Raw genomic sequence first — 72,089 nt, 5'->3', positions numbered from 1 at the left:
CCCGTGCGTGTGTGCTTGCTGGCCGAGGCTCCTTGGTGCGCCAATCTTGTGCGCGTGTGTGCATCACCAAAATGCTGCCCTGCCCTTGTGGAGGGCAGGGCAATGTGCCAAGGTTGAAGCTCCGCGTTCGAAACTCGAGTGACGCGCACGCTACCTCTTTTCCTTGATTTTCTTGGCACCAAAGTAAGGCCTAGTTCCTTGCTTCCTCATGGTGCCGTGTTCGATCCTTGTGGCAAGCATTGGTGAGCTTCTTCCTTGAATTTATTCCTTTGATGAGCCCGATATTGCCCTTGAGGAGGGCAGGGCAGAGTTTTTGTTTTCCTTGATCCTTGGCATCAAATTGTGCTCCGCCCTTGAGGAGGGCAGGGCATTGTTGCTTCTCAAGCTTGTTTCATTATGTTGCCCTCCTGGAGGGCAGTGTGCCCTTGTGGAGGGCAATGTTTGCTTCCTCCCTTCCATGCGGCACACTTCTCCTTCCCTTGGGTCACGCTTTCTTTAAGCCACGCTTTTCCTCTTTTCTTCCTTTCTTCATCTACAAGAAACCAAAACAACCACTCAAAGTATCTCTAAACTCATAAGGTTTATAATTCATTAAAAATCACTTAATTCTTGCTTAAACCTCATGATTTAGCATCAATTTAATGATGGTTGCTTGATTTAAAGAAGCTATGCATTTTCATTCCAAATCACTTACTGAGGATGCAAGAAAGTGTATAAATACTAGTAAAACAAGTGAAATTAGCTTGAAAAATGGGTATATGATGACCCGTCATCACAACACCAAACTTAATTCTTGCTTGTCTCCAAGCAAGCATCAAAACTAAGAGAAAATGAAATGAACAAGAAAAGAAACATATCCTTATTAGGCATATAGCAGAACTTAACTTATGGAGTTTTTATGCAGACAATGATAACTCAATTATTGTTGCTGTTACATAATATACATTCTTCCTCAAAAGCTTGCTAAACTTGCTGTTATAAGGTTTATTCTTTCTTTGCTCCCTTGCTAACTTTTCTTTTCTCAGGTTGCTTATCAAGCTTATTGTTCTTTGAAGGCTTGGTGTCTAATGTTGTAGTAGTAGCCTTTGGCTTTATTTTTAATCAACATCTTCCACCACAGACACATGGCTCACTACTTCTTCCTAGGATCATTGATGTCCAGCATCTCTTTGGATAACTAAATGCTCTGTATCTAGGTTGCTCTTTATTGTGGACTTTCAATTGGTCATCCCAAATTAGTTGATCTAAGTGACCGGGTTTTGAAATACCCCTCAGAATTTACTTATCCAAGCATATCCTAGTACAAGAACACCACAGGCATGTGTCCTAGGGTCCAAGCTATTGGTGTCCAGCCTTTATTCTTTTGTTTTTCTTGCCACATTGGCTTTTTCTTCTTCCTTTTCTTTCTATTTTATTTTTGTTTTCAAGGGCTTTTTCTTTACTGATAAGAACCTTTATAACAGCAAGCTAGCTCACTCTTTAATGAAAATGACATCATGCAGCAATTATTTTATGAGTTATGCATTTAATCAAACACATACACCTCCATTAACTTCCATTCTAACTTATGCAACATTGGATATTTACTTTCTAATTCAAACAATTCTCTTTTATTCAAGCATATGGGAAACAAAACAAAATTCAAGCTAAGTGATGAATGACAAGCATTATGCAGATCATTTTTCTAGCTACTTATTGAACAAGGAAAAGTACAAGAAAATGAAATAAAAAGGAAATAAACAGTGGGGGCATATCATGTTTCAGACATGCTTCTCCTTATTAGAAGAATGAAAGAAGAGGTATGAAAGAGCTTTGCCACCTTCTAATGGTCGTGGCTGCTGCTTGATTCTCCCTTTTTCTTCTTTCTCTTCCCTAGCTTGGAATAGTCTCGGATCTCTTCACCAGGACATCTTCTATCCCAGACAGAATCTAAGAGTCCTGAGAGCCCAACTTCTTCCAATCTTTTAAAAGTTACCTCCGTATAGTGATGAGACCTTGCTTGTTGCTTGGCTCCAAATTCAGGGCATTGCTCAAATGGCTTGATCTGTGGATTGAGTGTTGGCAAATTATGGGTCAAGTACTCCAACCTTGCTTGCATGTTTTCATCACTCTCCATTCTTTGCGCATATCTAACTTCTCCCATGGTGTGATGAATATTCTTCCATTGATACAGGTTGTGACTATATTCCCCTGCTTTAGCTTGACTAAAGTACAGCTTATCATATGATTCTTTGAATTCTTTGTATTGCTCTTTTTGTCCTTCAAGAATCTGTGCTTGAAATTCTTGCTGCTGAGTCATCATTTGCTGTTGCCATCTCTCTTGCTTCTCCTCCATTTGACGCTGCCAAGCTTCTCGCTCCTCTTTGTCTTTCAAATATTGCTCCCTAAACTCTGGATGGGGCTCTAGATATTGCTCTTGGCGCCCCTGATTTTGCCCTTGTTGAGCTTGCATGAGTTGATGAGATAGCTCTTCAATTGTTTTTTGTAGCTAGCTCATGTCTATGGCATCATGGGCTTAATTTCGTCCTTCCTCTCTTTGTGATCTCCTTTTTCTGGGAGCTACCACCCCCTCTGGATCATCTTCTTCATTCATTCCTTCCATACTCTTCTTGGTGATCCCTTTCCCCTTTTTCACTTTTTCTGTGTCCTCATCTTCAAAGATCACTCCAGCTTTGTCGCATAGCCTGAGGATGGTACTTGGATGTCCAAGACCACATGATTTACTTGTGCTGTTAGCCATCTCTTGAATACTGTCGGCTATGAGTTGTGCAAGGTTGACTTCACCTCCATGTAAGATGCAGTATGTCAAGAGTGCTCGTTTGATTGTGACCCAAGAGGCGTTTCCAGTAGGGAGAATAGACCTCCTTACTATCTCATACCATCCCTTGGCCATAGGAGTAAGATTTATTCTCCTCAAGTGGCTTGGAATTCCCTTTGAATCTCTTTCCCAGTCTGTATTTTCCACACATAACCCTTGCAAGATCTCGTCAGGATTGTTTTCCATCTGCAATCTGGTCTCATAACTGGGCTCTGCATAAGTTATGGTTCTCAACTTTAGGGCCCTTGTGATGGCTGCTGGGCTGAAACTCACTTCAACTCCTCTGACATAACATGTGTAAGGGGCACTATCTTTGTTTTCTTTTAAAGCATTTGCATAGAACTCCCTGATCATGACTGCACTGATGTCAACAAGAGGAGCACATAAAAGTTCCCACCTTCTTTCTTTAGTGATTTGCCTCATGATGGGGTATTCCCCGTCCCTCAACTCAAGGCCTTTCTCATAGATGACATTCTTTGTCTTCATGAACCTATGATATCTCCCTTCATGAAATTGGGACCTAAATTTTTTTGCATCATATTATGGAGGCTTGGCCACCATTGGTTCCTTTCCCGGCCTTCTTTTTGAACTTGAGGAGGCCATTGGATTTGAGGTGAGAAGAAGGGAAAAGTGAGAATAGAAGAAAGATGTGTTGTGTTTGGGATGATGCTCGGTTCTGTTGTGTAAGATAAGGGAATTGTTGGTTTTAGTTTTGGGAGTAGAGGGAATTATGGCTTACAAGTGAAAGTAGCTTGAATGAGTGTGTAAACCATTTAGTGCTAACGGCTATTTATAGGCAGATTCTTCAATCTTTCCAACAAAATCATAATGAATGAGGAAGGAGTTCGTTGATGCTCATAAAGGGTTGAGATTGAGTTGATCATACCAAAGGTTCATAGATTGAACGGTCTGCATGCATTGTTGAGGCTTTGACGAGGATTCTCTTCTCATTGGTTGCATGCATTTAGGTGTTCGATGATGTATGCATGCAAGTTCTGCTTCCCAAGGAGCACGCTCTTCTAGGCACATGTGACCACTCCTCACTTAGCTTGTCCTAGCCGTGGCCCCTCCTTGTTTTTGTCTCAATCTCTTTCTCCTGAATAAACCAAAACAGCTAGCCTTAGGATGTGAATGTATACGTTGGTAAGTGAATTGCAATAAAGAAGAAAAATGTTTTTGTTTCTTTTTCATAAATGGTCAATTGTGTCCCTTAATTAGAATTGCTAAAGGTTGGTGAACACCAAACTTATCTCTTACTGAGAAGATGGCTTAGCAATGCAATAAGTTCTTCACAATTGATATATATATATATAAATTTCTCTTTTTTTTATATTTCAAAAAAAATGATGCATGATCCCTCTCTGTATGATTTTGATTTCATGAATAGGAAATGATCTTCTGAACATTGTTACACATGCAGACACCAAACTTAGTGTTTGGTCATATGCTTCATCAAAAATGACTATGCATATGTTCTAAGAATAAACTCCTTTTTTTGAAAAATAAACTTGAGTGTGCCTTAAGGCACACCAAACTTAGAAGTCTGACATGTGCTTCAAAACAATGTATGCATTCATATGAACGTTCAAAATCATGCTCAGGTAATCATAACTTATTGAATAAAAGAAAGGACAGGAATCTTAAATCATGGGTTGCCTCCCATGAAGCGCTCTTTTATTGTCACTAGCTTGACATTGAACTCCCTTTAAGGTGGTTGATGCTGGTGATGTCTCAACTTGTCTCCTCTCACTATAAGCTTTCTCTGTGTGCCTTGATGCTCAATTTCAATGTGCTCAAGAGAGAGTACTTGGTTGACAGTGTAATGATCTTCTGTTCCCAGCTGTTGATATACTAATTGTACTTTGTCACCTTTGGAAAATCCTTCAGTTGGAATTTTTTTATTCTTCCACCCTTTGTAAGCCTTCTTCCTGTTTTTCTTCTTTTTCTTCCTTGTTGATCTGTCTCCTTTGACAGTGACTTGAGTTGTGATTCCTCCTTTTTTGTTTATCATCCCGGCCTCTTTTTGAATTTCTTCCCCTCCTTGTACCTGCTCACTCTTCTGTTCTACTGTGTTGTTGGTTACTTGCCTTGGAAGACATTCACTTGTCTTGCTTGTTTCTTCATTACTTTGTGATTCTGGAAACACTTTCAAGGTGATGCTCTCTTCATGCATCCTGAGAGTTAGCTCTCCCTGCTTTATGTCTACAATGGCTCTAGCAGTGGCCAAAAATGGTCGACCAAGTATTATGGAGTCATTCCCATTCTCTGCTGAATCTAGGATCACAAAGTCTGCCGGATAGATGAACTTGTCAACCTTAACTAAAAGGTTCTCAATCAACCCTTTAGGATATACTACTGATTGGTCCACCAATTCCAAGGACATCTGTATTAGTTTCACCTCTTCTATGCCAAGCTTTTTTACTAAGGAAGATGGAATTAGATTTATACTTGCTCCTAAGTCACACATCCCCTTGTTAATGAATAGGCTTCCAATAGTGCAAGGTAGGAAGAAACCTCCAGGATCTTCAAGCTTGGGAGGGAGCCCTTTTTTGATTAGTGCACTGCATTCTTCACTAAGCATTACAGTCTCCTTCTCATTCCAACTTCTTTTCTTGTTGATGAGCTCCTTTAAGAATTTAGCATATAGAGGCATTTGCTCTAATGCCTCAGCCAAAGGTATGTTGATTTCCAGCTTCTTGAAAATCTCAAGGAATTTGTGAAAATGTTGATCCTTTGCTTCTTTTTGGAATCTCTGTGGATAGGGTAGTGGAGGTGTAAGACTCTTTTCCACTTGCTGCTGTTTTGGATTTGGTTCTTCCATGATCTGTTTTCCTTTCTTTAGATTCTGTGGTTGGTTGTTTTCTTTTGTGAGCTTTTCTGGGACATTCTTGCTTGTTATGTCCTTGTTGTCAGCTCCATCTTTTTCTGTTGGCTCTTGGTCATTCTCCATAAGTTTCTTGGTTGCTCCTTGGTTGCCATCCACCAATGTCTTTCCACTCCTTAATTGCACAACTTTGCATTCTTCTTTTGGGTTAGGAATGATATCACTTGGTAGTGAGCTTGAAGGTCTCTCAATAGAAATCTGCTTGGAGATTTGTCCAATCTGCCTTTCTAAGTTCTTCATGGAAGCTTCTTGGTTCTTTGTTGTCAATTCCTGGTTCTTCATCATTTTCTCCATGAGCAGCTCTAGATTGGTAATCCTTTGAGATTCTTGTGAGATTAGTTGGTTTTGGGGTGTTGTTGGATGATGGTAGGTGTTTTGGTTAGTTGATTGGTTATTGGGTGGGTAATGGTTTGAGTTGGGGTAAGTGTTTTGTGGTTTTCTGTATGTGTTTTGGTTAGTGTTTGGCTGGTTGTTGTGGTTTGTGTTTTTCCAATTGTTTTTATTTGAGTTTCTTTGCCATGGTTGCTGAGTTTGATTGTGGTTGTCTCCCCATCTGAGGTTGGGATGGTTTTTCCAAGATGGATTGTAGGTATCACCATAGACTTCATTTGTTCCGGGATTTTGGTTGTGCATGTATTGGACTTGCTCTTGTTGTTGCTCCTCTTGAATTTCTTCATTTTGCCCCTAAGTTGTTGATGGTTGACTTGTGGCACTCACTGATGCTACTTACAGGCCATCAATTCTTTTGGCCATTTGCTCAAATTGTTGCTGAATTTGCTGCTGCATCATTTTGTTTTGAGCTAAGATTGAATCCACTCCTTCCAGCTCCATTACTCCTCTTCTTTGTGATGGTTGGCGTTGCCTTTGGTGAGCAAAGAAATATTGGTTGTTGGCCACCATATCAATGACGTTTTGAGCTTCCTCTGTAGTTTTCATGAGTTGTAATGAGCCTCCAGCTGAGTGATCAAGTGCTTCTTGAGCTTTCAGAATAAGTCCTTCATAGAAGTTCTGCAACTTATCCCACTCAGTGAACATTTCTGGTGGACATTTCCTTAACAGAGCCTTGTATCTTTCCCATGCCTCGTATAAATTTTCAGCCTCCATTTTAGTGAATGTCTGCACCTCAGTCTTCAATCTTATGATCCTTTGGGGGCGATAAAATTTGGCAAGGAACTTGTTTACCAAATCATCCCCAGTGTTAATGCTTTCCTTTGGAAATGTTTCTAGCCATTGAGTGGCCTTGTCCCTGAGAGAGAATGGAAAGAGCAGCAACTTGTAACTGTCAGGAGGTACACCATTGGTTTTGACAGTGCCACAAATCCTTAAGAAGGTAGATAAATGTTGATTCGGATCCTCCAATGGCCCTCCTCCAAAAGAGCAGTTATTTTGGACCAATGTGATGAGTTGTGGCTTTAGTTCAAAGTTGTTTGCATTGACATTAGGGGTAAGAATACTACTCCCATAATGTCTAGCATTTGCAAATGTGTAGGAAGCCAGTACTCTTCTTTGTTGTTGGTTATTGTTGGCCCCTCCTTCTGGTTGATTGGGATTTGATGGATCTCCTTCTATTTCTTGGAATTCCTCCTCAGATTCTTCCTCTCCAATGACGTTCTTCCCTCTTTCAGCTCTTCTTATTCTTCGAAGAGTTCTTTGGTCAAGTTCAGAGAGAATAGGGGAAGCTCTTCCTGTACCTGACATACAAACACACAATAAGAAACACACAGATCCAGAAAACCAGTGAAACTTCAATCTATTGCTAGAATGAAGTTTTAGTTAGTTTAAGCAAAAGTTCAAACAGTTAGTGTGTTAGAAAAACAAATAAAGAAAAAGTGCTTGATCTAGATCTCCAATTCACTTAATCATTGTCAATCTATTTCAATCCCCGGCAACGGCGCCAAAAACTTGATGTGTGGAAAACGATCCAACACAAAACTCACCGGCAAGTGTACAGGGTCGCATCAAGTAATAATAACTCACATGAGTGAGATCGATCCCACAGGGATTGAAGGATTGAGCAATTTTAGTTTAGTGGTTGATTTAGTCAAGCGAATCAAGTTTTGGTTGAGTGATTTTGTATCCAACAGTAAGTAAATAACAGAAAATGTAAAAGGGAAGGGAAGATTTGCAGAAATTAAAGAGAACTGAAATTAAAAAAAAAGCTGAATCTTAAAGAGCAAGAAATTAAATGACTGAAGCTTAAAGTGCAAGAAATGTAAATTGCAGTAACTTAAAGTGCAAGAAATATAAATTGCAGTAATGAAAAAGGATTTGAGGATTGGGATTTCAGAATTCAAGCAAGGGAAATTAAATTGCAACAATTAATAAAGCAGAAGTTGAATTAGAAGTAACTAGAATTCAAACAGGAAATGGAATTGAATTGCAGCAGGGGTTCACAGAAGAACCAAAAGGAAAATGGGATCTCAGGACTCCAGAGACTAGATAGCAAAGTCTAGATCTCAATTGCCTTCCCAGATCGAAATTCACAAAGCAATTAACAAGAAATTAAAGAAGAAGCAGTAAAGAGAATGTAATTGAACTCAATTATGCAGAAGAGGAATTCAAGAGATCTTGAATGGAGATTGAGACAGAAATTTCTCAATTCTTCACACCCAAGACTCAAACAAGAAAAGTAAAAATGCTCCAGCAAGAACGAGGAAGAAGAGAGATCAATTCTCCTCCCCAATTCCCTGAAATCTCAGTTCCTAGCTCTCAAAATTCAAAAATCAAAAGAAGCTCTCAATTCTCAAGTGAAAAGAAAGCTCAAAGTAAAGGTCAAAAGTAAAAGTGTCAAAAAGGGTCCTAATTACATCAAACTAACTCCTATTTATACACTTTCTATTATTGGATTTTGGAATTTGGATGGGCTTTTGATTTGGTGAAGAATTGAATTTAATTGGATTTTTAATCCAATTTCAGCCCATGAAGAAAGTAGCTCCCAGGAGGCTGCCCTGCCCTTGTGGAGGGCAGGGCAGGAAATGATGCGTGCGGCCTTGTGCGTGCGTGCGTGGTTCGTTGATGCTTGCAGGATGCTGCCCTGCCCTTGTGGAGGGCAGGGCAGAGTTTTTTTAGTGCGCCAGATTTTGCTGCCCGTGCGTGTGTGCTTGCTGGCCGAGGCTCCTTGGTGCGCCAATCTTGTGCGCGTGTGGTGCACGAAATTGCAATCACACTTTTGCAACTCCGCACAACTAACCAGCAAGTGTACTGGGTCGTCCAAGTAATACCTTGCGTGAGCAAGGGTCGATCCCACGGAGATTGTCGGCTTGAAGCAAGCTATGGTTATCTTGTAAATCTTAGTCAGGATATCAGAAATTATCAGGATTGATTGTAAAAAGCAAAAGAACATGAAAAAGGTACTTGTTTTGCAGTAATGGAGAATAGGTTGAGGTTTGGAGATGCTCCATCTTCTGAATCTCTGCCTTCCTACTGTCTTCTTCTTCAAACACGCAAGTCTCCTTCCATGGCAAGCTGTGTGTAGGGTTTCACCGTTGTCAGTGGCTACCTCCCATCCTCTCAGTGAAAGCAATTGCATATGCTCTGTCACAGCATAGCGGAATTCATCTGTCGGTTCTCAATCAGGCCGGAATAGAATCCAGTGATCCTTTTGCGTCTGTCACTAACGCCCCGCCTTCAGGAGATTGAAGCACGTCACAGTCATTCAATCATTGAATCCTACTCAGAATACCACAGACAATGTTTAGACCTTCCGGATTCTCTTGAATACCGCCATCAGTCCTAGCTTATACCACGAAGATTCCGATTAAAGAATCCAAGAGATAACTACTTAATCTAAGGTAGAACGGAGGTGGTTGTCAGTCACACGTTCATGGTTGAGAATGATGATGATTGTCACGGATCATCACATTCATCCGGATTAAGAACAAGTATTATCTTGGAATGGAAGCAAGCATGATTGAATAAGAAACAGTAGTAATTGCATTAATCCATCAGGACACAGCAGAGCTCCTTACCCCCAACCATGGGGTTTAGAGACTCATGCTGTGGAAAGAAACGTGTAAAAATGTTATGAGGTCATCAGGTGCGGATACAATGTCAAAAGATCCTATTAATAGTAAACTAGTGTCCTAAGGTTTACAGAAATGAGTAAATGACATAAAAATCCACTTCCGGGCCCACTTGGTGTGTGCTTGGGCTGAGCAATGAAGGAATTTCGTGTAGAGACCTTTTCTGGAGTTAAACGCCAGCTTTCATGCCAGTTTGGGCGTTTAACTCCAAATTTTATGCCAGTTCCGGCGTTTAACGCTGGAATTTCTGTAGGTGACTTTGAGCGCCGGTTTGGGCCATCAAATCTTGGGCAAAGTATGGACTATTATATATTGCTGGAAAGCACAGGATGTCTACTTTCCAATGCCGTTGAGAGCGCGCCAATTGGGCTTCTGTAGCTCCAGAAAATCCACTTCGAGTGCAGGGAGGTCAGAATCCAACAGCATCTGCAGTCCTTTTCAGTCTCTGGATCAGATTTTTGCTCAGGACCCTCAATTTCAGTCAGAAAATACCTGAAATCACAGAAAAACACACAAACTCATAGTAAAGTCCAGAAAAGTGAATTTTACTTAAAAACTAATAAAAATATACTAAAAACTAACTAAAAGATACTAAAAACATACTAAAAACAATGCCAAAAAGCGTACAAATTATCCGCTCATCACAACACCAAACTTAAATTGTTGCTTGTCCCCAAGCAACTGAAAATCAAAATAGGATAAAAAGAAGAGAATATACTATAGACTCCAAAATATCAAAGAAACATAGCTCCAATTAGATGAGCGGGACTAGTAGCTTTTTGCCTCCGAACAGTTTTGGCATCTCACTTTATCCTTTGAAGTTCAGAATGATTGGCATCTATAAGAACTCAGAACTCAGATAGTATTATTGATTCTCCTAGTTAAGTGTATTGATTCTTGAACATAGCCAGTGTATGAGTCTTGGCTGTGGCCCAAAGCACTCTGTCTTCCAATATTACCACCGGGTACATACATGCCACAGACACATAATTGGGTGAACCTTTTTTAGATTGTGACTCAGCTTTGCTGAAGTCCCCAATTAGAGGTGTCCAGGGTTCTTAAGCACACTCTTTTTTTTTTTGCTTTGGTTCACAACTTTATTTCTTTCTTTTTCTTTTTCTTTTTCTGCTCTTTTTTTTTTCAAAAATTTTTTTTTTCACTGCTTTTTCTTGCTTCAAGAATCAAATTGATGATTTTTCAGATCCTCAATAACAGTTCTCTTTCTCCTCATTCTTTCAAGAGCCAACAATTTTAACATTCTCAAAGCAACAAATTCAAAAGACATATGCACTGTTCAAGCATTCATTCAGAAAGCAAAAAGTATTGTCACCACATCAAACTAATTCAACTAGTTTCAGAGATGAATTTCGAAATCCTGTACTTCTTGTTCTTTTGTGATTAAAGCATTTTTCTTTTAAGAGAGGTGATGGATTCATAGGACATTCATAACTTTAAGGCATAAATTTTATTAATTATGAACTAAGAACAAGACTTAAATATAGATATAAGATGAGACTAAAAAATAAAAATAGAAAATAAAACAAAGAAAGAAAGAAAACGCAAACATAGGCTCCTAATGATAGAGGTTTTCACAGAGTTAGGACTCAACAACCTTGATTTTGAGAAGTGGATGCTCCCTCAGCTTGAGAGGAGAACTTTTGGCGTTTCAACTCTTGGAGTTCACGCCCCTGCTTCTCTTGCTCCTTCCATTGACTTCTTGGTGATTGGATGTTCAATGGGTATGAATTCATCTGCTTCCATCTTCACCCCAGCCTCTTTACAGAGCAAGGAGATCAAGCTTGGATAAGCCAATTTGGTTACAGTGGAATTCTTATTTGCAATTGTGTAGATCTCACAAGCAATCACATGATGGACCTCCACCTCTTTTCCAAGCATAATGCAATGAATCATCACTGCTCTCTTGATGGTGACCTCAGAACGGTTGCTAGTGGGCAATATGGAGCGCCCAATGAAGTCTAGCCAACCTCTTGCAATTGGCTTGAGGTCTCCCCTCTTGAGTTGGTTTGGGACACCCTTTGAATTGGTTATCCACTTAGTTCCAGGGAGGCATATGTCCTCTAGAACTTGATCCAACCCTTTATCTACTCTCACCATCCTCCTATTAAAGGAGTCAGGATCATCTTGTAGTTGGGGCAACTTGAAGATTTCTCTTATTTTGTCCAGATGGAAGTACATAACTTTCCCTCTGACCATGGTTCTGTAGGTATGGTAAGCGGTTCTAGTCATTCTCTGCTTATCTGTCAGCCACAGATTTGAGTAGAATTCCTGAACCATGTTCCTTCCAACCTTTGTCTCAGGATTGGTTAGAACTTCCCATCCTCTGTTTCGAATTTGCTCTTGGATCCCCGGATATTCATCTTCTTTCAGATCAAATTTAACTTCTGGGATCACTGACCTCAGACCCATTATTTTGTGATAATGGTCTTCATGTTCTTTGGTTAAGAACTTCTCTTGATTCCAAAGATTCTTTGGATTATTCTCTTTCTTGTCTCTTAAATTGGTTTGTTTTCCCTTAGGAGCCATGATATTGATGAATCTTGGCTTAGTGATCACGGAAAAGCACACCAAACTTAGAGGTTTGCTTGTCCTCAAGCAAAAGAAAAGAAAGAAGAGAGAGAGAAAAAGAGGAAATTCGAATGGTGTGGGTAAAGGGGGTTCCAAATGTGAATTTATAAGGGAGGGGAGAAGAGATTTCGAAAAAATAAAAATTTGAAAGGAGATTTGAGAAGATATGAAAAGAAATTGAGAAAAGGGTGAGTTTTTGAAGAAGATTTGTGATTAATTTGAAATAGATTTGAAGAATGGTTTTGATTTGTGAAGATTTGAAAGTGAATGATGAAAGGTTGAAGTGCATTTATGTAGAAGAGTATGGTTAAAAAGAGGAAAGTTTGAAAAAATTTGAGTTGAAAACAAAAATGTGGTCCCCCCACCTTTCTGGCGTTAAACGCCCAGAATGGCACCCATTCTGGCGTTTAACGCCCATTTGCTACCCCTTTTGGGCGTTTAACGCCCAGCCAGGTGCCCTGGCTGGCGTTAAACGCCAGAAATCCTTTGTCACTGGGCGTTTTTCCAAAACGCCCAGGATGTTGCACACCTGGCGTTAAACGCCCAGAATGGTGCCCATTTTGGCGTTTAACGCCCAAAATGCCCCTTACTGGCGTTTTTTCGCCAGTAAGCTCATTTTCTCTGCTTTTTGAGCTGAATCCTTCTGCAACTCTGTGAATTCCTTCATTTTTGATACTTGCCTCTGTAAGAACAATTCATACAACTTTCTAATGACTGGGTTGCCTCCCAGCAAGCGCTTCTTTACTGTCTTTAGCTGGACTTTTACTGAGAATCACTCAAGCCTCAGTTTTGAGCATTCCTGCTCAAAATTTCCTTCAAGATAGTGCTTGATTCTCTGTCCATTTACAATGAACTTTCTGTCAGAATCAGTATCCTGAAGCTCAACATATCCATATGGTGAGACTCCTGTAATCACATACGGACCCCTCCACCGGGATTTGAGTTTTCCTGGAAACAATTTGAGCCTGGAGTTGAAGATCAGAACTTTTTGTCCTGGCTCAAAGACTCTGGTTGATAATCTCTTGTCATGCCACTTCTTTGCCTTTTCCTTATAAATTTTTGCATTTTCAAAGGCATTGAGTCTGAACTCCTCTAGCTCATTTAGCTGGAGCAGTCTTTTCTCACCAGCTAACTGTGCATCCATGTTAAGGAATCTGGTTGCCCAGTAGGCCTTATGTTCCAGTTCTACAGGCAAATGACAGGCCTTCCCATATACCAGTTGGTATGGGGAGGTTCCTATAGGAGTCTTGAATGCTGTTCTATATGCCCACAGAGCATCATCCAAGCTCTTTGCCCAATCCTTTCTTCGGGCCATTACAGTCCGTTCCAGGATTCTTTTTAGTTCTCTGTTAGAGACTTCAGCTTGCCCATTTGTCTGTGGATGATATGCAGTTGCCACTTTATGGCTAATTCCATATCTAACCATAGCAGAGTATAGCTGTTTGTTGCAGAAATGAGTGCCCCATCACTGATTAGCACTCTGGGGATGCCAAACCTGCTGAAAATATTTTTCTGGAGGAATTTCAGTATGGTTTTGGTATCATTAGTGGGTGTAGCAATTGCTTCTACCCACTTAGATACATAGTCCACTGCCACCAGAATATAAGTGTTTGAGTATGATGGTGGGAATGGTCCCATGAAATCAATTCCCCATACATCAAACAATTCTATCTCTAATATCCCTTGTTGAGGCATGGCATATCCGTGAGGCAGGTTACCAGCTCTTTGGCAACTGTCACAGTTACGCACAAACTCTCGGGAATCTTTATAGAGAGTAGGCCAGTAGAAGCCGCACTGGAGAACTTTAGTGGCTGTTCGCTCACTTCCAAAATGTCCCCCATACTGTGATCCATGGCAGTGCCATAGGATCCTTTGTGCTTCTTCTCTGGGTACACACCTGCGGATCACTCCGTCAGCACATCTCTTAAAGAGATATGGTTCATCCCAAAGGTAGTACTTGGCATCTGAAATTAGTTTCTTTCTCTGCACATAACTGTACTCTTTGGGTATGAACCTCACAGCTTTATAGTTTGCAATATCTGCAAACCATGGAGCTTCCTGAATGGCAAAGAGTTGCTCATCTGGGAAAGCCTCAGAGATCTCAGTAGAAGGGAGGGACGTCCCAGCTACTGGTTCTATCCGGGACAGATGATCAGCCACTTGGTTCTCTATCCCTTTTCTGTCTCTTATTTCTATATCAAACTCTTGCAGAAGCAACACCCATCTTATAAGCCTGGGTTTTGAATCCTGCTTTGTGAGTAAGTATTTAAGAGCAGCATGGTCAGTGTACACAATCACCTTTGATCCCACTAAGTAGGATCTAAACTTGTCAATGGCATAGACCACTACAAGTAATTCTTTTTCTGTGGTTGTGTAATTCTTCTGTGCATCATTTAGAACACGGCTAGCATAATAAATGACATGCAGAAGTTTGTTATGCCTCTGTCCCAACACTGCACCAATGGCATGATCACTGGCATCACACATTAATTCAAATGGTAATGCCCAATCTGGTGCAGAGATGACTGGTGCTGTGACCAGCTTAGCTTTCAGGGTCTCAAATGCCTGCAAACACTGTGTGTCAAACACAAATGGCGTGTCAGCAGCTAACAGGTTACTCAAAGGTTTAGCAATTTTCGAAAAATCCTTAATAAACCTTCTGTAGAATCCTGCATGCCCCAGAAAGCTTCTGATTGCTTTAACATTGGCAGGTGGTGGTAATTTTTCAATTACCTCTACCTTTGCCTTATCCACCTCTATTCCCCTGCTTGAAATTTTGTGCCCAAGGACAATTCCTTCAGTCACCATAAAGTGACATTTCTCCCAGTTTAAAACTAGGTTAGTCTCTTGGCATCTTTTCAGGACAAGTGCTAGGTGATTAAGACATGAGCTAAATGAGTCTCCATATACTGAAAAGTCATCCATGAAGACTTCCAGAAATTTTTCTACCATATCTGAGAAGATAGAGAGCATGCACCTCTGAAAGGTTGCAGGTGCATTGCACAGACCAAAAGGCATCCTCCTATAGGCAAACACGCCAGAAGGGCAAGTAAATGCTGTTTTCTCTTGGTCCTGAGGATCTACTGCAATTTGGTTGTAGCCTGAATAGCCATCCAAAAAGCAGTAATAATCATGACCAGCTAGTCTTTCTAGCATTTGGTCTATGAATGGTAAAGGAAAATGATCCTTTCTGGTGGCTGTATTGAGCCTTCTGTAATCAATACACATGCGCCACCCTGTGACTGTCCTTGTAGGAACCAGTTCATTTTTTTCATTATGAACCACTGTCATGCCTCCCTTTTTGGGAACAACTTGGACAGGGCTCACCCAGGGGCTATCAGAAATAGGATAAATAATCCCAGCCTCTAGTAATTTAGTGACCTCTTTCTGTACCACCTCCTTCATGGCTGGATTTAGCCTCCTCTGTGGTTGAACCACTGGTTTGGCATTATCCTCCAACAGGATCTTGTGCATGCATCTAGCTGGGCTAATACCCTTGAGATCACTGATGGACCACCCAAGAGCTGTCTTGTGTGTCCTTAGCACTTGAATCAGTGCTTCCTCTTCCTGTGAATTTAAAGCAGAGCTTATAATCACTGGAAAAGTGTCACCCTCTCCCAGAAATGCATATTTCAGGGATGGTGGTAGTGGTTTGAGTTCAGGCTTAGGAGGCTTATCCTCCTCCTGAGGAATTTTCGAAAATTCCTTTGCCTCCTCTGGCTCTTCCTGATCAGTTTGAGCATCTTTGAAGATGTCCTCAAGCTCTGATTCTAGGCTTTCAGCCATATTGATCTCTTCTACAAGAGAGTCAATAATGTCAGCGCCCATGCAGTCATTTGGCGTGTCTGGGTGCTGCATAGCTTTTACAGCATTCAACTTGAACTCATCCTCATTGACTCTCAAGGTTACTTCCCCCTTTTGTACATCAATGAGAGTTCGTCCAGTTGCTAGGAAAGGTCTTCCTAGAATGAGAGTTGCACTCTTGTGCTCCTCCATTTCCAGCACCACAAAGTCAGTTGGAAAGGCAAATGGCCCAACTTTGACAATCATATCCTCTATTATGCCTGATGGGTGTTTAATGGAGCCATCAGCAAGTTGGAGGCATATCCTGGTTGGTTTGACTTCTCCAATCAACCCAAGCTTTCTAATAGTGGATGCAGGTATTAGATTGATGCTTGCTCCAAGATCACATAAAGCTGTCTTGGTGCAAGTGCCTTCTAATGTGCATGGTATCAGAAAGCTTCCAGGATCTTGAAGCTTTTCTGGTAAGCTTTTTAGAATGACTGCACTGCATTCTTCAGTGAGGAACACTTTTTCAGTTTCTCTCCAATCCTTCTTATGACTTAAGATTTCCTTCATGAACTTAGCATAAGAAGGTATTTGCTCAAGTGCCTCTGCAAATGGAATCTTTATTTCAAGAGTCCTTAAATAGTCTGCAAAGCGGGCAAATTGCTTATCCTGTTCCGCTTTGCGGAGTTTCTGAGGATAAGGCATCTTGGCTTGATATTCTTCAACCTTAGATGCTGCAGGTTTATTCCTTACAGAAGTGGTTGAAGAAGCCTTGTTAGAGGGATTACTGTCAGCACTCTCAGGTGTCTGATTTTCCCTTGGCGTTTGGACGCCAGGATTGGGTGGAAAATGGGCGTTTAACGCCAACTTTTCCCCCTTTTCTGGCGTTTGAACGCCAGAACTGGGCAAGGAATGGGCGTTTAACGCCAGCTTTCCTTCCCTTTCTGGCGTTTGAACGCCAATATTCCTCTCTGGGCTCTTACTGTCCTCAGAGGGATTTTGAACAGAGGTTTGGTTGTCCTCTGTCACTTGTTCCTTGTTTGGCTTTTTACTCTTTTGAACAGTGTTATTCAAGGTCTTTCCACTCCTCAATTGAACTGCTTGACACTCCTCTGTTATTGTTTAGATATTTGCTGTTTTGCTTGATTCAACTGTAGTTCTATGCTCTTATTAGCAACTTTAGTTTCATGGAGCATCTCTTTAAATTCTGCTAACTGTTCTGTCATCAGGAGCAATTGTTGATTAAGCTCATTCATCTGTTCTTGAGGATTAGGATTAGTGACTAATGCCATGACTTCCTCCTTTGGAACGAACTCATTGCTAGAATACAAGTATTGGTTTCTAGCAACAGTGTCTATAAGCTCTTGAGCTTCTTCAATTGTCTTCCTCATGTGTATAGATCCACCAGCTGAGTGGTCTAAAGACATCTGAGCTTTTTCTGTAAGCCCATAGTAGAAAATATCTAACTGTACCCACTCTGAAAACATTTCAGAGGGACATTTTCTTAGCATACCTCTATACCTCTCCCAGGCATTATAAAGGGATTCATTATCCTCTTGTTTGAAGCCTTGGATGTCCAGCCTTAGCTGTGTCATCCTCTTTGGAGGGTAAAAATGATTCAGGAATTTGTCTGACAACTGTTTCCATGTCTTTATGCTTGCTGTAGGTTGGTTATTCAACCACCTTTTAGCTTGATCTTTTACAGCAAATGGAAACAGTAACAGTCTGTAGACATCCTGATCCACCTCTTTATCATGTACTGTGTCAGCAATTTGTAAAAACTGTGCCAGAAACTCAGTAGGTTCTTCCTGTGGAAGACCGGAATACTGGCAATTTTGCTGCACTATGATAATGAGTTGAGGGTTTAGCTCAAAGCTGCTTGCTTTGATGGGAGGTGTACAGATGCTACTCCCATATGCAGCTGTAATGGGGTTAGCATATGACCCCAGAGTCCTTCTGGACTGATCAATTCCACTTAAGTCCATAATGGACAAAAGGGAAATGATAATGATTGCAAAGAGATAAATTTTGCTTATTTTATTTTTTTGAATAACCGAAAAAATTAAAAATAAAGGAAATTAAAAAAAATTTCGAAAATAGAAAAGAAAATAAGATCAAAGCAAATTGAGAACTGAATCAATTAAGTAATTAAAAAGGTTTTCAAAATAGCAATGAAAAAAGATATGATTGAAAAATTTTTATGAAAAAGATTTGATTTTTAAAAAGAGGAAAGAGAAAAATAGCAAAAAGACACCAAACTTAAAATTTTTAGAAAATCAAACACACAATTTTCGAAAATTTTTAAGGGAAAAACACAAAGAGGACACCAAACTTAGAATTTTTATGAATCAAAAAGAAACTAAGGACATGCAAATTCGAAAAACTAAAAGAAAAACAAAAGCATGCAATTGACACCAAACTTAAAATATGAAACTAGACTCAACTAAAAGACTCTAAACCAACAAAAATAAAACAGTCCTAATCTAAGAAACAAGATAAGCCGTCAGTTGTCCAAACTCGAACAATCCCCGGAAACGGCGCCAAAAACTTGGTGCACGAAATTGCAATCACACTTTTGCAACTCCGCACAACTAACCAGCAAGTGCACTGGGTCGTCCAAGTAATACCTTGCGTGAGCAAGGGTCGATCCCACGGAGATTGTCGGCTTGAAGCAAGCTATGGTTATCTTGTAAATCTTAGTCAGGATATCAGAAATTATCAGGATTGATTGTAAAAAGCAAAAGAACATGAAAAAGGTACTTGTTTTGCAGTAATGGAGAATAGGTTGAGGTTTGGAGATGCTCCATCTTCTGAATCTCTGCCTTCCTACTGTCTTCTTCTTCAAACACCAAGTCTCCTTCCATGGCAAGCTATGTGTAGGGTTTCACCGTTGTCAGTGGCTACCTCCCATCCTCTCAGTGAAAGCGATTGCATATGCTCTGTCACAGCATAGCGGAATTCATCTGTCGGTTCTCAATCAGGCCGGAATAGAATCCAGTGATCCTTTTGCGTCTGTCACTAACGCGCCGCCTTCAGGAGATTGAAGCACGTCACAGTCATTCAATCATTGAATCCTACTCAGAATACCACAGACAAGGTTTAGACCTTCCGGATTCTCTTGAATACCGCCATCAGTCCTAGCTTATACCACGAAGATTCCGATTAAAGAATCCAAGAGATAACTACTTAATCTAAGGTAGAACGGAGGTGGTTGTCAGTCACACGTTCATGGTTGAGAATGATGATGATTGTCACGGATCATCACATTCATCCGGATTAAGAACAAGTATTATCTTGGAATGGAAGCAAGCATGATTGAATAAGAAACAGTAGTAATTGCATTAATCCATCAGGACACAGCAGAGCTCCTTACCCCCAACCATGGGGTTTAGAGACTCATGCTGTGGAAAGAAACGTGTAAAAATGTTATGAGGTCATCAGGTGCGGATACAATGTCAAAAGATCCTATTAATAGTAAACTAGTGTCCTAAGGTTTACAGAAATGAGTAAATGACATAAAAATCCACTTCCGGGCCCACTTGGTGTGTGCTTGGGCTGAGCAATGAAGGAATTTCGTGTAGAGACCTTTTCTGGAGTTAAACGCCAGCTTTCATGCCACTTTGGGCGTTTAACTCCAAATTTTATGCCAGTTCCGGCGTTTAACGCTGGAATTTCTGTAGGTGACTTTGAGCGCCGGTTTGGGCCATCAAATCTTGGGCAAAGTATGGACTATTATATATTGCTGGAAAGCACAGGATGTCTACTTTCCAATGCCGTTGAGAGCGCGCCAATTGGGCTTCTGTAGCTCCAGAAAATCCACTTCGAGTGCAGGGAGGTCAGAATCCAACAGCATCTGCAGTCCTTTTCAGTCTCTGGATCAGATTTTTGCTCAGGACCCTCAATTTCAGTCAGAAAATACCTGAAATCACAGAAAAACACACAAACTCATAGTAAAGTCCAGAAAAGTGAATTTTACTTAAAAACTAATAAAAATATACTAAAAACTAACTAAAAGATACTAAAAACATACTAAAAACAATGCCAAAAAGGTACAAATTATCCGCTCATCAGCGTGTGTGCATCACCAAAATGCTGCCCTGCCCTTGTGGAGGGCAGGGCAATGTGCCAAGGTTGAAGCTCCGCGTTCAAAACTCGAGTGACGCGCACGCTACCTCTTTTCCTTGATTTTCTTGGCACCAAAGTAAGGCCTAGTTCCTTGCTTCCTCATGGTGTCGTGTTCGATCCTTGTGGCAAGCATTGGTGAGTTTCTTCCTTGAATTTATTCCTTTGATGAGCCCGATATTGCCCTTGAGGAGGGCAGGGCAGAGTTTTTGTTTTCCTTGATCCTTGGCATCAAATTGTGCTCCGCCCTTGAGGAGGGCAGGGCATTGTTGCTTCTCAAGCTTGTTTCATTATGTTGCCCTCCTGGAGGGCAGTGTGCCCTTGTGGAGGGCAATGTTTGCTTCCTCCCTTCCATGCGGCACACTTCTCCTTCCCTTGGGCCACGCTTATTTTAAGCCACGCTTTTCCTCTTTTCTTCCTTTCTTCATCTACAAGAAACCAAAACAACCACTCAAAGTATCTCTAAACTCATAAGGTTTATAATTCATTAAAAATCACTTAATTCTTGCTTAAACCTCATGATTTAGCATCAATTTAATGATGGTTGCTTGATTTAAAGAAGCTATGCATTTTCATTCCAAATCACTTACTTAGGATGCAAGAAAGTGCATAAAGACTAGTAAAACAAGTGAAATTAGCTTGAAAAATGGGTATATGATGACCCGTCATCATCCACCATGTAGTGCTATATATGCTTGGAAAGCTCTAGAATCCTACTTTCCAATTCTTTTGAAATTACCTCATTTGGAGTTTTGTGGCTCAAGTTATTCTTGTTTGAAGAAGGCATGGTCAGGCTGCCAGGTGAGATTTTTGCCTATGTTAACTTCCACGTTAACGTAGTTAACGTGGCCATTAACGTGGGTCTTTTTGCTTCGCAAACGTTAGTGGAGATCACCTTTTCCACTAATGTTGGCTTTTTCTTTCCTTCCACATTAGTTCCCACGTTAATGTAACTAACGTGGAGACTAACGTGGGTCTTCTTGCACCTTCGCTAGCGTTATTGGCACTCACTTTTGCCACTAACGCTTCTCCTTATTCAAAGTTGATGCCATTAACGTTCCCACTAACGTTCCAACTTTCCTTTCTTCCACGTTAGTGTCCACGTTAGTAGCACTAACGTAGCCACTAACATGGCTCTTCTCTGCTTCTTTTGGCCTGAAATCAAACAAACAAAGTGCATCAAGGTAACATACAAGATGATCTTTATATATTAAGTGTGCTAATAATACTCAAAATCAAAACTTCACTTAGTGTGATCTATTTTATCATATTTACCCTGTATATTAGCTAAAATTCACCTATGCTTGAGATTTTGTTTCATGCAGAGATTTTTCATGCTATTACTCATATATTGGCAATATTTATATGAAAACTAAATAGAAATCTACTGAAATGACTACTAAAAGTAGGCAATGATGCACGCGCATCAAGCATATGGAGATTAAAGACTGAATACTGGATTCATACATAGTTTTAGGATATAGATGTAGTTTTTAGAGAGAGAGGTTCTCCCCTCTCTCTTAGGATTAGAATTAGGATTTATCTTATTAGGATTATCTCTTTATCACAGGTTCAATGTCCTTTTTATTTGTCTTTCCAATTTGATTCATGAACTTGTCCATGTTAGAATTGACATCTTTATTTGAATATAATTTGAGGTATTTCAGACTCATGATTGCTTTTCCTTATTTTTAATTTAGATTATTTACTATTGGCTTTGGTTGATTAATTGGTAACTCTTGAGTTATCAAACTCATCGTGATTGATAATTATTATTCTTGCTGATTAATTTAGATCCCTATAACTCTAGTCTTTCCTCAGGAGTTGACTAGGACTTTAGGAGTTAAATTGATTTGTCCACTTAACTTACCTTCATAGTTAGAGGTTGTCTTAGTGGTAGCAAAAATATAATTCTCATCACCATTGATAAGGATAACTAGGATAGGACTCCCAGTTTTCATACCTTGCCAAGAGCTTTTCTTAGTTATTAATTTATTAATTCCTACAATTTATTTCCTCTTATTCAAAACCCTTTTCAAAACCCAAAATAATGTTTTCCATAACCAATAATAAATCATACTTCGCTGCAATTCCTTGGGAAGACGACCCGAGGTTTGAATACTTCGGTTTATAAATTATATTGGGTTTGTTACTTGTGACAACCAAACATTTGTAAGAAAGGTTGATTGCTTGGTTTAGAAACTATACTTGCAACGAGAATTTATTATAACTTCTAAGCCAACAATCTTCAGTTCTTCAGTCAAGCAGCCGTATTGACAGAGCTTTGGTTAGTTTGGAATGGCTTGAGGCATTTTTGGAGACTCGCTTGAGAGGCGGTCCACGGGGTTTGTCAGATCACTGCCTCATCATAGTGGAAGAGAGGATGCCAAGAGACAGTCCGAGGCCGTTCAGAAGTCTGAATTCGTGGTTTACTCATGAAGGCTTTTTAAGGATGGTCAAGGAGGAATAGAAAAGGCTGGGAGAGATACAATTCACCGATAAACTGAAGGCGTTGATGGCTCTTTTGGGGAGATGGCACAGAGACAACTTTGGTGATATGGACAAGAAAATTTTGAAGTTTGAGGAAGAGATTCAGAAGATTGATGACATGGTCAGTAATGGGAGTTATAATGGGACAGTGGAAGCAAGAAGAAAGGTGCTAGTTACTTATTGTGAGAAATTGTATGTGAGGAAAGAATTACATTAGAAGCAGATGTCAAGGTCGAGGCATGCGAGGGACATGGATAAAAATACGAGATATTTCCACAACTTAGCTTCAACGAGATGGAGAAATAATAGGATTGATACTCTAGTTATTAATGGAAGATTGGTAAGGAATCAAGCTAGGATTAAAATTGCCATCAGGGAGTTTTACAAAGACTTATATCACCAAGAGAGGTCTCTTAAGGTGGGTTTCAGAGATGGTCTGGTGGAAAGAATCAGCGAGGATGATTCTCTGGCTTTAGAGTTGCTACCGTCACCAGAGGAGGTTAAAGAGGCAGTGTGGGATTGTGAATCGTCCAAGGCGCCAGGATGTGACGGTTACAACATGAACTTTATAAAGAAGTGTTGGACTGATATAGGCTCGGATTTCATGGCAGTAGTCTTGGGCTTTTTCCAATCTTCAAGGTTGCCGTCTGATGCTAATGTCACATGGGTGGCGTTGGCCCCTGATAAACCCATATTTTATGGTTTATCTTGTGCTTAATTGAGTGGATTTTATCAACTCTTTACCCACTTATTCATACTATTCGCATGTTTTACATTTGCCTTTCTAATTATGTGCTTTGATTGAAAACATGCTTCCTTTGATCTTATATTTGCTTATTATTAATCCTCTCTTATTACCATTAGATGCCTTGATATGTGCGTTAAGTGTTTTCAGAGATTACAGGGCAGGAATGGCTCAGAGAATGGAAAGGAAGCATGCAAGAGTGGAAGGAATACAAGAAGTTAAAGAAATTGCTAAGCTGTCCAGCCTGACTTCTTCGCACTCAAACGACCATAACTTGAGCTACAGAGGCCCAAATGAGATGGTTCTAGTTGTGTTGGAAAGCTAACGCCCGGGGCTTCACAACGATATATAATTTGCCATAGCTGCCTTGATGCCAGGCGACACGAACGCGTGGATCACGCGGCCGCGTGACCTGGCAGGAACACAACCCACGCTAACTTGTGGACGACGCCTCCGCGTCACTCTTCTGCGACCTGTACAGACCAAAAAGTGCTGGGAGAGATTTCTGGGCTATTTTTGACCCAGTTTTCAGCCCATAACACACAGATTAGAGGCTATAAAGTGAGGGAATGCATCCATTCATAATCATGCTTTTCATAATTCACTTTCCATGATTTAGATCTAGTTTGGAGAAAGGTTCTCTCTCTCTCTCTCTCTCTCTCTTTAGGATTTAGGATTTAGGATTTAGGACTTCTCTTAGTTTTATAAGTAACTCTCGATCCCAGGTTCAATATTCCTTTTACTATTTAATTTCTCTTCTATTTTTGTTTACTCTGAAGCTTTTATTGTGTTTGATTGATGTTGCCCAATTGGCTGTTGATATTGTCCATGTTAGAATTGACATTTTTATTTAATGATATTTGAGGTATTTCAGTTTATAATTGTTCCTTTTTATTATCCCTAATTTGAAGACAATTTTTATTCTAGCAGATTTAATTTCTTTTCCTTTTGGTCTTGGTTGAGAAATCAGTAACTCAGGAGTTATCTTAGCTTAACATAATTGATAGCTGTTATCTTTGCTAATTGGACTGAACTTCAATAATCCCAACCTTTTCTTAGGAAATAAATAGGATTCGAAGGTCAACTAATTTATCCCTTGACTTCCCTTTGCTTTAGCAAAGGTTAACTAAGTGGAATTAAGATTCAACTTTTATTATTATTGCTAAGAATAACAAAGTCTGGACTTCCAATTTCTCATACCTTGCCAAAGGTTTGCTTTACAGTATTTATTTAATTTAATTGTCATTTAAATTATTTGCCATATTTATTCCTCATTCTCAAAACCCCAATTTTACCTTTTTCATAGCCAATAATAAGAACATACCTCTCTGCAGTTCCTTGAGAAGACGACCCGAGGTTTAAATACTCGGTTATCAATTTTAAAAGGGGTTTGTTACTTGTGACAACCAAAATGTTTGTACGAAGGGATTTCTGTTAGTTTAGAATCTATATCTACAACGCGACTATTTTTATAAAATTCTTTACTAGCAAAAATTCCAACGTCAAAATGACGCCGTTACTGGGGAATTGCAAACGTGTGCCTTATTATTGGTTATTGTAAATACTTATTTAAAAATATATATATATTTTTTTCTTTTACTTGTTTATTTGTTTTCTCTCTTCCCCTTATTTCTGATAACTACTATGAATTCTCACCCCTCTCGCTTTGAGTTTAGTTCTAACTTTGTTGAAGGAAATAGAAACCACAGCAGGAATATGCATCAAGGTCAGACCAATCAAGGATGGATGGAGTCAAGAGGATCTAATCAACCCTTTAGGCAACAACACCATCCAAGATATCATGGACAACGACCATTCTACAATGCATACCCAGCTGAAAGATATGGTGGACAACCTTGTAACTACCAACAAGCCCCACCCCGTGCCTATAGACCATCCTTTCAACATAACCTCGAACCACCACACTCACAAGCTTCTTTTCACCTTTCGCCACCATACGATCCTTATCCGCCCCAATACCAATCCAATTACTCCCAAGAACCACCACTCCCCCATACACCATACCCATATCCATCAAAGCCAGAATCACAGGTTCGCCTTGAAGAATCAATGAAATAATTTACTGCAACCCTTCATCAACTGGAGCAAGCAATAGTGGAGGAGTTAAAGCAATTATCTTCCAGACGTTCAGCCCCTCAACAGACCCCCATGGCTTTATGTGGAGAATCCAATGAAGAACGCAGTACAAAGAAGATGCTAGAAGCTCTAGTGAACAGCATAGAGCATAACTTCGTACTAGAACAAGTAGAGGAAGTTGTCATTGCAGAAGAAGAAGAGTTGGTTGAAGATTCAGGAGATGCCGAACCGCCACTTGAATCCAGAGTTGTGGAGAACTCCGTCAAGGATGTTACAATTGACGCTGAGGAGGATTTTACACCGCCTCCACTGCAAATATCTTATGAAGAACTGAACGGAATAACCCAGGACACAGGCTTCCTTGATGATGATGATCACGAGTCCTGTTCTCTTAGTGACGACCTTGCATCCGCAAGTGATTTCTCTGAGACAGAAGAATCTTCCCTGAGTGAACATGAAGATGATGCTGAGGTAGATTTTTCTCAACCTCCAATATATGACTCGAGCGATGATGAGGGAGAAATTGAAGACTCTGATCAAGATATGGTTGAAGTGAAAGAATTCACAGAAGATTATAAGGGAGTAGAACTTATAGAACCACTGGAAACACCTATCCCAAAGCCATTACCGCCCAACACAAATTACAAGTGGGTAACACCTTTGCCTTTTATCTTTACTTTTTCACTTGAATATGGTTTACTTGAAACAAATGGCCAGCTTAGAGCTCTCAGCGATTTTAAGAGGAAAAGGGATATGACTCGCACTCAGCGCTGGTATGAAAGATTCAGTAAGGGTTCGCACTTCAACTTGAGGTGCAAGAATTGGTGTCAAGCTCAATTTAAAGGATCTCGGAAGCCGTTTGGTCACTACAGTGAGAATTCGGATTACTCATCACCCAACTGGACCAATGTAGAGCAAGACAAAGACGGGTGTAGAAGAAAAGTTTGGGATTTTGGAGTCTATTCTGACATTCAACACTCCGGGAGCCTGCAAGCCTGTTGGAACTCACACAAGGGCTTTACGTACTTTGTTTGGGATCCCGGAGGCTACTGGCATTCCAAGCACTGGTGGAGATTTCTGGACGAATTTAAACATAAGCCTCTATAACAGGAAGCTCAACCAATGTCCAACTTAAGGACTTTAACCAAAAGTGCTAGGTGGGAGACAACCCACCATGGTATGATCGCTCTTGTTTCCATTTTATTTCGTTTTATTTATTTTATATTGTTTTATTCCTATTGAACCTGGATGCCATTCATAACATTTGCATTTAGCACTGCATACTGCATAATTGCATTTTGCATTAAAAAAAAATGCACGCGACGCGGCAGCATCGCTGACGCGTCCGCGTCGCAAGTGCATTAGGAGAAAAGAAAAGTGAACAGAGAGTCACGCGAAAGCGTGGCTGGAGGCGTGCCTTTGGCACAATTTGACCCACGCGACCGCGTCGCTGACACGTCCGCGTCACATGGGAACCACACCTCCCACGCGTCCGCGTCACCCACGCGGCCGCGTGATATGGTAATCGACGTAAAAGGGGTGCATGGCCGAAAGTTGTGCTAGAGTAAGGCTGGACTGGCGCTAGACGCACAAGCCTTACCACGCGAATGCGTGCCCCACGCGTCCACGTCATCCTCCAATCTTGGCCACCCACGCGACCGTGTCACCCTAAAAATTGGCAAAAAGAGTTTCGAACAAAGAGTTGCGCGAACGCGAGGCTGCACTCGCGCCAATCGCACAAATCAGGCCACGCGTTCGCGTGCCCCACGCATCCGCGTCGCCTGAACTTATTGCGCCCCACGCGGCCGCGTCACCCACGCGACCGCGTCGCCAGCGTCGCACACCCTATCCAGATTAGTGCCAATTTTCTTATCTTTTCTTCTCTAATCCTAATTTTTTCTATCTTTTCTTACTCTATCTTCTTCCTCTCTTATTTACTTCTTCTTCCCTTCTTTCTCTTCTCATTCTTTTTATCTTTCATTTTATTTTACTTAATTTATTTGCATCTTTCATTCCTTGCATTTTAATTTAGTGCATATTTTTCTTTTCTTTTCTAATTTCATTATTTTTCCTTTGGTGTTAAAATTTTCTTATTTAGCTGTTGAATCTTCTCTTGAATTATTTTGGGTGCTTATTGACTTGTTTTATTTTGGTTAGGTAATATTATTTAAATCAATGCCATCTTTTATACCTATATTAATTTTGCATTGACATGAATTTACATTACCTCTCCTTACCCACACTCTCCCTAATTGTTGCAAAATTTTGCACCACTAGTATGCCATGTGCTTCTATTGTTTCCTCACTTGCATGTTGTAGCTACCATGTAATTGAAACCTTTATTATTTAGCATTAACACCCATATTTTATTTATGTTCTTATCTTTATCTCTGGGTTACTGTTCTTCTTTTTCTCTTCTTCCAGGCTGGCCACCGAAGACGGGAAAAGGGAGGAACTTCTAAAAGGGGAGACAAACAAGTCCATCTGCACAATCCTTGAAGAAAAGCATCAGTTGGAACCACCCGTCCACCTGCACATCTCAGCAAGCACCGAGGACGGTGCAATCTTTAAGTGTGGGGAGGTCGATACCGATCTCCATGGGTTAGTTATTTCCTATTTCAACATCAATATTTTATTTTATTTCGTAGTTCATTGTTGCATTTGCATATTTGTTTGATTTTATGCATTTAGTTACTACTTGGTTAAAGTAATAAATTTCTTTTAAGATCCTATTTTTTTTTTTTTGAAAAATTTCACTAATTCAATTTGAAAAATTTTTGTTAAATTTGTTTGAAGTTGTATTTGGAACATGGTTTTTGAGCCAAAGAACACACAACATGTGAGATTTGAGCTTATTTACATGGTTACATTATTTAACCATAAATTCTTATTCTTGTGTGTTTTCTTCTCTATAATTGTAATCTTTGCTTTGTTCCATTCTATATGTCCAATATTTAATATATTGACATGCTTGCATATGATTGAGGCCATTGTTTGATTCTAGCTCACTTATCCTAAAATTAGCCTACCTTTTACATCACCCTTGTTAGCCCCCTTAAGCCTTTAATTTCCTCTTATTTTATAAACCACAACACTAGCCTTAAGCAGAAAAACAAACTTAAAATCCCAAGTTGAATCCTTGGTTAGCTTAAGATAGAAATTGTGTAATTGTTTAAGTGTGGGAAACCTATTGGAAACATGGATGATAAAAAAACAAAGGGTAGGAAGTTGAAAAGAATGAAATAATTCAAAATAAAAAAAATTTGGGAAGCATGCTCATGTGAAATCAAAATAATTGAATTACCATGTGCATTAAAAAATAATAATTATTCAGTATTTAAATAAAGGGGATACAAAAGAATTTCCCAAATACAAAATAAAGCAATGCACATGGGACAAAATTAAAACTAATACATGAGCATGTAACATCAAAAGTGGGAAAAATATGGGAGAATAGGTAAAGAAGCTTTGCTTTACAAAGTATGTATGTTAGGTGAGATCTTGGACTACACTTCACTAGCTCACTTAGCCTTATATATACCCTTACCTTTACCTTAGCCTTGTCCCGCCCAGAGTAGAGTTATTTGTCTGGTTTGTCCTGATAGGCAGGGTCAATACGACGGAGTGACTGAGTCGGCTTGGGGTCATTCACCAAGAAGATACTTTATGTGTTCTATGTAACAATGGTGTTGAATATGGACAACACATATTTCTTGGTTGTAGTTTTTCTTGGCAGGTATGGTGTGCTTGGTTATCATATGTTGGAATGCAATGGGCTTGTCCAGGTGCAGTAAAGGAGCATTTTCAAAGTTGGACTGAGAACTCAAATACAAAATAGGAGCGCAAGAGGATTTTTTAGAACAAAGGAAAATGAGTTGAGGAGGTTATCAACTTGTCTTTCTTGAGCTACAAGGAGTGGTTAGGTGCTGACCCTTTCTATTGTTGATGGCAATGCCGGAGATAACAAATGGATATCTACGTCTACTTTTTATTTCTATTCTTATTTTATTTTGATACTATGTTACTACTTTCTATGCTCCACTTGTTGTGTTGAGCTCTTCATTCAAAAAAAAAAAACTATAATTTCTAGAGAGAAGAGAGAACTTCTCGGTCTAGAATTCTAACCTAAAAGATGACATTAAAACTATCCTAATGCTTCCCCCTTGATCCTACTTGAGTCTTGCATCATATACTTCAGAAATGAGTTGGATTAAGCCTAAGAGAGCCTTGAAATTGCGACCTACGTGTTTACATAAGTAAATCACGTGTTGACAGTCATCAAAGTTCTGAAAACTAGACTGAACCGATCAGTTCAACCAGATTAACAAAAAATCGGTCAGTTAATAGGTTCGATTCACCTATAAAACTACCCTATAAAAGACTGGCAAAAAACCGGCAAAACCGATGATTAACTGATGAACTGGCCGGACAACAAATATTGGTTTTTTCTCCAAACCACGAAAGGGCGTGGTTTTGGCCCTGGTTAAAAAAATAAAAAAAGAGTAAAGTATTGTTTTTGTCCTCAACGTTTGGGGTAAATCCTATTTGTATCCCTAACGTTTAAATCGTCCTATTTGTATCTCTAACGTTTGTAAAAGTGATTCAATGTTATCCTACCATCAATTACACATCATGAACGCTTTAGTTTGAGTTTTAAAAATATCTTCTTGAAGTTAGAATACAAATGTCTAGAATAGAATCGATGATACACTTCAAAAAATAACTCATCAAAAGTTAAAACTAATTCCTACAACATTTACATAATTCACTTTTCTAGGGACATAATTGAATATAAACACAAATAGTGGGTCTAATATTAAAATCGAACACATTCAAATGAGCCCTATTGAGAATGAATACATTCAAGTGAGAATAATTAAAAAATATAATCTAATTTGTTAGTACAATTGATAGTAGGATAATATTGAATCACTTTTATAAACGTTAGGAATACAAATAGGACGATTTAAACATTAGGGACACAAATAAGACTTACCCCAAATATTGGGGATAAAAATGATACTTTACTCTAAAAAAAAAAGGGAAAAAAGGCTTCAAGTAAAATAAGGTTGCTGAGCCACTTTCCTCTTCGAAGAGACTCTCCTAGTCACCTCCGAACCATAATTTTCTCTTCAACCTTCTTCCTACAAACGCCACCGTCACCTCCAACAAACGCCGGAGCGAAGCTCACCGTCGCGGATCGAGACAGCTCTTGCGGATCCAAGCATCACCGTCACCGTCACCGAAGCGTTGGCGCCGTCTGGTCGTCGGCTTGGCGTCGTGGTGGTCGTCGGCTTGTCGTCGTCACCGAACCGTCACCGTCACCGAAGCTTTGCTCGTCGTCTGGCTCTGGCCTTCTGTGCTCTCCCGCGGTGAGTACTTCAATCTTTTTATGTTTCAACTAATTTTGTTTATTTGGTGACAAAACTGTATGAATTGGGCAGATTTGAGTTCATGGGTTTTTGTTTTTGTCAATTAAATTTTTATTCAGTGAAGAATTTAGGGCATATTTGAGTTCTGCAGAGTTCTTCTGAGTTCTTGTTCTGTTTTTCAATTTTTGTTTATTCAGTGAAGAAAAGTAACGCTCCTCGCTCACCCATCTCCCACATCAGAGAAGAGACTTCACCCAAACCCTAGCAACCGCTCACCCTTACCTCGCCGAGTTACTCCCGTAGGCTAGAGGGTGCGGTCGCTGCCGGACTAGACTCAACCGAGCCTCCCACTTCTCAGGTCGGCATCTCTCACGTGCAAAGAACCCACGGGCACGTTTGTTTTCTCGCCGGCGCTCTTCTCGGCGTTGCGGGGTTCGTTCTCTCCTTGGCATCTTTCCCTCTGTAAGTTCACTCTCTCCGCCACGGTTTCACGGCTTCTTTAAATCATTTTTCTGAGTTAAATGTTTTCTCATTTTCTGACTGAGTTAATTTTGTTTTTGTTGATTAATCTTTTGAGTTAATTTTTTATTGTTATTAATTTTTCTGAGTTAATAGAGTTGATTGGTGTTAATTTTCTGAGTTAGCAAGGGTCTGTTTTTGTTCTGAGTTAATAGGGATATGTTTGTTTTGAGTTAACAGGGATCCGTTTTTGTTCTGAGTTAATAGAGTTGATTGTTGTTAATTTTCTGACTATTCTTTGTCTGCTCTAACTCATGGTATATTTGTTTCAATTGTATCCTAATATCCGTTATAACATCCTCTGCTTCATTCAATTGCGCTTCAAGCTCTTCGATTTTTTCTTTGCTGATTAATTGACGCTCTCTGTACTTCGGCTGTCTGCATACAAAGAAAACATTGTTTACGGTACTTTGTCTCTCAAAAACAAAAAAGAAATGCAATATTTTGAAATTCCTTTTGTTTCTAGGAATTTAGTGGCAATTGAATTGATTTAGTTTAGAAAAATTAAAACCTCTATATTTTACAGACATATGATGTATGTCTTGAAAAATTGTGGGGGGAGAGAGAGATGCAGTAATGTCAAAATAACATGCAGAGATAAATGATGGAATATGTGCATCCAGACTTCACATAGGCCAGAGAGCAAAAGAGAGGCCATGGTGTGTTATATTGTGCATGGCAAACTAATGCAAACTTGTGCGCAAAGAGAGAAGATAAAAATGTATAGTTACAAATTATTTAATATTCCAGACATAATAATTGATCTATCAAACCAATTCAAATTCTATTATTTTACAACTGCCCCACAGCTGCCTGCCTGCCTGCCTGCCTGCCTGCCTGCCCAAGTCCATAGTGTGGACAGTGCCTCACTCCCTTCGATCTCCGTTAGTCCGTTTCTTGCCACCAGCCTCGCCTCTCAACTTCTGTCTCTCTCCGTCTCTCGCCATCCATCTCTCAGCCTCGCTGAGTTGTCATGTTGCCAGATCTGAAACCTACATGTACGTCTTTAGCTATTTCAGATTCTCGATTTGGTGTTGATCTGTCATTTTATTTTGTTGAATTCAAATGTCCAGATGTGATTATTGCATCTAAAACACGACCTATTCCACTCTCATTTTATGGTTTAGTTTTTTGTTCTTGAATCCTTTTAAGGTTGGAATTTGGTTTTGGTAAGTAGCTTCATTCTTGTGCGCGATTGTGAATTTCAGTGAGTAATTGTTGGTTTATATTTGGTTTTGCGAGTATATCATGCGTAGGTTACAGAAATTCAACAATGTCAACTTAACATGTGTGGATGGGTACACTAAAGACCAAATTTTGCTTCTTCACGCCATGTGCTCTCAAAAAGAATGATGAAGAACGTGTTGAATATACGTACATATACAATGTTATGCAAATGTATGCAATGGTCATCATAAAAAAAGGCATGCATGAAAAAAAAAGGTGGGAAACAACATGAAGCCTGGCTTTTAGCATTATAGTAGGATAGGATAGGAGAAAAGCTTGGCGATCCCTCACCTCATGAGTTAACTTTTTGAGGTTGAATTAGACCCACTCGATTCTAATAGGGTGCGTTTGGAATCTAAAGAAGTTGGGATTGATTTGAATTGAATTCATTTTATTTTGTATATCAACATTGATGTTTGGAATAATTGTAAAATAATAAAATTTGAATTGGTTTTATAGATCAATTATGTTTGGAAGATTAAATAATTGTAATTATACGTTTTTATCTTCTCTCTTCGCGCACAAGTTTGCATTAGTTTGCGATGCACAATTGTGCTTGTGTACATAACATGCGATGGCCTCTCTCTTGCTCTTTGGCCTCTGTGAAGTAAGGATGCACATATTCCATCATTTATCTCTGCATGTTATTTTGACATTACTGCATCTCTCTCTCCCCCACAATTTTTCAAGATATACATCATATTTTTGTAAAGTATAGAGGTTTTAATTTATCTAAACTAAATCAATTCAATTCCCACTAAATTCCTAGAAACAGAAGGAATTTCAAAATATAAATGATTTAGTTCTCCGAGATTTGTGAAATCAATTATTTCCTTACTTTTAATAATTCCAAACACATGATTTGATTTAAATTAAATCATTTACACGATTCCGATCACATTCATGGGATATATTTATGGTCCTTAGATGGTGAAACCACCATATGGTGTTGAATTACAGAAATTCTTAATTGGCTAAATATCTGTAATCTCAAGAATGAATAATCTTATCTTTCATACTTCTCTTTTTAAATCACAAATAGGAACAATGGACAACGTGGTTGATTCTCTAAACAATGCCTATCAAGATTTTATTGCTGCTGCGTCGACTGTGCTTGAAGCCAAAGAAAGTGCAGGTGCCCAGAAAACAACAGCAACTGATGTTGCTCTAGAGAACTTCAAGCAGAAGTGGGAATTATTTAGGGTGGCATGTGATCAAGCCGAGGAGTTTGTGGAGTCTTTGAAGCAGAGGATAGGATCAGAGTGTCTGGTAGACGAAGCGACAGGCGCAGGAAAACCCGGACAAGCTACCATGACTGGTCTTCCTCCCATCAGCGCAGTTCGGTTGGAACAAATGAGTAAAGCGGTCCGGTGGCTAGTGATTGAATTGCAGAATGGATCTGGAGCCGCTGCTGCTAATTCATCCCAATCCCATGCCTCAGCTCCTTTTGATGCCAGGTTCTCTGAAGATTCTGCTCCATAGCATCAAAGTAACTGTTACTGTATACACATGGTGTTTCTGTATTTCACTTGAACTTTAACTTAGGTTGCATTGATTTAGACTTTGTTTATGTATATAAAAATGGTAATGAATCTCCATTTTAATTGTTCATGCTATATCATGAACATCTATGATTGTTTAAAATCAGTCCCAATGTTATTCTGCTCATTGGATCATGTCCTTTTCGGCTTATGCTAATTCTTCCACCTTGGGTTTGTCTATGCCCTGGCTTTGTAATAAAGTAATCAATCGTAGGATTCCGGAGGAAAGTTCCAATTGTCCTTGAAATGAATCATGATTCCATTGCAACGTTGGGAAGCTGAAAGTGTGGGAAGCGTAACTGTGGGTGGTGAGGTTGTGAGAGATTTAGAGCTAAAGTATTGCTAGGGTACACCACTAATGTAATATCTAGGTGCACAAATAAAAAAATTGAACATCATAATCAATTTCAGCAACTGAGTCTATCAATATTGCACTATTAGGTAGTGTTTGTTTTGAAATACTGAAGTTTGTTTTGAAATATTAGGTAGTGTTTGTTTTAAAATATTAAAGTTTGTTTTGAAATATTGAAATTGAGATGGGATTGAAATTCAGACTGAAACAAAAATTAGTCTGAAGACAAAATTTTAGTCCCTTCACATTTTCTTTAGAAAATAGAGACACAAGAAACTAAAATTTTGTTAATATTTTTTTCTAAAATGTCTTTATTCAACAATCTCGTAAACCAGAGTGAGATAAATAAAATAAAAAAAAGAGAAGAATAATGGGATAGAATTGGAGGTCTGAGATTCTGAACGAGAGGGAGTAAAGGAAGAAGAAATCTTCACAGAAGAAGCTCGATGAGAAGAAAGAACCTCTCCAATTCGAAGAGATGGCAATAAGATCACCGTTTTGGATGATGTCGTCAACGCTTTCAATTTATCATCCATGGAGGAAGAAGATCCCGAAAAAGGCTTCGGAAATCTTAAGGAAGAAGGGTATGGGGTGTGATCCTTCTTCTTTGTGTTTTTCATCAACTTTGTCTTTGTATTCCAGTGGTAGTGGTGGTGTTGTTTCCAATTTGAGAGGGAGGGAGGGAGGGGGAGGGAAATGGGTGAATTGGTAAGGTTAGGATTTAATTTAGTAAAGGTATTTTAGTATTGTCACTTATTTAAGCTTCTATTTACAGAATATTGACATAACTAAACCATCTACAAGATATACCAAACATAATATTGAGACATAGTCTCTGTCTTTTAATTTTTGACTCGTGGTCTTTGTCTTTTTTCTAAATCCAGCCTTAAATTCAACTGGTTTATCAAGCATGACCAAATTCAACCAACTACATTAAGACATAGCCATTGTAGACTTGTAGATTCCTTGGAATCAAAAGAAATCAATTTTTGTACTTCACCCTATACATTGCGGTACAAACTCAAATTTATCTGGCTTTTTAACATATTTATCTAAGGGCAATTACAATGTACAGAGCCTTAGTGTGTAAAGATTTACAGATTTTGGATTGGAACCACACGGCGGCAACACGTGTCCATGAGTCATGCGTGTGGGTGCAGCGTGGAATTGAGTGGAGAAAGGGGTGTGCACACCACGGAGCCGAGCTTCCTACGCTGGGTCATGGGATGGCTCCGTTTGGTTTCAAAATTTGTGTTTGGACAAGCTTTATATGGATTTGCAATGGATGGGCTCGGACAACAAAAAAGTGATCAGAAGATGTTGTATGAAGAATATATAATTGAAGGGTTTATTACTCAAATGGAGCAAAATATATATATATAAATATACAAGATGAAAAAAAGATTATTAATTTAATATAATACATGTGATTCAAGCAAGATTTAATATGTGGTTTGACACTGTTGTATTAATAATATATGACACTGATTATGTTGCCAAAAAATTATTTTAAAAAACTTTTTTGAAGGTAATATACTTTAGAGTTTAGGATCTTGAATGTAGGGTTTATATTTTGGGAACTAGTGTGTAGGTAATCGTAGCTAGGATTGGGGTTTTAGATATTAGGGTTTAGGAATATACATTATTTTAATATTTTTATGTATTACTTTCAGCTCTGCAGTCTAAATTTCTCGATATCCATCACTGGTTTGCGGTATAATTACTGAATACGAAACCTTTAGTCTAGTGTGTAGTGTTACGGTGACTTAAATTTTTCCTTCTAAGTATTAACGTTAATTAAACGAAGGCAAAAGAAAAAGTGAGCTTGGTTAGTATGGATGTGGCTACGCCTCCTATGTGAAAATAGAATGGTTGACGTGTAGAATGTAAAATAAAAAAACAGTCGGTCTTCATTGTATTCTAAGTGGATGTTATGAAATAGTGGAAGTTATGAAAGTGGAGAAGAATTAAGGACGAAACGAAATGAACATGAGACTTATGATTAACGCAGTCGAGTTCTTAATTCGTTGTGGTGAACAGAAATTGTCACATTAAATCGTAACATTAAATCGCAAACAGGAGAGCGTAAACGTTGAACCCTAAACTTGAGCTCAGAAACATGGACCATGAGCCCTCAACGCCAAACAGGCTAAACCCAAAGAACGGAACCCGTATCCCTAATACACGAAGAGGAATTCGTATATCCGTGAGAGACGAAACGATATATACAAATTCCTAGGAGAGGAATCCTGAACCGTAAAAAGTCAGTTGATTTATTTATTCCTTTCTGAGACAGTACACGGCGAGACAAATTCCGGAAGCTGAACCCTGAATGCCGAACCTAGAAAATCGTAACCGTGAAAACAGTGAACCATGTTGTGGGAGCCCGAGAACCAAATTCCGTTAACACCATACCTGAAATCGTGAATCGCAGCTGAGTTGTTTATCATGTTTGGTGAAAGAACATCGTGACCCTGTATGCTGGACCGTGAACCCTGAACCATGTAAGATGACATGTGAATCTGGAATCCGATTCTGTAAACCGGAATTCGTATTCCGAAGTCCGTTAATCTTAAATTGTGATAAGATAAATCGGTTAGTAGATTGGGTTGAGTCATAGATGAAAGGATCGAACCGATGAAACTATTGGTTCACTATTTTTTCTTTCTTTCTTTTTAAAATAATTAAATTTGTTATATATTTTTAATTTAATTTTGATATAATGTTAGATAAAAGATTTTATTCATCTGTTTAATTATGTATTATGTTAAAAATTTGTTGTCATTACTATTTCTAAAAATAAAAAATATATTCTAACGTACTAAATTAATTAATTTATTTTAAAATTTTATATGCAACATAGGTACATACAATAGTAATGACATAATAAAGGTAAAAAACTAGTAATAAAGATGAATAAATTGATAATAAAATAAAATATATAAAGTCATGAAGAGAATAAAATATTATATTAATACCTAAATTATAATTGTTTGAATTAAAATTTGTAATTGAAAATATTAAAAAGAGAAACAACGAAGTTGGAAGATACATAGAGTCATAGAAAGTCATATAAAAAACATAGAGCATTTGAAATTTATCTTTTGATAAACGGAAGATGACTACTAGACAAAGAATAAAAAAAAATATTAAAATTATAAAAATAAAAAGAGGGTTTATGGGAATAAAGGAGCGAGAGCACAAAAACTAAATTAATTAGGTTAAATAATAGGCAAAATATAGAAAAATAAAAAAGTGAATTTGAGACTTTTGCCAATTGATTTGAATTTATTTATAGTGGAGTCATTTAAAATTTGAAGTGAAAACACATTATATATGATTATTTTAAAAAAAATGAAAGACCCAATGGGGACAAGTTCCCCCTCATGCTTATTATTGGGTCCGTACCTATCAGGGACGGATTCATGTTCAGGGATAAGGGGGGCAACTGTCCCCGGGGAGTTTAAAATTTTTTTAAATAATACATATTAATAAAATTTATTTGCCCTCACTATGTAATCAAATTTGAATCTACTATGAATAAACTTCACGCATCAACTTCGATTGTATCGAAACAAATGGTAATTTAAGATTCAACTAAATTTGTAACCATAGCCTTTAAAAAGGAAGAAGTGAAATAAGGAAAAAGCTCTACATCCATGTACATGTAAAAATTACATGGATGGTATCCAAGTAATTTTCACTCCACGCCCCACACCCCCGTTTGTTTTACACGCGCCTCTTGTAACCTATATAACGAATCCTTATTTTGTGTTATCAACGTTTCTCAGCGTAAACTTTTTCATACAACGTAAACCTCTTTCGCGTTCTTCTTCATCTTCTTTTTCATCTTCGTCTTCTTCAACCTAATTAAATTTGTTGTTCTCCTCTTTCGCGTTTTTCTTCTCTGCATTATAGATCTGGATTGATTCAACGCAATTATCTTCGTCGTTCATCTTCTTCTTCGTTTTCTTCTTCGATCTGCACTTTTGAATTGAAACGATAAATGAATCAACTTCAAATTAGTTGAATGAGTGCGATTTTGATGATTCTTCTCAAACGCATCAATTTGATGAGGTTTGGATTATTGAATTCTGAATCCAATTTAATGGAATAAAATTTCTAATTTTATTTGAAGTGAATTGAATGGACTGAGGTGATCTACATCTGAATTGAATTCAATTGAATTGATAATATGTAACTGTGAGTAATTGTGAGTGTCAGTAATTGAGTAACTCTGAGTAAATGTGAGTAACTTTTCAGTTCGGTAAGTACTAAAGAGGTGGTTCATCACTTTCATGTTTTCGGTTCGGTCCGTAGAAAGGAGTCTAACAAAAATTAGAACAATATGTTCTGTTTTCTTCCTTAAGCCCTATATAATTGTTTCACCGTAATTAAGATTTCGGTTCAGCATAATTAAGATTTCGGTTCACCATGAGTACTGTGTTGGGTTCATCATGAGTACTGTGTTCAGTTCATTCTGCACTATTCAAAACTCTTCTTCCTCACCTTCTACTGCTTCTTCACTAGAGAGAGAAGGAGGAAAAGACAAAAAAAATACAGCAACAACAACAACAAAAGAATGACGATAGGGTTTCAGGGTTTAGGGTTTTAGGGTTTAGGGTTTATGGGTTCAGGGTTCAGTGTACAGAGGTTCAGTGTGTTTCAAACTTTCGGTTCGCCCCGTGTATTAATTTCGGTTCAACGTGTTCATGGTTGAGGGTTTAGGGTTTAGGGGGTCTAGGATTTAGGGTTCAAGGTTTAGGGTTTTAGGGGTTTAGGGTTTACAGTAGGGTTCAGGGTTTAGGGTTTAGTATTTAGGGTTTAGAGTTCAGTGTTCAGGGTTCGGGTTCAAGGTTTAGAGTTTAGCGTTTAGGGTTTAGAGTTCAGGGTTCGGGTTCAGGGTTTAGGGTTTATGGTTTAGGTTTTAGGGTGTAGGATTTAGGGTTTAGGTTTTAGGGTTTTAGGGATTTAGGGTTTATGGGTTCATGATTCAGTGTTCAGGGTTCTGGTTTTAGTGTTTAGGGTTTAGGGTTTAGGGTTCAGTGTTTAGGGGTTCATAATTTTTTGGTAAACAGGAGAGCAATTTGGATTACTTTTCTGAAACGAATCTAACTGACAAAGTTTGGATTATTCAATTTTGAATCGAATTGAATGGAATGAAATTGCTAATTTGAATTGAATTAAATAGACGGAGGTGTACTGAATTGAATTGAATTGATAATATGTAAATTGTAGGCTGAGTTATTTGAATTTGATTTTATATAATGGATTATGTTCGTTCACTCAGTACTATACAATTGTATTGTTTTCAGTTCACCATGAGTACTGTATTCGGTTCACCATGAGTACTGTGTTCGGTTCATTCTACAGAAAGCTGTTTGAATTTGATTTTATATAATGGATTATGTTTCATTCACTCAGTACTATACAATTGTATTATTTTCGGTTCACCATGAGTACTGTGTTCGGTTCACCATGAGTACTGTGTTCGATTCACCATAAGTACTGTTTTCGGTTCATTCTGCACTATTCAAAACTCTTCTTCCTCACCTTCTACTGCTTCTTCACCAGATAGAGAAGGAGAAAAAGACAAAAAAATACAGCAGCAACAACAACAAAAGAATGACGATAAGGAGAAAACACGTGAAGAAGAAGGAATGCGAAAAAGGAGGAGAAGGAGGAACGCGAAGAAGAAGAAGATGCTCCGTGCGTTAACGAGTGTAAGAAGAAGAAGAAGAAGAAGAAGAAGAAGCGTAGGGGAGAAGAAGCGTTGGGTGATTTCGTGTGTATTGAGCGCGTGTATTTAACGTTTCATTTAAAGGTATTGAGTTTTTTGGTGTTGGGCCAACTTGGTTACATGGATGTGTAACATCCCCCGTGAAATAATTACAGATTTGTTATTTTATAACTCCAATCTAATAAATAAATTGAAAGTCTGAAAAAATCTATTTATATACTTAATGAATATCACTATTGCATATATATATATATATATATATATATATATATATATATATATAGCGTAGACAAAATAATCCCAACATAATTTGTTGTTAGCACATTTTAGAATTATATTCTGTTAGCAATGTAAGTTTTCGATATTGTTTTCGTTGTTTGTTCATTTGAAATAATATGTTTCAAAACAACATTCTCTCTTCTATTACTTACCATTAGGTTAGCAACTTTATTTTAAAATAATAAAATTATTTGGTTCTCAACAAAATTTAGCCCAATATTTTATTATATTTGATTACAAGTATATGAAATTATTCCGCTACATTAATTTCAAATTAATTCCGTTAAATTAATTTCAAATAATATATCTTTAAATCAATGTTACAAATTAAATATCATTATAGAATTGACACTAAATTATATTTGGCTTCTAATATATTTTTGTGCATTATTTTATTTTTAGAACAATAAAAATTATAATATAACTAGTAGTAATATCAGTTATTAATAAAAAAATATTATTTTAAATTTAAATCAACTTTACAAATTTAATACCATTATAGTATAACACTGTTTACATTAATAAATTTTGATATTTTTATTTTATTAGAAATTAAAGACTTTGTTTTGTTGTATTATATTATTTGATTTGTAATAAAAATAATAACAAAAATAATTAATCTTGAGACTTTTGAAAGATAAATTATATAAAAGATAAAATTAATTTTTAAAATGTTAAAAGGTAATTTATAAGTTATAATTAATTTTATATAATTTAAATAAAAAATAATTTTTTTGAAAAGAAAAATCAATTTTTAGATAAAAAAATTTGTTTTTTAAATAAAAATAAATTTTTATATGTAAAAACTAATTTTTTTCATGTAAAAACTGATTTTTTATTTTAAATAAAATTAGGTTATTAACTTAAACAAAATTTTTTATTAATCAAAATCAAAATTATTTTATTATTAATCTTAATCATATATAATTCTACATATTAATAATAAATTTAAAAATAAAATAATTATATTTATAAATTTTATTTTAATATAAATACTATTATATAATTTTTTATTAATATTTTTGGTTCCTCTAAAAAAATTTTTCAACCTCCACTACTGATTGTATTGACAATAAAAAAATTATTTAATATTTTTAAAATATAAAACTTGAAAGAATTAAATTTTATTATTTAATATTTTTAAAATATAAAACATATAGAATAAAAATATTTTTATATGTTATTATTTAATATATTATTTAAATATTTTAAGTTGTTAGTTAAATAATTTAAAAATTAATTATATTTTATAATAACAAAATATAATTATAAAAATAATTATTATATTATGTATATTTTGTCTTATTCAGAATAATCTCTTTGGATCCATCACTAGATATAATATAAAAGAGTAGTTTTGTTATATAAATGTGAGTAAACTGTCATTTTTATTCTCAACGTTTGGGGTAAATCCTATTTATGTCCCTAACGTTAAATCGTTCTATTTGTATCTTTAACCTTTATAAAAATGATTCAATGTTATCCTACTATTAATTATACTAACAAATCAGATTATATTTTTCAATTATTCTTACTTGGATGTATTCATTCTCAAATAGGTCTCATTTGGATGTGTTCGATTTTAATATTATACCCACTATTTGTGTTTAGATTCAATTATATCCTTAGAAAAGTGAATTATATAAATGTTGTAGGAATTAGTTTCAACTTTTGATGAGCTATTTTTCGGAGTGAATCATCAATTCTATCACAAACATTTGTATTCTAACTCCAAAAAGAGATTTTTAAAACTCAAACTAAAGCGCTCATGATGTGTAATTGACTGTAGGATAATATTGAATCACTTTTACAAACGTTAGAGATACAAATAACACAATTTAAACATTAGGGATGCAAATAAGATTTACCCCAAACGTGGAAACAAAAACAATACTTTATTCTATAAATGTTGATCATATATGTATATATATGTGAGTCAAAAACATGACAAACTTATTGTTAAAATCGTTCACTATAAGGTTTTTTTTTTTTAAAAAAAGTTGTGTACCCCAGTTATGTAGTTAATTAGGTCCCACAGGTTTGTAACACTAGTTACGTTGATTAAAATTGAAATAAAACACCTAAATAAATAACGCAGGCGGTTTGGTTCATGTGAGGGGCAGGGTGGGACGAAGACCCAATTTCACAGCCTCTACTCCAATTTTTTTTTTCCCGCACCAGCAAGGCCTAATTCAACAAGCTTCCACCAACGGTATCCCAGCACACTCAAATCCTGTTGAATTTCACGCCACCAGCTTGGCTAGATCGACCCGCCCATCAGCGCCATCAATCTCATGACAACCTGCTGGATCCTGCATACTGAAAACAACACGTGTCTGCATCCTATATAAAAAGAAGATAAATTTATATATTTGTATAAAGTTATATCTGTATACTAGAGCAATTCTCTATCTAATTATCCTTGAAATGTGATACTGATATGTAATGTTTCAACCAATAAATATATTTACCTCATTTTAATATAACAGGTAACTCAATTCTCATAGGTATTTGATATTCATCTATAAATTAAAATATATACAGATTTAAGAATATGGTAGTTAAAAAATATCTCAATTGGTTAAAAATTTGATTAAAATTTTTTTATTATGATTGGTCGATAGGTGAAACACTAAAAAATGAAAATCATAAGTGATTTATGAGAATATGAAGGAAAAAAGAAATCTTCATGAACGTTTTCTAAATTAAAAATTTGAGGAACGCGAATTGTAATTTTTTAGTTTAAAAAAACAAATTCGGTGGACTAAATGTTTTTTTTTTCCATTTTTTTAAAATGCAACAGGGGCAAATTGGTTTTTCGAAGACAATTCGCCGGAGGTATAACGTTTCTAAGTTTCAGTTTTTTCAAAATACTACTCACTGAGTGCAAATTGGCAGGATGGAATTTGCCTTCTCAAATCAATCATATCCATGTAAATAATGAAAGGGGATGAAATTACACCGTTCTTGTATAATTTACCTCACATATGATTATATTTACATTAAAAAGTGTAAAAAATGGAAAAAGCAAGCCGGTATAATAAATCTTACAGTACCATTTACATATTAAAAGCACAAACAAGTACAACCTCATCTCCTATATACGAAATGTTTGGGAAATTAGAAAAAGAAAAGTAGGGTATCATTTATGACGAAGAGTTCAAAAGAAAAACTATTAAAAAGCTAAATATCTAATAGTAGTATAACGCCACAACATATTGTTTTTGAAAAAGTCTAGGGAGCCAATGGCATAAGCGTACAATGTGTACAATGGAGGTTTAAGAAGTATTAGAGATATGACCATTAGTGTTATATTATCCTGTCAGGTTACGCTTTTAGGATGAGTGGTTTCAGATATGGTATTAGAGTTCTAGATTCGAAAGGTCAAGAGTTCGATCCTTGGTGAACTCCAAAATCAGTTTAATTTTTTATTGAGATGTTTATTATCCTTGGTATCCGGATGGTTATCCTTGGTATCGGATGGTTATTCTAGCTAGTATGGTGATGTTCATTTTATTCATAGACTAAAAATTTAGTCCATTGTACACATTGTACACTTAAGCCATTGGCTCCCTAGCACTACTCTTTATCGCTTATTATTTTTTCTATGCTGCATGATTAGTGTGTAACTTACTAATATAAAAGAATGAGTCAGAAAATGAATTTTTTAATATGTTTTTTTAACAATATGGGATAAAATAAATCTGTGCCTCCAGATTTTTTATTTAGTTGCACAATAATCTTCAAAAACTAGGCTTACTCATTTATGTTTAACTTTTTAAAAAAAAATTTAAATCGGATCGTCCGATTTATATTTTTAAAAATTAAAAAAATTAACATTAAAATTAGACTATTCGATTTGATTAATCTGATGATTTAATTAATATTAATTTAAAAAAAAACTCCATATCAAACAAAATTATCCAAACTTCTAACAACGTATTACATATATATTTAATCAATATAAAAAAATTAGCCTTTGATTTCTTGCAAATAGTTTTTGGGAACTATAATTAATTAAAAGTGAAATTATCAAACTAAGTAAATTTAAAAAAAAAAAAGTATCTGCAACCAATATCTTAAATTCTTAAAACGTAAGAGTATGACCAAAAGAAAATATAAATAATCTGGATACATAAACACGAGAGAACAAAGTAATAAGCTATTTCATTATCAGCGTTCTCTTCATTTTTTTTTTCCAATTTTATTTCGTTTCTCTTTTCCCTGTCCCTTAACCCACATGCTACGCGTTATGGAGAAAGAATATGATACAAACATACAAAGAACGAATCCAGCAAGTCCAGAACCCACAAACATAATTCGTAGGAATCAATTTCAATATACAATATTTACATAAAAATTAACAAGGTCAGAAGAATCATGGTCCTGGGAAGGAACATTGTTAGTGAATAACATTAAATTCCTTGAATCAACGGTCAGTAGCATTTAAGTTGCTGCAGGAAATCGCCTGCATTTGTCCATTAAATTCTTTTACACCACCAATTTACAAAGTGAAGGGAGGAAGGCACTTGCAAAGAAGCATTCATCAACCTGCAACGCACATATTTCATAGTTTTAAGGTAAACATGAATGAACAAGATAAGCAGTTGCAGCAGTTATAGCTAGGCCGAGTAATCTTAATGAAATCAAAAGATGAACTGTTTCAGATACATACCTTCCTCAGAGAAGTCAAATACATCACCAAGCATGTCATCATTATCACCATCATCATCACATTTCTCCCTATCACAGGGACAGCTACAATCCACATCAGTAGCAACTTCCGCTGATTCTTTACAGTCAACTGATGCTTTACAATAGCCCTCATGAAAAAATTTCTCAAAGTCTAGGGAATGACATATTGGTTCCTCACGAATGACATTCCTATTCAAATCACAACCACTCGAATTGAAACTGCCAGTGGCTTTTCCATGTTTTGATGATTCAAACGCTGTAGTTGTATTATCAGCAAAATGTGTGGTAGCTGCTGAATCACTATGATTCTTAAAAGTTTCCATGCTTTGAAGTTGTGATGATGCCAATGCAAGTCTCTCTCTATTCTTGCAATGAATCTCATTACTAGACAAGTCAATCGATGAAGAAAAATATGCTGGCAAGCATGAGAATGGTCAATAAACAAGAATAACGAGTTACACGGGCCACTCAAGAATAATGAGTTAAACGTGATTGCTAATCTTACCATCATTTGCCTTTTCGGCTAAGCCAGATACTGCAGACTTTGAATGAGAACCTGCAGTATCTTCGGACAAATTCTCTTCAGCTACATGCAAATCAGATGAAGAGCTAGAGCAGTTACCCATAATCCCTCTGCCAAAAGTTTCATATATTGATAGAATGAGAATGGAAAATTATGTGTTTTTATCAAAAGAAAAAGACTTATATAACCAGTTAAAGGAAAGGAAGATAAATGATTATTACCTGTCAACCCAAGTAGACTGAATTCTATCGAAATAGTTGAATACAGGCAATAAATCCTTCTGTCTTATTTCAAGCTCATTAACAAAAATATTCTCTATTTGAATCTCTCCGTTGGTAGTTAGTTCAGCTAACTTTGGCTCTCCAGCATCCAAAGGACTTATGACAAAGAATGACACCTGAAAATTGTGGGGAAAAAATTTATTCCAGTGAGTGAACTAATTGAGAAAGCTGACGAGCAGTAGTCAGAAAAAACCATAATGAATACCTCAGATTTCTGCCAAACTGGTATCCTCCCCGAGCTTAACTGTACCTCTGCATTTGAGAAGTGACATTGCTCAGCTAGTTTTATCGAACTATTGTTCCTGACACCGTTATCCTCATAATCTGAACTCTCCAAGATTAATCCTTCAGCTTCCAGTCCACCAAGTGTATTCCCCAGTACAGAAACCTCTTTTTCAGGCCAATCATATCTCCTGCAAACATCCCACCATTGAATAGGTTCAACGTTTACTCGCAAATCCTCTTCTTGTATTTGCACAGAAGGAACTGTAGCTGTTCTTGCAGCAGTTTCACCTGGCTCAGCCACAGAGGATGGTAGTAGTTTATATTGAATTAAGTGACCAGACTGGGTATAAACCAATAAGTGCTCCAGAGAATGAATTTTTGGGTATGAATCACTTGAAGCAAAAGGTATAGAATTATGAAAGATAGCAGAAACAGCACCAGATGGAACCAATACTTTCCCTGCAGCAGATGATGCAGCATTACTAACTGTATTGAGCCATCCAGCATGATTATTTTTTATTCTGCTAACTATAGAGAGAACAACAGAAGTTGGGGGTGCCAGGCAAAGCTGTTGCTGGTTTACTGTGAAATGCGGAGTGAACCACCATGGAAGAGATAAAACTGGCAAAATAACAGGTCCTTCTGGTTCCTGATTATGTATTTTCAGAACTGTCTCACCACCAAATGGGGCAAGAACAAAAATATGACAGGTTCCCTTGGAGGAAATAATGGCAACCCACTGGCTGTAATGGCTAAAACAAATATCTTGTATAACCTGTATAATATTCTCAAAGAGTAAAAACCAATTATATATTGCTAAATCAAAAAAAATTTTGAATATCAAGAAACTATCTAGGAAGTCCAACTCATTAATGATATGTCAACACATGCTCAAACGTAGCATAAGATTTTCGAATAACAATGGGTCATAGTCAATTTCTAGACGCAAAAGGCCTTAAAAGAAACACTGAGGATAGAAGCATACAGCTGATGTCATGCCTCGGTGTAGCTTGTATAAGTGCACATGTGAACACCTCCAGTCACTGCTTTGAGATCCTGATCCATTCCTTGGGTAGGATGGCATAATCCTAAACACATTAATGTTGTTGCCATGAATCGAGGCAGTAACTAGAAGTGTCCCACTTGGGTCAAAACATAAGGCAGATATTGGACTAGTATGAGCCCTAAATTGTGCCACAACATCTGCAGAAACAAAGTCTTTGACAACAACCTGCAATAGATGAGTAATACAAATCAAGAAGCATATAGAATGAATGCTTTCCGGTTTCCACTGACATAAGCTAACCACTCAAAGAAGGGGCAGTAAAGATAAGAGACTTCTGTAAAATACTCAGTACTATTAACTACCTTAGAAACTCTTTCCTCTATGGCTAAGCTGTGAACCAATAGATGATCTCATGATAATCGTATTACAGATGCCAATATTACTTTGAAGAAGAAAACATCTAGTCAGCAGTCCACCACATTGCAAAAGAAAATTAGATTATAACTTGCTAAGTTGTCACCGAAAAAAGAATACTCACCAACCCTGCAGTATCTGTTTCTGTAGAATTTGATGTAAACCGACTACTTTTCCAGCTTGAATTTGGTGAAACAGGAGAATTTGATCCATCAGGTATAAGATCTTCATAGTATTTGGATAATGTTTTATACCCTCTATCACTAAGATTGATGAGCCCAGCAGCTAAGTGCTTGCTAGCTTCCATGGCATATCGGGCAACTAGGTTTCCACTACTGGGTGATGTTGATGGGCTGACAGATGGTGGAGTAAGACTCTGAGGGCTTAGGCGACCTGCATTTGGTACCAATGGGTGGTTGGTAGCATAAGCTAACCAGCGGGGTCCTACAGCCATTGGACCATAGCCAATATTAACCCCAACCATTCCTTGGCCTCCTAACTGGGGTACTGGGTAGGTGAGGACACTGAATTTATTCTCAAGAGTAAGAGCATCTAAACAGTATATCTGCCGGCAAAATAGAAAAATAGAAATCAAATTAGACAGGCTTTTGATATGGCAATATAAGATTAAGTTACTATATATTACATTAAATTCACATCTACAGAACAAGTAAATGATCCACTAGGTGATAAGAAATCTCTGTATTTTGCAACCTAGTAAGTTTCAAATATAGGCAAAGGAAATAGGTAAAATCTCCAAAATCTACCAAGAACTATAATAAAGTCAATTTTTTCAATTAGCTAAAATGAATAATTCCAAACTTATGTGCTGAATTCCTCGAGTCAAAAACTTACTTGAGTAGCAAGACCCACAGCCACTATTTTAGGGCTGCACCTAACCATGCAGATAGTCGAACGAAATCTAAGAACATGAACATAGGTGTGGGACCTTAATGAGTAAAATTGAAGAGTTCTAGCTGAGCTTGCTATATTTTCAGCTTGAGCTTCAGTGTGGCCATCTCTGACATTTTGCACTGTACCAGGGGTCTTTAACTTATCACATGTAACGACCAACAGCAGAGGGTGTGCTGCTCCAAGTCCTTCAGAACCCTCCAATTTTGCAGGGACAGGCTGCATCTGTAAGAATGATACTGGATAATCACGCTTTGAGACAAGTTCCCTGATGTCAGAGGCATCTTCCACGTCAAGAACTTGGAAGCCATTTGTATATCCGACTAAGAGAACATGTCTGAAAGATGATGGACATGGTTCCAGCTTGTCAAAGCATGCCCAAAGGATCTGCATGACAAACATAGCAGTAAACCTCTGTCCCCATGGTTCATACATGAAAATGTGCAATTATGAAGCTTGCCAAAGCGTAGCATGGAGCCATGGATCAAAGTATAATTCAATTCCATTCCCATAAATTGGGGTCAGTAAGTAGACCCTTTGGTAGCACTTCTCATGGTTGTTCTTAATTCAGACAGGTATTAAATACTCTATTCTTCCCTGTAAGGCTTAGCAGCATTAGTATTTAGTTCAACTACTTACAATATCAAACAACTTCAGCATCACACAAATATCTCTTTTGTTAAACCTTTTTTTGGTTTAATAATCCAATATTCCAAACCAGAGTACCCCACCCATCTTTACTTCACCCATACGAAACAAAACCATGAAAATAAGAAATGTAAAGATTGAAATTAGCTGAAAAAATTGAGTCATGGACATGAAAACAAGAAATGTAAAGATTTTTGAAGTCTAAATATAAATTTCAAACGTAGCGTAGCACAATGCACACTATCTCATTGATTATCATAGAAAAGAACTGCATTTCCATTAAAACAAGGCCGTTCACCACTTTCCACTAAGATTCTTAACGAAGAACGATCAAAATCTAACATTCATAATTCTCACTACTCATTCAAAAAACAGCATTTCACAATTTCAAAAACACAAAACAACAACAACAACAACAAACAAAACGGACTTAAGAAGAGTACCATCCACGCAAGCATATATATATATATATATATATATATATATATATATAAGTAAATAATAAATGAACAAATAGAAAATTGTTTGCTACCTGGTCCTTGAGGTTGTCCTCGTCGCCGGAGATTGAGGCGGCGACAGAGGCGCCGGCGGAGCGGACGCCGGAGGAAGCGGTCTTAATGCAAGAGGATATGAACTTGAAGGAAGAAGCAACGCTTTTGCTGTTCTTGTCCTTTCCATGGCTCTTCTTCATAATAACGAAGGAGGTGATTTTCCACCGGCCACCGGCCACCGGAGAGTCACCGGGAATTTCGTCCCCGCCGACGAGCGTCGCGGAACGTCAGCGGTCGGATATAGCATAAGAATTAGTGTTTTAGGTGGGCGAAGATTGGACGTTTGGCGCGGCGGAAGGGAGCTCCGGCGATGGGTTTGAGGGAGTTTTGACCTGTTAAGGGAGTAGACGGTTCCGTTGTGAAGTGAGTTTGTGTTTTGTTGGGTTTGCTTTTGTGTGCTGTGTTCCGTTTAAGTCACACACAGTTGAGCTTGCTTGTTGCTAATTGCAAAAGTTGTTATTTTCTTCTAATGACACTCAAGCCCCACCACTTTCACTCAAATGTCTTACATGTTCCCATGAAAAACAAATTTCGTAAAAGATAGTATTGTGTTCAACAACCCTCCAAAAGCTTCTTATTTAACAGAAAATCATTTATCATTTGTAAATATCAACGAAACACTAATTAAAGTTCTCAGTTTTATCTTATGAGAGATTTTGTATCTTTATCAATGTAAAAATATTTTACAAAGGCATAAATTATAGTGTATATCAGTAATTAAAATAATTATTTTTGACATATAGACATATAGTTTATGAATAGCCATTTTAATAAATTAATTTAATTTCACTTATATTGTAATTGTTTTGTTGACCATTCAAATAATAGATGAAAAAATACCATTACTTTTTCCGTTGCATTAGTACAAAAATTAAATATTTATTTAAAAAAGAAATAGTAATATAGTTATAATAATATATTTATATGTATAGATACTAAATGAATATTGCTAGATGATCTCATAAATTTGAATAATCTATTTAAAATAATATTATCCATATATTATTCTAACTATATTTTTATGAGTAGTCGACAAAAAAAAAAAATAACTTTTAAGAATACATAAAGACTTCAAAAATTTTACTTATTATTCCGTCGTATTTATGGTCGAATTTTAATTTATATATAAATCCAAAGACAAATAATTTTATCATCAAATTTAATTTTGACGAAAATATATTACCATCGAATTATTTTATTCTGACATTAATTGTATAACTATTATCATTAGATTAATTTATCTTTAAAGAACTCTAGATTAACGAACTAGATTGATATTATCTCGAATTTTCTTTTATTATAAATTCGATAGTAACACGTAGCTTATTTAAAAAAAAAAAATAAAATTAAGGGTAAAGTATATTTTTTGTCTCTGAAGTTTGGCAAAAGTTTTAAAAATACCCTTAAGTTTTATTTTGTTTCAATTTTGTCTCAGAAATTTTTAATTTGCATCAAATATACCCCAGACGGCTAATTTTTCAAAAAATTAAGACCGATTCAACAACAATTTCATAAGAATGACCCCTCAACACAAGCAAATCAAGCATACTTTTCATGCATTATTGTTATATTGGTCTTAAATTTTTTGAATATTTAGCCATCAAGGCTATATTTGATGCAAATAAAAAATTTATGGGACAAAATTGAAACAAAATAAAATTTAGGGATATTTTTTAAACTTTTACCAAACTTAAGGGACAAAAAATATACTTTACCCTAAAATTAATTAATTATCATTGAATTGATCCCTAAAGGTACCAGGCTTAGAGGGAAGAAGATGAATGAGGAAAGAAAGAGAGAGCAGAGAGAAAACAGAGAAGATGAATTTTCAATTGTGTTTACTTAAATGGAATGAATGGTTAGTTACAATGAATGAATATCTGTAATATGTAACTGCAACGATAGCAGAACTTCCTTCCAGGTGGCAACCAAGAACCACACACCTGCTAACTAATTAATGCACCATCACAGTAATATACTTATCATGCCTAATACATTACCACAACTGATACACACACTATCATGAACTCTACCTTCAAACTTCTTAGGTGCTTCAGACTTTGTACAAGGTAAATTGCAACTCTTGTCATGGTCCCTGCTTGACACTCTCTTTATTAAATTCTCTGCTCCACTCCCCTTTGACATCCTTATCCGATCCCTGTCCTCTAAGCGCGGTATAATGTCAGAGATCAGCAACCATTAACTTATCTCTAAAGTGTAGAAAGGCAGTACTAGGCAGAGCCTTAGTGAAAATGTCCGCAACTTGAACCGTTCCGGGGACATGACTGATGAGCGGATAATTTGTACGCTTTTTGGCATTGTTTTTAGTATGTTTTTAGTAGTTTTAGTTGAGCTCTTAGTATATTTTTATTAGTTTTTAGTTAAAATTCACTTTTCTGGACTTTACTATGAGTTTGTGTGTTTTTCTGTGATTTCAGGTATTTTCTGGCTGAAATTGAGGGACCTGAGCAAAAATCTGATTCAGAGACCAAAAAAAAAGGACTGCAGATGCTGTTGGATTCTGACCTCCCTGCACTCGAAGTGGATTTTCTGGAGTTATAGAAGCCCAATTGGCGCGCTCTCAACGGCGTTGGAAAGTAGACATCCTGGGCTTTCCAGCAATATATAATAGTTCATACTTTGCCCAAGATTTGATGGCCCAAACCGGCGTTCAAAGTCACCTCAAGAAATCCCAGCGTTAAACGCCGGAACTGGCATAAAATTTGGAGTTAAACGCCCAAACTGGCATGAAAGCTGGCGTTTAACTCCAGAAAAAGTCTCTACACGAAATTCCTTCATTGCTCAGCCCAAGCACACACCAAGTGGGCCCGGAAGTGGATTTTTATGTCATTTACTCATTTCTGTACACCTTAGGCTACTAGTTTTCTATAAGTAGGACCTTGTACTATTGTATTTGACATCTTGGTAGCTATCTTTGAGTTTTATGCTATCTTAGATCATTGGGAGGCTGGCCATTCGGCCATGCCTAGACCTTATGCTTATGTATTTTTAACGGTGGAGTTTCTACACACCATAGATTAAGGTGTGGAGCTCTGCTGTACCTCGAGTATTAATGCAATTACTATTATTCTTCTATTCAATTCCGCTTGTTCTTTATCCAAGATATCACTTGTTCTTCAACCTGATGAATGTGATGATCCGTGACACTCATCATCATTCTCACCTATGAACAAGGCGACTGACAACCATTCTTGTTCTACAAGCATCTGAGGCTTAGTGAATATCTCTTGGATTCTTTAATCGGAATCCTCGTGGTATAGGCAGGACCTGATGGCGGCATTCAAGAGAATCCGGAAGGTCTAAACCTTGTCTGTGGTATTCTGAGTAGGATTCAATGATTGAATGACTGTGACGTGCTTCAAACTTTAACCTGCTGGGCGTTAGTGACAGACGCAAAAGAGGGATTCTATTCCAGTAGGAGCGGGAACCAAACCGGTGATTGGCCGTACTGTGACAGAGTACGTTAGCATTAGCTTTCACTGCGAGGATGGGAGGTAGCCATTGACAACGGTGAAACCCTACACGAGCTTGCCATGGAAAGGAGTAAGAAGGATTGGACGAAGGCAGTAGGAAAGCAGAGAGACGGAAGGGAAGGCATCTTCATACGCTTGTCTGAAGCTCTCACCAATGATATACATAAGTATCTCTATCTTTATCTTTTATGTTATTTTCGTTCATCACCATATCCATTTGAGTCTGCCTGACTAAGATTTACAAGATGACCATAGCTTGCTTCATACCACCAATCTCCGTGGGATCGACCCTTACTCGCGTAAGGTATTACTTGGACGACCCAGTGCACTTGCTGGTTAGTTGTGCGAAGTTGTAGTGATCACAATTTCGCCCACCAAGTTTTTGGCGCCGTTGCCGGGGATTGTTCTTGTGTATGGACAACTGACGGTTCATCTTGTTGCTTAGATTAGGTATTTTTCTTCAGAGTTCTTAAGAATGAATTCTAGTGTTTCAAGGTGATGTTCTTATCATCACCAAGGCTGATTGATTCTCATCAATTTAGCTCTTGAATGCAGTGTCCTGCTGAAGCTTAGCTAGCTATGTCTAATTCCTTTAGACTAAAGCTTTAGACTAACATTGCATGATTCCTGGAATTCTCATTAAGAATTTTGATACCTTTATTTTCCTTTTCACCTAATTTTCGAAAATCACAAAAAAAATTTACAAAATCATAAAATCCAAAAATATGTCTTGTTTGAGTCTAGAGTCTCATCTTAAGTTTAGTATCAATTGCATGTTTCTGTTCTTCTTGCATTTTTCGAATTTATGCATGTGTCTTCATTAATCTTCAAGTTGTTCTTGATGATTTCCTTGTTTTGATCTTTGAATTCTATTGACTTGAGTGTTGTTGTTTTCTAATATGCATTCTCATTTAGTTAATGTCAGTAGTGTACAAACTGCTAAGTTTGGTGTCTTGCATGCATTGTTATTTGATTTTAGTGCATTTTGATTATTAAAAATCCAAAAATATTTTTAATTTGTGTCTTTTCAAGTCAATAATACAGAGAATTGAAGATTCAGAACATACTGCAGAGGAATTATACAGAAAAAGCTGGGCATTCAAAAATGCCCAGTGAAGAAGACAGACTGGCGTTTAAACGCCAGCCAGGGTGCCTGGTTGGGCGTTTAACGCCCAAAAGGGTATAGTTTTGGGCGTTAAACGCCAGAATGTGCACCATTCTGGGCGTTTAACGCCAGGATGGCAAAGGGGGAAGATTTTGTTTTCAAAATCAATTTTTTTTAAGTTTTCAAAGTTTTTCAAAATCAAATCTTTTTCAAACCATATCTTTTCAATCAAATATTTTCAAAATCAATTTCTTTCCTTTTTTAAAGATACTTACTAACAATTAATGATTTGATTGAACATTTTTTGCCTTTTCTGTTGAGGAAGGTTTTATGTTTGAATCATATCTTTTCTTATTAGGCAAGTCATTAATTTTTAAAATCAAATCTTTTTAAAATTGTTTTCAAATCATATCTTTTAAAATTGTTTTCAAATCATATCTTTTAAAATTGTTTTCAAATCATATCTTTTCAATCATATCTTTTTAAAACCATAATTTTTCAATCACATCTTTTTCAAAATAAGTTTTCAATCATATCTTTTTGATTTCTAATTTCAAATCTTTTTCAAAAATCACTTGATTCTTTTTCTATTCTTAGTTTTTGAGAATCAATTAGTGTTTTTCAAAAAGTTTTCAAAATTTTTTTACTTAATTTTCAAAAATTACTTCTCCTCTTCTCACATCCTTCTGTTTATGGACTAACACTATTCCTTAATACAAAATTCGAACTTCATCTTCTTTAATAAGTTCGAATTTTTTACCTCTGTCTTCCATTTTTCTTCCTCTGACACCTCAAGGAATCTCTATATTGTGACATAGAGGATTCCATATTTTCTAGTTCTCTTCTCTTTCATATGAGCAGGAATAAAGACAAAGGCATTTTTATTGAAGCTGACCCTGAACCTGAAAGAACCTTAAAGCGAAAGCTAAAGAGAAGCTAAGGCACACGTTCATAGTTGAGGACCCAACCGAATTCTTCAAAGAAGAAGAAAACATGGCAGCCGAAAACAACAACAATGCAAGGAAGGTGCTGGGTGACTTTACTGCACCTACTCCCGATTTCTATGGGAGAAGCATCTCTATCCCTGCCATTGGAGCAAACAACTTTGAGCTTAAGCCTCAATTAGTTTCTCTAATGCAACAGAATTGCAAGTTCCATGGACTTCCATTGGAAGATCCTCATCAGTTTTTAGCTGAGTTCTTGCAAATCTGTGACACAGTCAAGACTAATGGGGATTGACCCTGAGGTCTACAGACTGATGCTATTCCCTTTTGCTGTAAGAGACAGAGCTAGAATATGGTTGGACTCTCAACCTAAAGAAAGCCTGGACTCTTAGGAAAAGCTAGTCAATGCCTTCTTGGCAAAGTTCTTTCCACCACAAAGATGGAGTAAGCTTAGAGTGGAAGTCCAAACCTTCAGACAGAAGGATGAAGAATCCCTCTATGAAGCTTGGAAAAGATACAAACAATTAATCAGAAGATGTCCCTCAGACATGCTTTCTGAATGGAGCATCATAGGTATCTTCTATGATGGTCTCTCTGAACTATCCAAGATGTCTTTGGATAGCTCTGCTGGAGGATCTCTTCATCTGAAGAAGACGCCTGCAGAAGCTCAAGAGCTAATTGAAATGGTTGCAAATAACCAATTCATGTACACTTCTGAAAGGAATCCTGTGAATAATGGGACTAATCAGAAGAAAGGAGTTCTTGAGATTGACACTCTGAACGCCATTTTGGCTCAGAATAAAATATTGACTCAACAAGTCAATTTGATTTCTCAAAGTCTGTCTGGAATGCAAAATGCACCAAACAGTACTAAGGATGCTTCATCTGAGGAAGAAGCTTATGATCCTGAGAACCCTTCAATGGAAGAGGTGAATTACCTAGGAGAACCCTATGGAAACACCTATAACTCTTCATGGAGAAATCACCCAAATTTCTCATGGAAGAATCAAGAGAGACCTCAACAAGGTTTCAATAACAATAATGGTGGAAGAAACAGGCTTAGCAATAGCAAGCCTTTTCCATCATCTTCTCAGCAACTGACAGAGAGTTCTAAGCAGAATACCTCTGACTTAGCAACCATGGTCTCTGATCTAATCAAAACCACTCAAAGTTTCATGAATGAAACAAGGTCCTCCATCAGAAATTTGGAAGGACAAGTGGGACAGCTGAGCAAGAAAGTTACTGAACTCCCTCCTAGTACTCTCCCAAGCAATACAGAAGAAAATCCAAAAGGAGAGTGCAAAGCCATAAACATGGCCGAATTTGGAGAGGAAAGAGAGGAAGTGGACGCCACTGAGGAAGACCTCAATGGGCGTGCACCAACCTCCTTTGAGTTCCCCAATGAGGAACCATGGGAATCTGAGGCTCAACATGAGACCATAGAGATTCCATTGGATTTACTTCTGCCTTTCATGAGCTCTGATGAGTATTCTTCCTCTGAAGAGGATGAGTATGTCACTGAAGAGCAAGTTGCTAAATATCTTGGAGCAATCATGAAGCTAAATGACAAGTTATTTGGAAATGAGACTTGGGAAGATGAATCTCCCTTGCTCACCAAAGAACTAGATGACTTGTCTAGGCAGAAATTACCTCAAAAGAGACAAGATCCTGGGAAGTTTTCAATACCTTGTACCATAGGCACCATGACCTTCAAGAAGGCCTTGTGTGACTTAGGGTCAAGTGTGAACCTCATGCCTCTCTCTGTAATGGAGAAGCTAGGAATCTTTGAGGTGCAAGCTGCAAAAATCTCACTAGAGATGGCAGACAACTCAAGAGAACAAGCTCATGGACTTGTGGAGAATGTTTTGGTAAAAGTTGAAGACCATTACATCCCTACTGATTTCATAGTCCTAGAGACTGGGAAGTGCATGGATGAATCCATCATCCTTGGCAAACCCTTCCTAGCCACAGCAAAGGCTGTGATTGATGTTGATGGAGGAGAACTAATCATTCAAGTGAATGAAGAATCCTTTGTGTTTAAGGCTCAAGGATATCCCTCTGTCACCATGGAGATGAAGCTTGAAGAGCTTCCCTCAAATCAGAGACAAATAGAGCCCCCAAAGTCAAACTCTAAGTTTGGTGTTGGGAGGCCACAACCAAACTCTAAGTTTGGTGTTGAACCCCCACATTCAAACTCTAAGTTTGGTGTTGGGAGGTTCCCACATTGCTCTGATCATTTGTAAGGCTCATTGAGAGCCCTCTGTCAAGCTACTGACATTAAAGAAGCGCTTGTTGGGAGGCAACCCAATGATTATATTCTATATATTTTCTTTTGTTATTTTATGTTATTTTGTAGGTTGATGATCATGAGAAGTCACAAAATTAATTGAAAAAGCAAAAACAGAATGAAAAACAGCACACCCTGGAGGAAGAACTCACTGGCGTTTAAACGCCAGTGAGGGTAGCAGTTGGGCGTTTAACGCCCAGTCTGGCACCATTCTGGGCGTTTAACGCCAGAAAGGGGCACCAGACTGGCGTTAAACGCCAGGAAAGGGCTAGAACCTGGCGTTAAACGCCAGAAATGGGCACCAGCCCGGCGTTTAACGCCAGAATTGGCTCAAAACGTGTTTTTGAGCCCCATTTGGTGCAGGGATGACTTTTCCTTGACACCTAAGGATATGTGGACCCCACAGGATCCCCACAAACCCCTCACCTATCAAATCCCATCTTTCTCTTCACCACTCACCTCCATAGAACCCCACTTACCTCACCATCCAAATTCAAACCACTACTTCTTCCCCTTTTGGCCGAACCACAAGGCCATCTCCCTCTCCTCCATTTCTTCTTCTTCTACTCTCTTCTTTCTTCTTTTGCTCGAGGACGAGCAAACCTTTTAAGTTTGGCGTGGTAAAAGCATTGCTTTTTGCTTTTCCATAACCATTTATGGCATCCAAAGCCGGTTCAACTGAGAAGGCATGACCTCAAGCCCATCACTAAGAAGAAGATGGAGCAAACAAGAGACCCCTCTCATCATGAGATCCCTGAGATACCTCAAGGGATGCACTTTCCTCCACAAGACTATTGGGAGCAACTGAACACCTCCCTAGGAGAATTAAGTTCCAAGTAATGGGACAACTAAGGGTGGAGCACCAAGAACATGCCATCCTCCTCCATGAAATTAGAAGAAGATCAAAGAATCATGAGAGATGAGCAACAAAGACAAGGAAGAGACATTGAGGAGCTCAAGCACTCCATAAGACCTTCAAGAGGAAGAACAAGCCGCCATCACTAAGGTGGACCCGTTCTTTAATCTCCTTGTTCTTTATTTTTCTGTTTTTCGAATTTTTATGCTTATGTTTATCCATGTTTGTGTCTTATGATCATTAGTGTCTTAGTATCTATGCCTTAAAGCTATGAATATGAATCCATCACCTTTCTTAAATGAAAACCGTTTTTATTACAAAAGAACAAGAAGTACAGGATTTTAAATTCATCTTTAAAACTAGCTTAATTAGTTTGATGTGGTGACAATACTTTTTGTTTTCTGAATGTATGCTTGAACAGTGCATATGTCTTTTGAATTTGTTGTTCATGAATGTTAAAATTGTTGGCTCTTGAAAGAATGATGAAAAATGAGACATGTTACTGAGGATCTGAAAAATCATAAAAATGATTCTTGAAGCAAGAAAAAGCAGTGAATACAAAAAAAAAAAAGAGAGAAGCAGAAAAACGAAAAAAAAAGGGAGAAAGAAAAAGAAAAGAAAAAGAAAGAAATAAAGTTGTGATCCAAGGCAAAAAGAGTGTGCTTAAGAACCCTGGACACCTCTAATTGGGGACTTTAGCAAAGCTGAGTCACAATCTGAAAAGGTTCACCCAATTATGTGTCTGTGGCATGTATGTATCCGGTGGTAATACTGGAAGACAGAGTGCTTTGGGCCACGGCCAAGACTCATAAAGTAGCTGTGTTCAAGAATCATCATACTTAACTAGGAGAATCAATAACACTATCTGGATTCTGAGTTCCTAAAGAAGCCAATCATTCTGAATTTCAAGGGATAAAGTGAGATGCCAAAACTGTTCGGAGGCAAAAAGCTACTAGTCCCGCTCATCTAATTTGGAGCTTAGTTTCATTGATAATTTGGAGTCTATAGTATATTCTCTTCTTTTTATCTTATTTGATTTTCAGTTGCTTGGGGACAAGCAACAATTTAAGTTTGGTGTTGTGATGAGCGGATAATTTGTACGCTTTTTGGCATTGTTTTTAGTATGTTTTTAGTAGTTTTAGTTGAGCTCTTAGTATATTTTTATTAGTTTTTAGTTAAAATTCACTTTTCTGGACTTTACTATGAGTTTGTGTGTTTTTCTGTGATTTCAGGTATTTTCTGGCTGAAATTGAGGGACCTGAGCAAAAATCTGATTCAGAGACCAAAAAAAAGGACTGCAGATGCTGTTGGATTCTGACCTCCCTGCACTCGAAGTGGATTTTCTGGATCTACAGAAGCCCAATTGGCGCGCTCTCAACGGCGTTGGAAAGTAGACATCCTGGGCTTTCCAGCAATATATAATAGTCCATACTTTGCCCAAGATTTGATGGCCCAAACCGGCGTTCAAAGTCATCTCAAGAAATCCCAGCGTTAAACGCCGGAACTGGCATAAAATTTGGAGTTAAACGCCCAAACTGGCATGAAAGCTGGCGTTTAACTCCAGAAAAAGTCTCTACACGAAATTCCTTCATTGCTCAGCCCAAGCACACACCAAGTGGGCCCGGAAGTGGATTTTTATGTCATTTACTCATTTCTGTACACCTTAGGCTACTAGTTTTCTATAAGTAGGACCTTGTACTATTGTATTTGACATCTTGGTAGCTATCTTTGAGTTTTATGCTATCTTAGATCATTGGGAGGCTGGCCATTTGGCCATGCCTAGACCTTATGCTTATGTATTTTCAACGGTGGAGTTTCTACACACCATAGATTAAGGTGTGGAGCTCTGCTGTACCTCGAGTATTAATGCAATTACTATTGTTCTTCTATTCAATTCCGCTTGTTCTTTATCCAAGATATCACTTGTTCTTCAACCTGATGAATGTGATGATCCGTGACACTCATCATCATTCTCACCTATGAACAAGGCGACTGACAACCATTCTTGTTCTACAAGCATCTGAGGCTTAGTGAATATCTCTTGGATTCTTTAATCGGAATCCTCGTGGTATAGGCAGGACCTGATGGCGGCATTCAAGAGAATCCGGAAGGTCTAAACCTTGTCTGTGGTATTCTGAGTAGGATTCAATGATTGAATGACTGTGACGTGCTTCAAACTTTAACCTGCTGGGCGTTAGTGACAGACGCAAAAGAGGGATTCTATTCCAGTAGGAGCGGGAACCAAACCGGTGATTGGCCGTACTGTGACAGAGTACGTTAGCATTAGCTTTCACTGCGAGGATGGGAGGTAGCCATTGACAACGGTGAAACCCTACACGAGCTTGCCATGGAAAGGAGTAAGAAGGATTGGACGAAGGCAGTAGGAAAGCAGAGAGACGGAAGGGAAGGCATCTTCATACGCTTGTCTGAAGCTCTCACCAATGATATACATAAGTATCTCTATCTTTATCTTTTATGTTATTTTCGTTCATCACCATATCCATTTGAGTCTGCCTGACTAAGATTTACAAGATGACCATAGCTTGCTTCATACCACCAATCTCCGTGGGATCGACCCTTACTCGCGTAAGGTATTACTTGGACGACCCAGTGCACTTGCTGGTTAGTTGTGCGAAGTTGTAGTGATCACAATTTCGCCCACCAATGACTTACACCAATGAGTCGTTCCGTCACAAAGTCACGCACGAAGTGAAGATCAGTCTCAAAATGCTTGGATTTTGAGTACAGAATGGGATTGGCTGCAAGGAGTACTGCACTGAGATTATCACAATATGTAGAGGGAGGAGCTGGGAGTTCTGTGTGCAGCTCAACCATTAGATTCTTAATCCAAAGCAACTCAGCCACCAGATCCACCATAGCCCGATACTCAGCCTCAGTGCTTGACCGAGCCACAGCCCCTTGCTTCTTGGAGCACCATAACACCAGATTCTTCCCAAGTAGCACACAAAAACCCCCAGTGGATTTTCGATCATCTGGATTGCCTCCCCAGTCAGAATCACTATATGCTACCACAGTGGTGATATCTGTTGGTTGTAGTAGCAAACCAAAGGTGGAGGTACCACGAATGTAACGCAGAATATGTTTCACAAGTCTCCAGTGTTCATCAAGTGGATTTTGCACAAATTGTGAGATTTTACTCGCACAATAAGCCAACTTAGGCCTGGTCACGGTAAGGTATTGCAAACTACCCACAACAGACTGATACAGCTTTGGGTTATTGAAGGCAGATCCCCCAAAGGCAGAGAACTTAATCGATGACGACAGGGGAGTGACGCACGGCCTGCAGTCTTGCATCTCAGCCTTCTTTAACAAGTCATTAACATATCTCTCTTAAGACAAGAGAAGACCAGCACTGTCTGTTCTGGTCACTTGAATACCAAGAAAGTAGTTTAGGCTACCCATGTCCTTTAATGCAAACCTAGTGTTGAGTTGTTGAATGACATCATCAATGACCTTATCCGAGCTACATGTGACGATTATGTCATCGACATACACAAGAACCACAGTGGCTGAGTCATGTCTGAACCGGGTGAAGACAGACACATCAGACTTAGTGGCAAGGAAGCCAAGATGTTGGAGCGCTGTAGACAACTTGTAGTACCAAGCCCGTGGTGCTTGTTTGAGGCCATACAGGGCCTTAGTAAACTTGCATACTAAACTGCCATTGCCAATCTCATAATCCCGAGGCTGCTTCATGTACACATCCTCAGCCAACTCACCATGAAGGAAGGCATTGTCAACATCAAGTTGTTTTGATGGTCCATGACTTTGATAATGCAAAAGTGAGTACAATTCTGATTGAAGTAGACTTTACGACAAGGCTGTAGGTCTCAGTAAAATCAAACCTTGGTCGCTGTGAAAAGCCCTGAGCTACTAACCGCGCCTTATACTTTTGGAAGGTGCCATCAGAATTGTATTTAACTCGGAAAACCCACTTGCTACCAACAGCCTCTCGACCTTGAGGCAAAGGAACCAATTTCCAAGTCTGATTCCGCATAAGAGCATGGTATTCTACATCCATAGCCAATTTCCAATCTAGATTTTGTAGTGCATCTCTGACTGATCTCGGCTCAATCGCTGCCAAAAAAGCTCGGGGTCGTACAATGCCAGCTTTGCTTCGGGTAACCATCGATGGGTGTTTAGAGTAGGTGGCTGAGTAGGGGGCAAATCAGTTAAAACAATTTCTAAATCAGAGATTGGAATAGGAATAGGTGTGTTGGAGGGTGCAGAAGGAGAAAAAGATGTTGTGGGTTGTAAGGAGGATGGCTGCTGCTGTGAGAAAGAAAAGAAGGAGAGGGGGACAAGGAAGAAACAGAAGGGAAAACCTAGGAGTGCAACGGTTGAGGCAAAGGTGAGGAAGCTGGCTGTGAAGACAACACAATGGTGGGGAGAGGAGATCTTCGGAGAGTAGGGATAGCTGGAACACTGGCTGGAAGTGGTGGTGGCAGAGCAGATTGGCCGCCAAGGGAGGCAGCGAAGTTGTTGTCTTTAAACGGAAAGTGGTGCTCATTAAACACAACATTGTGGGAGATTATCTGCTTTCCTTGCTCGGTAAGGCACTTATAACCTTTATGGGAGCCGCTGTACCCCAAAAACACACAAGGGGAAGATCAAAACTCCAGGTTATGCTTGTTGTAGGGCTGCAAGTGTGGGAAGCATAAGGAGCCAAAAGCTCGAAGACTGGAGTAATCAACCTTTTTGCCAAATAATTTCTCATATGGTGACTGATTAGCAAGCACAGGCGTAGGTAACAAGTTGATCAGATGCACTGCAGTGCTGAAAGCTTCCCCCAATACTTGATTGGCATACCAGCTCCTGCTAACATGGTCAGCCCCTTTTCAACAACATGCCGATGCTTCCGCTCAACAGCACTATTTTGCTGGTGTTCATGAGGACATGAAAAGCAATAAAAATTCTCTGCATCTATAAATTTTTGGACAAACTCACATATTCAGCAGCATTATCAGATTGCACCATTTTTATTTTAACATTTAATTGCAACTCAATCATTTGTTGAAAGCATTTAAATACTGATTTGAGTTGGGAGCGTGATCTAACGAAGTAAATCCAGGTAAACTTGCTAAAAGAATCAATGAAATTTATGAAGTAAAAATTTTCAAAGGAATTAGCTATTGGGGTAGGTCCCCATATGTCTGTGTAAACTAAAGCTAGGGGTGTAGTGTAAACTGTATTTGAGACTAGAAAAGGTAATTGGTGAGACTTTCCTATACAGCAGGCTGGACAGACAGATTTATTGGGGTCAACTACAATATCACAGGATTTTAGAACACTAGATACTACATTATAAGAAGGATGACCTAGCCTATTATGCCACAAAAGAAAGCTATCAGTAGTAGACATAGAGGAGACGTAGGCAGCTATATTATTTGAGGGCTTGAAATTGACAAATTTGTACATTCCCTGCTCAACTTCTCCATTGATCACAACTTCTTTAGTGTCCTAATTTTTCACAAAGCAACAATCAGAATGAAACTCAAAAAATACTTTATTATCACAGCAGAATTTGTAGACACTAAGCAAATTTTTTGTTATGTCAGGGACATGAAGCAATTTTTGAAGCAAGAACTCTGTGGTACTCAAATTAGTTTTAAAATAAGACTTCCCAACAAGATTGATATGCAAACCTAAACCATCTCCCATAATGACTTGGTCAGTTCCTGTATAAGGCTCCTTTTCCATTAGATTTTGCCGATCAGCCGTCATGTGATGTGTTGCACCTGAGTTGGGGTACCAAGTCTGATCTTGAATCGTTGCTGGAGTAGCCAGAACATGACTTAGATGAGCTTGCGAGCCTTGTACACCCTGTGAGTTGGAATAGTCATGTTGAGAAGGGGAGCCCGAGCTGTCTCCTCTATTATACCTGTACCAGCATGTCTTGGCAGTATGCCCAACTTTGTCACAAACTTGACAAATTGGTCTTTCATTGTGAGATTGCCTCATACCAGATGCACCATTATACCCTTGCTGCCTCCCATTGTGCACAAACCTTGAATTATTGTTGGATCCAAAATTAAAGTTGTTATCACCAAACCTACTGTAACTATTTCCATTATTAAACCTGTTGTCACTATAAGAATTGTTTTTTGCTCTTCCTGACCAGCCGCCACTTCGAAAATTGGCTCTGTTACCTCCTCTAAAACCACCTCGCATATTGTAACTTTGCGAATATTGAGCCATATTTGCCTGAATGAACGATTCTGGTTTTCGAAATCTGTCTAGCATGCTTTCATGAGCCAACAAAAGTGCTTCTAATTCACCTATTGAGATACTAACAGGTCGTGCAACCACTGAGGTAAGTATTGGTGCATATTCTTTAGTTAAACCATTTAAAATCGCATTCACATGATTACTTTCACGCATCGGTTCTCCGACCGAAGCCAACGCATCAATTGTTCCTTTCAACACTAACAGATAGTCATTTACAGAGGCTCCAATTCGAACACTACTTAATTTGTGCTTTAACTGCATTATTTTTGCCCTAATTTGATAGGAGAAATGATCATCTAATCTTTTCCATACCTCGAATGCATAAACACAACCTACCATCCGAGTTGTGAAGGGCTTTGTCATTGAGGCAAGTAACCAAGACTTGAGGAGTGTATCTTGTTGCTTCCAAATCACAAAATCGGGATTCAGTTCTCCTGTGGTTGTGACTCGTACTGGAATGTGTTCCCCGGTGATATGATGAATCAGGTCATGGCCTTCAATCGTGGACTCCGCCTGATCCTTCCATTGCAAAAAATTATCGTCATCAAGCTTCATTGAGATGGGAGAAGAAGTAAAATTTGGGGTCATTGATGAATTGGAGGATGTCATTTGGTTAGGTTCTGTAGCCATGGAAGCAAACAATTTGTCGCAACTTGAAATGCTACCCAGGTGTTCGTGAAAATGACGCAAAGGAAAAACAGCACAACGACTACTACAATAACCTTCAAGATTCCTTTAAGAAGAGCAATGATAAGAGCTCTGATACCATAAAGGTACCAGGCTTAGAGGCAAGAAGATGAATGAGGAAAGAAAGAGAGAGCAGAGAGAAAACAGAGAAGATGAATTTTCAATTGTGTTTACTTGAATGGAATGAATGGTTAGTTACAATGAATGAATATCTGCAATATGTAACTGCAACAATAGCAAAACTTCTTGCCAGGTGGCACACCAAGAACCACACACTTGCTAACTAACTAATGCACCATCACAGTAATATACTTATCATGCCTAATACACTACCACAACTAATACACACACTATTAATCCCATTGTAAATTCAACGACAATATCATTATTTTTAAAATTAAATTTGATTCAATATATTAATATTTCATTATCTTGTTATCAAAATTTATATTTAAAGCACTATTAAACAAAATAAAAAATTAATAGTATTTTTATTATAACAATAAATTAAAATATGAATATTACACACAAAAACATATGAAATATATAAAAGGTCAAAATATACAAAATTATTAAATACATCTGAATGACAATAATAATATATATAATTTTTATTATAGACGAAACATAATAATGTTTATCCATTAAAATCGTTTGACTAGATGAGCTATTTGGTGTCGTCCTCTAATGCTTATGCAGGTGATGAATTTGCATGTAAGGGATTTGTTAGTAGCGCATCAGCTTGCAGAGGGGATGAAGGAGGTAGAGTAGTTCACTGGATCCATATAGAGTAGGTTATTAGAAATTGTCAGGAACAGCTATTGTGAAGCAAGTCCTGATCTGGGAGTGACCAAAGTAGATTGTGATATAGTTACACCCTGCCTCAACTCGGATCCCAACTACCCATTAACATTATCATCATCAAATTTCTCTTTTTCATTGTCCCTTTTCACCCCTTTTATCGCTTCTTTCATTGGTGGTATAATATTTTCGATATTAATAACATCATGACTTTAAACTTCTTTTATGAAATTTAGGCAGAATTTTTTTCTTAAATTAAAGGCCTTCACCAAACAACTTTTTTATTTTTCATAAAATTAACAATTTCAATAATAATTTTAAACAAATATTCAATCAAACATCTCATCTTAATCATTATAATGCACATTCCCTAATTACTCTGGAATTTTCAACAAATAAAAAATGAAAAAAAAAACCACTAAATATTCTTTTCTCAGCTTCGTCCTACAAATCTATTCTAAAAAAATTAAACCTAGCATAAAGTGCAAACTTTAACAAATTTAAATATAGTTATAGAAAATCAATCCTAACTCCAAGCAAAAAATAAAAGATAACTGCACAAACAAACTATAAATTGTGCTCCAAGTGATCCAACAGAAATCATCAAAATCCTAAAATTTATATCAAATTAAACAACAATTATTTAATATTGTTCAATATAAATTATAAATCAATAAAAAACTTGTGTTAAACACAAAAAGATTAGGTTATGCATTGAAAGGTACTAGGCTCAAGCAAGAGGAGGAGTAGAAAGGGAAAGAGTTCAAAAAAGAAGAGAGAGTGCGAGTAGAGAAGAGAAAGAAGGCCCTGGTTAAATCTAAAGTATATTGGTAAAGTGAGTTCCAAAATAAACAATAATAGCTCAGCTCTAGCTACTCATAGCAGAGGAGCTACAGTTGTCACAAGCTATACTAACCACTAAGTAACTAATTGACATGTGCTTAATTACAATCAACTAACTAATAGATTGATCACTGGTGCACAAAATTGCAATCACACTTTTGCAATTCCGTACAACTAACCAGCAAGTGCACTGGGTCGTCCAAGTAATACCTTACGTGAGTAAGGGTCGATCCCACGGAGATTGTCGGCTTGAAGCAAGCTATGGTTATCTTGTAACTCTTAGTCAGGATATCAATAATTCTCAGGTTTAATTGTCAAAAGTAAAAGAACATGAAATAAATACTTGTTTTACAGTAATGGAGAACAGGTTGAGGTTTTGGAGATGCTGTATCTTCTGAATCTCTGCTTTCCTACTGTCTTCTTCTTCATACACGCAAGGCTCCTTCCATGGCAAGCTGTATGTAGGGTTTCACCGTTGTCAATGGCTACCTCCCATCCTCTCAGTGAAAATGTTCAACGCGCTCTGTCACAGCACGACTATTCATCTGTCGGTTCTCGATCATGTCGGAATAGAATCCAGTGATTCTTTTGCGTCTGTCACTAACGCCCCACAATCGTGAGTTTGAAGCTCATCACAGTCATTCAATCCCTGAATCCTACTCAGAATACCACAGATAAGGTTTAGACCTTCCGGATCCTCAAGAATGGCTGCTAATATATTCTAGCTTATACCACGAAAATTCTAGCTAAAGAATCCAAGAGATATCCACTCAATCTAAAGTAGAACGGAGGTGGTTGTCAGGCACACGTGCATAGGTGAGAATGATGATGAGTGTCACGGATCATCACATTCATCAAGTTGAGGAGCAATTGATATCTTAGAATGGAAACAAGCGTGTTTGAATGAAAAACAGTAGTAATTGCATTAATCCATCAAGACACAGCAGAGCTCCTCACCCCCAACCATGGGGTTTAGAGACTCATGCCGTAGAAGGTACAATATGAAACGTGTAAAGTGTCATGATGTAAAGATACAATGTCAAAAGATCCTATTTATAGTGAACTAGTAACCTATGATATACAGAAATGAGTAAATGACGTAAAAATCCACTTCCGGGGTCCACTTGGTGTGTGCTTGGGCTGAGCATTGAAGCTTTCATGTGTAGAGACTTTTTCTGGAGTTAAACGCCAGCTTTTGTGCCAGTTTGGGCGTTTAACTCCAACTTTTGTGCCAGTTCCGGCGTTAAACGCCGGGAATTCTGAAGCTGATTTGCAACGTCGGTTTGGGCCATCAAATCTCGGGCAAAGTATGGACTATTACACATTGCTGGAAAGCCCAGGATGTCTACTTTCCAACGCAATTAAGAGCGCGCCAATTGGGCATCTGTAGCTCCAAAAAATCCACTTCGAGTGAAGGAAGGTCAGAATCCAACAGCATCTACAGTCCTTTTTCAGCCTCTGAATCAGATTTTTGCTCAGGTCCCTCAATTTCAGCCAGAAAATACCTGAAATCACAGAAAAAGCACACAAACTCATAGTAAAGTCCAAAAATATGATTTTTAATTAAAAACTAATAAAAACATAATAAAAACTAACTAAAATATACTAAAAATATACTAAAAACAATGCCAAAAAGCGTATAAATTATCCGCTCATCACAACACCAAACTTAAATTGTTGCTTGTCCCCAAGCAACTGAAAATCAAACAGGATAAAAAGAAGAGAATATACTATAAATTCCAAATTATCAATGAAACTTAGCTCCAATTAGATGAGCGGGACTAGTAACTTTTTGCCTCTGAACAGTTTTGGCATCTCACTTTATCCTTTGAAGTTTAGAATGACTGGCATCCATAGGAACTCAGAATTCAGATAGTGTTATTCATTCTCCTAGTATAGTATGTTGATTCTTGAACACAGCTACTTTATGAGTCTTGGCCGTGGCCCAAAGCATTCTGTTTTCCAGTATTACCACCGGATACATACATGCCACAGACACATAACTGGGTGAACCTTTTCAGATTGTGACTCAGCATTGCTAGAGTCCCCAATTAGAGGTGTCCAGGGTTCTTAAGCACACTCTTTTTGCTTTGGATCACGACTTTAACTGCTCAGTCTCAAGTTTTCACTTGACACCTTCACTCAGGGCTATTGGCTTTTTCTGCTTGCTTTTTCTTTTTTTTCTTTTTTTTTTCTTTGAATACTTTTGTATTCACTGCTTTTTCTTGCTTCAAGAATCAATTTGATGATTTTTCAGATCCTCAATAATATTTTTCCTTTTCCATCATTCTTTCAAGAGCCAACAATTTTAACATTCTTAAAACAATAAATTCAAAAGACATATGCACTGTTCAAGTATTCATTCAGAAAACAAAAAGTATTGTCACCACATCAAACTAATTCAACTAGTTTCAGAGAAGAGGTGAGGTAGGTGGGATCCTGTGGGGTCCACAGATCATGAGGTGTCAAGAATTTCTCATCCCTGCACCATGTGGCGTGCAAAACGCCCCTTGCTACCAATCCTGGCGTTAAACGCCAGGCTGCTGCCCATTTCTAGCGTTTAATGCCAGCTTCTTGCCCTTTTCTGGCGTTAAACGCCAGTCTGGTGCCCATTTCTGGCGTTAAACGTCCAGAATGATGCCAGACTAGGCGTTTAACGCCCATTCTGCTACCCTTACTGGCGTTTAAACGCCAGCAAGTTTCTCCTCCAGGGTATGCTGTTTTTCATTCTGTTTTTGCTTTTTCAATTGTTTTTGTGACTTCACATGATCATCAACCTACAGAAAACATGAAATAACAATGGAAAATAAATAGATAAAATTGAGTTGCCTCTCAACAAGCGCTTCTTTAATGTCAGTAGCTTGACAGTGGGCTCTCATGGAGCCTCACAGATACTCAGAGCATGATTGGGGCCTTTCAACACCAAACTTAGAGTTTGGTTATAGCCTCTCAACACCAAACTTGGAGTTTGGTTGTGGCCTCCCAACACCAAACTTAGAGTTTGAATGTGGGGGTTTTGTTTGACTCTGTATTGAGAGAAGCTTTTCATGCTTCCTCTCCATGGTGGTAGAAGGAGAACCTTGAGTCTTATAGTTTACAATGTTTGCAAGCCACGGAGCTTCCTGAATAACAAACAATTGCTCATCCGGAAAGGTTTCAGAGATCTCAGTAGGAGGGAGGGATGCTCCTGCTACTGGTTCTATCCGGGACAGGTGATTAGCTACTTGATTCTCTGTCCCCTTTCTGTCTCTTATTTCTATATTAAACTCTTGCAGAAGCAATACCCATCTTATGAGCCTGGGTTTTGAATCCTGCTTTGTGAGTAAATATTTAAGAGTAGCATGGTCAGTGTACACAATCACTTTTGATCCTACTAAATAAGATCTGAACTTATCAATGGCATAAACCACTACAAGTAACTCCTTTTCTGTGGTTGTGTAGTTCTTCTGTGTATCATTTAGAATACGGCTGCCATAATAAATGACATGTAGTTGCTTGTTGTGCCTCTGTCCCAATACTGCACCAATGGCATGGTCACTGGCATCACACATTAGTTCGAATGGCAGTGTCTAGTCTGGTGCAGAGATAACTGGTGCTGTGACCAGCTTAGCTTTCAGAAGGTCAAACGCCTGTAGACACTCCTTATCAAAGATAAATGGCGTGTCTGCAGCTAGCAGATTACTCAGAGGTTTTGCAATTTTTGAAAAATCCTTTATAAACCTTCTGTAGAATCCTGCATGCCCCAGAAAGCTTCTGATTGCCTTAACATTGGTAGGTGGTGATAATTTTTCAATTAATTCAACTTTAGCTTAATCCACCTCTATTCCCTTGTTTGAAATTTTATGCCCAAGGACAATCCCTTCAGTCACCATAAAGTGACATTTTTCCCAGTTTAAAACTAGGTTGGTCTCTTGGCATCTTTTCAGAACAAGTGCTAGATGGTTAAGGCAGGAGCTGAATGAGTCTCCAAATACTGAGAAGTCATCCATGAAGACTTCCAGAAATTTCTCTACCATATCTGAGAAGATAGAGAGCATGCACCTCTGAAAGGTTGCAGGTGCATTACACAGACCAAAAGGCATCCTTCTGTAGGCAAACACTCCAGAAGGACATGTGAATGCTGTTTTCTCTTGGTCCTGAGGATCTACTGCAATTTGGTTGTAACCTGAATAGCCATCCAAAAAGCAATAATATTCATGACCTGCTAGTCTCTCTAGCATCTGGTCTATGAATGGTAAAGGAAAATGATCCTTCCTGGTGGCTGTATTGAGCCTTCTGTAGTCAATACACATACGTCACCCTGTAACTGTTCTTGTAGGAACCAGTTCATTCTTTTCATTATGAACCACTGTCATGCCTCCTTTCTTGGGGACAACGTGGACATGGCTCACCCAGGGGCTATCAGAAATAGGATAAATAATTCCAGCCTCTAGTAACTTAGTGACCTCTTTCTGCACCACCTCCTTCATGGCTGGATTTAGCCGCCTCTGTGGTTGAACCACTGGCTTAGCATCTTCCTCCAATAGGATCTTGTTCATGCATCTTGCTAGGCTAATGCCCTTAAGATCACCTATGGACCACGCAAGAGTTGTCTTGTGTGTCCTTAGCACTTCAATTAGTGCTTTCTCTTCCTGTGGATTTAAAGCAGAGCTTATGATCACTGGAAAAGTGTCACCCTCTCCCAGAAATGCATATTTCAGGGATGGTGGTAGTGGTTTGAGCTCGGGTTTAGGAGGCTTATTCTCTTCCTGAGGGATTTTTAGAGGTTCTTTTATTTCCTCTGATTCCTCAGGCTGAACATCTTTAAAGATGTCCTCTAGTTTTGATTCGAGACTTTCAGTCATATTGACCTCCTCTACCAAAGAGTCAATGATATCAGTGCTTATGGAGTCATTTGGGGTGTCTTGATGCTGCATAGCTTTGACAACATTCAACTTAAACTCATCCTCATTGACTCTCAGGGTCAATTCCCCTTTTTGGACGTC

At 37.9% G+C, this 72,089-nt stretch overlaps 3 protein-coding genes across 9 annotated transcripts; 1 reads left to right on the top strand and 2 right to left on the bottom strand.

Annotated features, from left to right (window-relative positions):
- The first annotated feature begins 30,621 nt into the window (after positions 1-30,621).
- On the top strand, positions 30,622-35,956 carry LOC130951686 (mediator of RNA polymerase II transcription subunit 32). Of its 6 annotated transcripts, none has more exons than XR_009074065.1 (4): positions 30,622-30,925; positions 31,123-31,387; positions 32,254-32,442; positions 32,701-33,677. XR_009074065.1 is itself a non-coding variant. In XM_057880391.1 (4 exons), the coding sequence occupies exon 4, from the start codon at positions 33,719-33,721 to the stop codon at positions 34,151-34,153; it is 435 nt and encodes a 144-aa protein (XP_057736374.1). In that variant the 5' UTR covers positions 30,624-30,925; positions 31,123-31,387; positions 32,254-32,442; positions 33,714-33,718; the 3' UTR covers positions 34,154-34,363. The 6 variants fall into 6 exon arrangements, 3 of the variants coding, with proteins under 3 accessions (XP_057736374.1, XP_057736373.1, XP_057736375.1); XM_057880391.1 differs by lacking the exon at positions 32,701-33,677 and adding an exon at positions 33,714-34,363 and having other exon boundaries at positions 30,624-30,925; XR_009074067.1 differs by lacking the exons at positions 32,254-32,442; positions 32,701-33,677 and adding an exon at positions 35,665-35,956 and having other exon boundaries at positions 30,624-30,925.
- An 8,750-nt stretch (positions 35,957-44,706) lies between these two features.
- LOC130951816 (autophagy-related protein 18h-like) lies at positions 44,707-50,317 on the bottom strand. Of its 2 annotated transcripts, none has more exons than XM_057880554.1 (9): positions 49,820-50,317; positions 48,583-49,236; positions 47,852-48,292; positions 47,293-47,538; positions 46,288-47,082; positions 46,023-46,198; positions 45,784-45,911; positions 45,259-45,693; positions 44,707-45,134 (listed from the first exon to the last, which is right to left on the bottom strand). In XM_057880554.1, exons 2-9 carry the CDS (start codon positions 49,072-49,074, stop codon positions 45,130-45,132), a joined length of 2,718 nt encoding a protein of 905 aa, XP_057736537.1. In that variant the 5' UTR covers positions 49,075-49,236; positions 49,820-50,317; the 3' UTR covers positions 44,707-45,129. The 2 variants fall into 2 exon arrangements, with proteins under 2 accessions (XP_057736537.1, XP_057736536.1); XM_057880553.1 differs by having other exon boundaries at positions 48,583-49,026.
- A 10,853-nt stretch (positions 50,318-61,170) lies between these two features.
- On the bottom strand, positions 61,171-61,839 carry LOC130949502 (secreted RxLR effector protein 161-like). Its single transcript, XM_057878199.1, has one exon. It carries the CDS (start codon positions 61,837-61,839, stop codon positions 61,171-61,173), a length of 669 nt encoding a protein of 222 aa, XP_057734182.1.
- Between the last annotated feature and the right edge of the window lie 10,250 nt (positions 61,840-72,089).

This window comes from Arachis stenosperma, chromosome 9 (assembly GCF_014773155.1).
Source record: "Arachis stenosperma cultivar V10309 chromosome 9, arast.V10309.gnm1.PFL2, whole genome shotgun sequence".
In the NCBI taxonomy this organism is placed as follows: Eukaryota; Viridiplantae; Streptophyta; class Magnoliopsida; order Fabales; family Fabaceae; genus Arachis; species Arachis stenosperma.
This window is presented reverse-complemented; position numbering and strand designations above follow the sequence as displayed.

Excerpts from the sequence above, each read along its gene's own strand:
- LOC130951816 (XM_057880553.1), bottom strand. The coding sequence starts at position 49,978 with ATGAAGAAGAGCCATGGAAAGGACAAGAACAGCAAAAGCGTTGCTTCT. Across the intron at positions 45,912-46,022 it reads CAGTCTACTTGGGTTGACAG|AGGGATTATGGGTAACTGCT; the intron begins GTAATAATCATT and ends AACTTTTGGCAG. Across the intron at positions 45,694-45,783 it reads AGCCGAAAAGGCAAATGATG|CATATTTTTCTTCATCGATT; the intron begins GTAAGATTAGCA and ends CATGCTTGCCAG.
- LOC130951686 (XM_057880391.1), top strand. The coding sequence starts at position 33,719 with ATGGACAACGTGGTTGATTCTCTAAACAATGCCTATCAAGATTTTATT.
- LOC130949502 (XM_057878199.1), bottom strand. The coding sequence starts at position 61,839 with ATGCAAGACTGCAGGCCGTGCGTCACTCCCCTGTCGTCATCGATTAAG.